Genomic DNA, 71,771 nt, shown 5'->3' with positions numbered 1-71,771 from the left:
TTACCAGAAAAGAGGCCTAGCTGGGATCCTGAAACACTGGGAGCTGTCTATATCGAGTATCTACTGTTATTTCTTATGTTGTTCTTGAGGAGATTAATTACAACAGACAAAATCAGACACCAAACAGCAGTGACTTAAAGAAATTAAAGTGTGCAGTCATGGTGTCATGTCAATCTTCACCTTTGACTACACGTGTAGGACTTTGTTTGCAAATCATGATCATGATATTATGCTGCTGCAACATCACAAGATCAAAGGATCTTGACAATCCATTTTCTAACCTATAAAGATGCAATAATGCTAACCATAAAGTTAGCTAAAAATCTAGCAAGTGTACCCAATGATAGACACATACTTATTCCAAGTAATTTGTTTTAATCAAAACTGGTTCTAAGTAATTTTCCAGATTCAAATGATCTGCTGCATCAGGCTAAAGTTCAGGTGTTCGTCCGGTTTGCACTGAATAAATAAAGCAGCACATTCTTCCCTGCACCAAATGCTCAACACTGATGTTAAATGAACAGCTTTGTGATGTTCTTGTAAGTTTCCAGAGATGAGGTCACAGGTCACGCTGCCTCCACTAGAGACCCTGAGGACAACAGGAGTGGGATGATTTTTTTTTTGTAATTTTTCTTTGTCATTTCTGTTCTGTTTCTTTTCTTTTCTTTTTCTTTTTAACATAGTCTCCAAATGTAGTGATGGACATGTGTTTGAGCTGTCAAAGTTCATCTGATAGCAGCTCACTGATTCACACTCTTTTTAATGCAAGATTAAATTTATGGCCGTAGTGTGACTTAACCCTCGGCCCAACCCATAGTTTGGAAAAATCAAAGAGATATGGAAGCTGTGCGTAAATTATGCTTATACAATGCAAATCTATGATGCAGGGAGGAATTTAGAGTAATGCCTGATATACTACTTGGAAACAAAGAAAGCCGCCTATGTACTTTCCCTCTCCAAACTTACATCAGTAGCCAATCAGAAGCAGAGTGTGGCATTCAAGACAACTTGGGGGAAAAAATGAGCTCCGAGCTGTCAAACCTTGAAATTACTGCTTCCAAAATAGTTTGACCAGGCCTGGAATTTCATCATTTTATCAATTTTTTGAGGGCACCAAAGTCAAAAGCCAGGGCACCAAGGCCATGAAGTAAAACAATGATTTTAAGTTCACATCTATAACGAATTTAATTTAAAGACTAATGACACTTCTGAGGAAGATTGGAGTCTCTGTCGAAACTATCAAGCAGGTAAAGAAACGTCCCCTAAACTATAATGTCTGAAGATAAGAAAATATTGAACATATCTAACCTTATCACTCTATCAATCCATCACTCACTTCAAAAACTAAAACTTTGTTCAATTGACAAAATTACAATAAAAAAAAAAAATCAGGTCTATTATTTACATGTATGCATTTCGATTGAATATGGAATTTCCATCCATTTGGATTACATAGTTTTACATAAACTAATTAACTTCATGTGATGCATATTTGTGAAAAGGTAATGTGATTTATTTAACAGTAATAAACCTTAAGTGTTTTAAATATAAAACCATCAGATTTATGTATTTTTAACTAAACAATCTTAAATATGTGGCCTAAATATTTATGGCATGTACATGATAAACTGATTCTCTGAATGTCCAAAAACAGTAACCAAACAGTGCTAACTGCATAGATTAAAAAAGTGTCTATGAACAGCCAGCGCACATCACATATCATATTACCGCAGGAACAAGCAGTAGTAACATCCACAATCTTACGCTTAAACAGGGCTCGAGTTAAATTTAATATTTTTTTCAGACTGTTTTAATGCCACTTGAAATGAAATGTAAGACCAATGACACAATCAACACAAATGGAAATTTTTATTTGAACATAAAATATGACTTTTTGGTCCGGTGAAAAATCTCTCTTTCATTTGTTTGTTTGTTTGTTTTACATACTTACCAATATCAATAGTGTTCAGCCAGGAGGAATACTTCCTCTCTGACAGCTATGTTGTGTCCAACTCTGTCACCCCATGGCACACATATCAAACTCGAGGCCAAATGTATTGTATTATCTATCAGAATCGGACCCCCATGTATTTTGCGTGCGCTCCATTAATACCACAAATCCCAGACTGTATTGCAACAGTTGCCTCGGCAACCGTTCAGTGTGTCGGTGTCATAGTAGAGCAGCTTCTGAAGCTCCATCAGTTCCATAGGCTAATCGATAGAATCTCAACACAGGAGCATCAGAGCGCTAGAGACCACAAACTTCAATATGTCAACGGAGATTCTCACACAAAGACGTAGCAACGCTGTACCAGTTAGCAGACAACAGGCTAATCGGCAAGCAAGCTAATTAGCTACAGTCAGTACTCGGCACGTTAAAAGTGGATCAACGTTGAAATGACGTCACACTGCGTTTGATTAAGTCTCCTGGTTGACTGGTGATAGATCGGTGTCAAACTGTTATTATAGCCCGTCTAGTCCAATTTCCGAGTTTACGTAAAGGCATCACATAAGCCGGTGTTACTGTTGTCGGAAAGATAAATTTATGAAGCTATGAGAATGTGTCCTACCTATGAACAAAGAACTTAAAAAGAGTGAAAATAATAATAATACCCACTATTAAATGTTAGGATGTGAATTTTGCAATTTATTATTTATGATCTACAGTTCTTCTGTATAAATTGAAACGGAATTAAATGGTTAAATTGCAAATCGAATAATTTCAGAAATTAAATTACTATTTTCCATTGCAAGACAAACATATTGTGTATCATGAATGAGTCTTGAGTTTTGAATGACTCCTACATTTGAATGCCAGCCTTCATTCACTGGTGTTTATTTTTTTCTTGTTTCCTGGGTCTGCCCCCTGCTGTCACAAACTGGAGATTCACAGTTACTGTCAAGGTTCTATGTCTGTCTTTTATTTTGTGATCATGTGTTGAAGTTTCCTGTTTTATTTTGTTAAGTTGGTGATTTCCTGTTTTGTGCCTCCCTGTCCCTTGATTGTTAATTGGTCTCACCTGTGTTGATCCTTGTGCGTCTCACCTGTGTCTTGTCAGCCCTGAGCCCTCTTGTGTATATATAGTCCTGCCTTTCCCTTTGTTCGTTGTTGCGTCATTTGATGTCATTTCCATGTTGCCACGTTCCTTGATACCGTGCCACGTTTCATGATTATTTGGGATTTTCCTGCTTTGCTTGCAGCGCCTTTTGTTTATTATTAAATGCTTTTTGTTTAACTCCCTGCGCCGTCCTTATCGTCCTGCACCTGGGTCCTCACCTCAACACCTCCTTCCCTCGTGACAGTTACAGTCTCCAGTCATGTTTAAAAAAAAAAAATAAAATAAATAACCTGCCAAACATTTCTACCTAGTGTACTTGATATATTTTAATGTATAGCTGGGTATCAATACTGATTTTAGAAGGTCCCAATTTGGTTTGACATCGATTAATTTAGAATTATTTCAGTTTTTTAAACTATTTTGTTATGATATGGTTGTGAAACAGAGTTTCACGAAACTAATGTCACAAGTTGAACAAAAATAGAAGAGATAAAATGAACTGGGTCAAGGGTGCTCAGCAAGTATTTTTATGCATTTAACAAGGGAGCTCTTTGGGAAGGGCCATGAATAGCAACGCTCAAAAGAAAAGTCCAAAACACTGAAAAAAGCCTTCAAGATGGCTATTTCATGATGAAAAGATTTAAAACACAGTAGTAGAAAACCCATGCGGAGCAGATGTAACCCTCTGTGGACAGAATCCTCTTCAGTAGGTCAGGTAAACACACACACCTGGTGGGCAGGCTGTGGGACCACAAGTAAAAAAAATAAAAATAAATAAATAAAATACCATGCCTCACCCATAGATGGCTCTTCAAACACGTATTATTCTTTTTATGGGACCTGCTAGAGAGCTGTGTCCTGTGTCCTCATCCAAACAGGTTTCTTTTATGTTTATTTAAAAGTTCAGGTCTAGGGGTAGCCTGTGCCTCAAATCTGTCTGACAAGATCTCAGCCTGCCTTACGCCACTGTAATACTAGTCAGTCAGTTGTGTTGTGTCTCTGTGTAGAGACGTCTGAGTAGAGTGTTTGTTGGAGATTGAATATGAGAGGATTTTTTGTGTTTGTTTTTGAGACACTTGAAAAAGGAAATGGGTTTCAGGCAAATGACTGCAGCACATAGTTACATTTCTGGTGTGGTGCATGTGAGTCTACACTTAGTGTAGTGTAGAAGTGCAGCAGTGACACCTGACTATAAACTGAGCTTCAGGCTATAGTGTAGCGTCCACAGCTACATCGTACCTACAGGGTAGAAGTGATCCTCTCAAACAAGCATCTTAAACCAAGATTAAGACGATTGGAACTGACGGTGACAAACTACTGCAACGCAACACATTTACTAAACACACACTGATGGTGTAAACCAGTGGAAACATTTACAGAGAAACTCGATTCCTTTTATTGACTCCTTCCCCATTTTCAGAAATGCTGTATAGTCGTGTGACTGTAAGTGAACCATGTCACTTCTTCAGTTATGTTTTAGCTAAAAGCTAATTTCCATCTGCATATAATATATATATATATATATATATCAAAGAGAAGTTATTACCATTTGCTAAACTGACATTATGAATTATTTTATGTATTAAATGTATATCAGAGTACAGTACGAGGTTATCCAGGCTGAGCGTGTTATACATGTCATGGTGGTTGGTGTATGGAGGTGAAAATACAGGACACAAATATTTGGGAGTGAGTTCTTAACATTGAGTGTTGGCAGAGGTAGAGGAGAAAGAAAAAGCGAGGCAGAGATTATTCTTGTCATTTAAAAGAAAATATACAAAGGATGGAGTGTGTCCACCAGCTGATCAGGCCGTGTAGTGAAGTGGAAGCTCAGTATTTGCATCTGTTGTTGATAAAGAAATTCTGACAGGCAGTAAAGCAACCGATCCACACCTGACTCCACTCATGTCATAAAATAATTTGGTTTTATTCCTCACTCCATAGTAAAAAAAAAAACACCAGAAGTTTCTGTTGTTGTTACCAAATGGTTGTTCATTAAAGAATTCATCAAACCTCTACAGGACAATGTCAATCACATAAATGCATTTGACACTATTGATCACAATATACTACTACAGAGACTTGAAAATGTGATCAAAATTACAGGAACTGCACTAGACTGGTTTGAATCATATCTGTCAGACAGATTCCAGTTTGTCCATGTAAACAACAACTCTTCTATATATACCAAAGTAAGCTATGGGGTTCCTCAGGGGTTTTGTGCTAGGACCAGTATTATTCACATTGTACATGCTTCCCTTAGCAATATTATTAGAAAGCACGGCATAAACATTCCATTGCTACGCAGATGATACCCAGCTATATTTATCCATGAAACCAGATGAAACTAATCCCGCTGGTTAAACTCCAAGCATGCCTTAAAGACATAAAGGCTTGGATGACCTGTAATTTTCTACTTTTAAACTCAGACAAAACTGAAGTTTTCGTATTTGGCTCTAAACATGTCAGAGATTCATTATCTAATCACCTGCTTTTGTTGGATGGCATTACCTTGGCCTCCAGTACTACTGTGAAAAACCTTGGTGTTATATTTGACCAGGATAAAGTCCTTTAATTCTCACATAAAGCAGGTGACCAGGACTGCTTTCTTCCACCTTCGTAGTATCATCAAAATTAGGAGCATCCTTTCTCAGAGTGATGCGGAAAAAAATAGTTCATGCATTTGTGTCTTCCAGCTGGATTATTGTAACTCGTTACTGTCTGGCTGTCCAAGTAGCTCTTTAAAAAGCCTCCAATTGATTCAAAACGCTGCAGCAAGAGCACTGACAGGAATTAGCAAGAGAGATCATATTACTCCAGTATTAGCTTCTCTTCATTGGCTCCCTTTAAAATCTAGAATTGAATTTAAAATCCTCCTCCTTACATACAAGGCCCTGAAAGGGCCCAGCTCCATCATATTTGAAAGACCTCATAGTACCATACTGTCCCAACAGATCACTACGATCTCTAAGTGCAGGTCTACTTGTGGTTCCATAGAGTTTCTAAAAGTAGAATGGGAGGTAGAGCCTTCAGCTATCAGGCTCCTCTCCTATGGAACCAGCTCCCAGTTTGGGTTCGGGAGGCAGACACAGTCTCTACGTTTAAGGTCAGGCTTAAGACTTTCCTTTTTGAAAAAGCTTATAGCTAGGGCTGGACTTAACCATCCCTTAGTTATGCTGCTATAGGCCGAGGCTGCAGGGGGACGATGCACTGAGGACATGTCCTCTCCTCTTTCTTCTCTGGCTCCTGTCCTCTAATATCTTATCATTTTATTTTCTATCTCTTATAATTTACTAATCACTGTGTCTTACTCTCTCCCCTCCGCTCCCCCCCCCCCTCCATCATTTTGTGAGGGTCCCCTGGTCTGGAGTGCTGAAAATCTGACCTGTGGAGTTCTAAACTACATCTGCTGCCCTGGCCTCATCAACCAGCCCAGTCTTCATGGTCTGGAGTGCTGTGTATCAGACCTGTGGAGCTCCATAAACTACATCTGTCCCAGTCATCATGGCCTCCTCCAGTTGTCCACTCCTACCTAGATGAACAATTCACCAACCTGCCCATAATTCCTGTTATACTCACAAACTGTCACAGATCATCAGCTATGTGTTATATTACTAGACCCTACATGTTTCCTTCCGCTTGATGTATGTAAACTATGACAGAAGTTTGTTTATCTTGTTTCTCCTGCTCTTCTTTTCTCTTTATCTTCTCTGTTTCTAACCGGCTGGCCTTCGGCAGATGGGTCCCTCCACATGAGCTGGGTTCTGCTCAAGGTTTCTTCCTGTTAAAAGGGAGTTTTTCCTTGCCACCGTCGCCCTCAGGCTTGCTCTGGAGGATGCAGGCTGGTTTTTGTGAAGCGTCTTGAGACGATTTGTATTGTTATTGGCGCTATATAAATAAAACTGAATTGAAATTGAATTGAATAAATCTTCATGTTAGTCTCTTTACGTGAATTGATTGTCACTGGAATTAAACGAAACCCGATGAAACAACGGAGCAAAGATCTCAGTGTTAAGCTTTGTGATAAGCAAATAGTGAATACACATAATGATATTTTTAGGCAGGACGTCAGCTGCAAGGTTTTGTTCAATGGAACCTGTTTGAGAAGCTTCTATCTAGGCCCCATGCACTGGAAGATACAACATGAAATCAATTAAATAAAATATTATGAAAGTAAGTTACCAAAATCAAATATTTCATGTGTTTATGTTAAGTTTACTAGTCTTTTATTCTCTGTTTTCTCCAGCATCAGGTTTATTCAGAGTCATAGGAGGCTGCTACAGAGGAAGCTCCTACACCTGTGCTCTGGTGTGTCTGCATTGTTTTGAAATTACGCCACTGAAATGCTAATCGGTGACTAATCGGCTAATGAAGGAGTCTTCAAAATTTTTTAGGCCAAGGACCCCAAACTGATGACTTGTTTAAGTAGGGACCCTCTACCAACTATATGTGTTTTACATTAAACTCGGCCTGTTTAATAATATATACACTACTGGTCAAAAGTTTTAGAACAGTGTTTGGAGTGTGTCCAAAATATTTACTCTAGGAGGACAAAAAACCTATCAAAGTCTTCAGGAAGGTCTTACGACGCCCACGGTATGGTTGTTTTTCTGATAGGAGCTAAGGTTTTGTCACAGTAAGACCAAATGTGAGACCAGCGAAAAGGCGGGAAATCTACCTCTTTTCTGTGTCCTGGCTCCGCGCGCTTCTGTAGTCATTGGCGACCACTGTGAGTTGCAACAGCAACACTTGAGCTGTAGCTCTGGGCCACAGCTGAGACCAGTTCATTCATCAGGGACTCCTCTTGATGTCTCTGCTGTTAATACAGCTGATCCCTGTGTCCCACACATTTATGTTACAACAACACACACCAACACACACACCTCCCCACCCACACAGGTAACTTTGTTATCACAGATACACATACAGTTACAAATACACACAGGAAGAGTAGTTAATCTCTCACACACAGGCTAACTGTGCTAAATGTAGGCAAACTGTGCTAACCGTAAGCTAACTGTGCTAACCGTAAGCTAACTGTGCTAAATGTGAGTTAAGTGTGCTAACTGCAGGTTACCTCTACTCACTGTAAGCTAACTGTGCTAACCATAAGCTAATTGTGCTAAATGTAGGCAGAGTGCTTAGTGCTAATTCCCATGTTGACAGAGACGGTACCCCCGGCATTAGCTCCCATAGGCCGTTCAAAGTTTCCCAGAGGGAATTTTCTAGTTCCACAATGCTTTTCTGTCTGAAGCTTTATAATAAACAAACATAATAAAAAAGGAAAATAATGAAAATTAACATTGAGCTAGAGCTACTGACTGACCTTTATTTTATTATTTTTTTTTTCTTTTTGTTTATTTGTTTAGTTTTTTAGTGTTTGGATCTGAAGAATTTTAAAATTGAAATGATAATAAGTAAATGTAATGTTATTTTATCTATGGGAGACGTGCTGCAGATTGCAGGACATGGCTCCACCAACGTGACCAGTAAAAATAAATTTGGTGAGATTTTTGTATGAATTATTATTTTATCATTATTATTTTCAGGATAATAAATATGTATCAGTGTTGATCTTTAATGACACTAAATTATTATTTAATAATATAAAAACATAAATGCCAGTCTGGACTGATTTCTATTTTGTTTGTTTTAACTGGGCAATTTATTTTGAAAAACTGAAAATATAATGGGATTAATTTCAACTGATATCATTTATGTTACAGTCAAACAGTTTCCTGCCTCAAATTATATTCTCGCACGCACTGGTTCTGTGGTTAAGCTCCGGGAGTGGATGCATGTCGTGTGAGTTGATACAGCTACTGCCCTGGAACATTTTCAGTAGTTTAACATTCATCAGTATTTTAATTAACAAAGTGCAACTTTTTCCATAAACATGTTCCTCTTTCTCACAGGGTGACTCTGGTGGAGGAGTCGTGGTCAATGGCCGGCTCTACGGTTTAATCCAGGGTGGTGGTGAATGCACAATGGAACAATCAAATATATTCAAATGGATTCGAGCTACTACTGGTCTGTCATGGTGAAAAAATGTGGTCTGTTCTGTGGTTTGAAATAAACATGACGCAAAATTCTTCCAGAGTAAATATTATGTGACACTGAAACCGTGCATGAGAACCTGTTTTCTATGAAAATTTTAAATTCTCTAACATTACACAAACACAGATTTATTTAGATTTATTTGACATTATCAACGAAAAATTCAATTATGACACAAAATACAAAAACATTTTCCACCCGGAGTTTTATTCCATCCATAGAGAGCACATCCAATAATATATATATATATTTTTAAGATATTCTGTTGTGGCTGGGATGAACATGGAAAGAGAAAATCTTCAACCAATTTCACACCCGTTCTCTCCCTCTAAGTAGCAACATTCCGCACTCTAGAACGACTTTCAAGAGAAACTTTCATGGTCATTGAACAGTGATTGATCAAATACTAAAAGACCTATCAAAATGAGGAGTAATACACCAGTACACAAGGCTTGTGTCTACATTTTCAAGTTCGAATGAAGTCTTTAGAGTAGACTTTTGAAAAAGTGTGTTTTTTGCGTGCTTTTTTCAGCTGTCCCATTCATATTCAATAGGAAATTTGTTGCAGTTTCATATTCGTATTTTGTTAAGAAAAGTAATAGCACACCGATCCCTATCAAACCGCAGGTTTTGATACATAACTCACCCTGCAACTCTTCAAGCTGTAGGACAAGTTAAGGGACGAAAACAGGGACAAAGAGGTAAAAAAAAAGAGAAGAAACACGTGGGGTAACAATAGGGCCTTGGGGCTCTGGTGTTGCCCCGTACCCCTTATTATGACACAAAATACAAAAACATTTTCCACCCGGAGTTGTATTCCATCTGTATAGACCACATCCAATAATATATTTATATATTTTTAAGATATTGTGTCATTAACTCAAAACACTGCTTTCATAAACACACTGCACTGACAGTAGAGCGAGTGTGTCTGTATTATATCTGTATATCATAACAAAATAACCATAACAGTATTGTCTATAATGGAGCCTTGTAGCCAGTGAGGCTGATAATAAAATAAAAATGATAATAGTCACCACTGTTTGAACAGAGGGGCCATCGTTACATGACTCATCTGATTCACCTTCTCCTTTCTCTAAGTGTCAGTGAATATTCAGATACAGGGGTGTGAAAAGCTGTCGGCCTCCTTCCTTCTTTTTTTTTTTATTTGTTTGCATGTTTGTCACGCTGAAATGTTTCACACCATCAAACTAATTTAAACATTAGTCAAAGATAACTCAGGTAAACTGAAAATGCAGTTTTTAAATGAAGTACTTTAGTACTTTTGTACTTTAAATAAATTAGCTTTAGACAAGAGATCAACTTTGCATTAACTGTCAGATGTCACTTTATCTTTCCGAAAAGGAACTAGAATTGTCGACTATTTAACATTTACATGAATGTGTAGATCTACATTCACAGTGTGATTCTGTTGATAAAGCTCTGCTCTGTGATTGGCTGCTCCATGACCAACATGAGATGGTGAACATGGTTAAAAAGTTAGTGCCACTGGACAGAAGTCACTGGAAGAGGAACGAGAGCGATGGCTCGTCTGACGCTCCTTCTTGTTCTGCTGTGGGTCGGTGAGTAGGGAATGATGTTTATGTGATTTCTTCATTTTGAGACTTGACCACATCATGTTTTGTTGATACATCAGATGCTAGTTCTGAAGATTTAATGTACTGTCTCCCTCCCTCATTCAATGCATGGAAAGAGGACATTACTGATATTTTTATACTTCTTACATATTTGAGTAGATTTAGGCTGTTGGGTGTTTTGTAATAAAGGATTTATCTAAACTCTATGTTTAGTCATTGAGGCAGTGAGTGACTATGTTGTTCAGTGAGTAAAACCAACCAATTTTAGCACCAAGTTCCAACTCATAGTAGATCATTTTCTCTTTCAGGTACCACAGTGAGCACAGTGGTGGATGTGCACAAAAGAATCATTGGAGGTCAACAGTGTAATCCAACAGAGCGTCTGTATCACGTGAAACTGGTCGATCAAAACAATAATTTAGTCTGTGGAGGCTCTCTGATCAGTGACGAGTGGGTTCTGACTGTAGCTCACTGCTGGAAACCAGAACTGTGAGAAAATCTTAATATTTCTGAGTTTTAAATTTAGACCAAACTTCACAGAAATTATGAGATTAAGCTGTTGACAGGGAACAGTATTCATGGTTTTACTGATCACATAAAATGAGTTTTGGCAATGGTTCATTTGGCAATGAACTGACTGTGCAAGATATAAAACAAAATATAATCTGTACTTGCAGGTTTGTCATTGTAGGAGTGCATCCAGGTCCAGGAAAGAGAGTGGAGGTAATCAAACCACCTGAGACAATCGAGGACCATGACATCATGTTACTAAAGATAGAAAAATTCAAAATAAAGGTTCAGCCTATAAAACTTGGTGACTGCACGACAAAACCCCAACTGTGAGTAGTCAAAGATGTATTGATGTTCATTGTTTTTATTTTCTCATTTTTGTACTATTTAATTCAAAACATGTTTTTGTAAATTACATCATATTTAGTATAATTCCTTAATGTTTTTCTGTCTGAAGCTTTATGATAAAAAAAGAAAATAATGAAAATTAACGTTGAACCAGAACTACTGACTGACCTTTATTTAAATTTTATTTTTAATGAGTAACTTTCTTCTTTTGATTATTTTTTCTAGGGGAGCCTCAGTGCAGATCGCAGGACATGGCCCCACCAACGTGAACAGTAAAAATGAATTTGGTGAGATTTTTGTATGAATTATTATTTTATCATTATTTTTTTCAGGATAATAAATATTTATCAGTGTTAGTATGTTGATCTTTAATGTCACTAAATTATTATTTAATAATATAAAAACATAAATGCCAGTCTGGACTGATTTCTATTTTGTGTGTTTTAACTGGGAAATTTATTTTGAAAAACTGAAAATATAATGGGATTAATTTCAACTGATATAATTTATGGTCAAACTTTTTCCTGCATCAGATTATATCCTATGGGGATATTGTTTTATTTTATTTGACAACTATGGAACTTTTTTCATTCCTTGTAGTACCCGGTGAATCACCAACTCTTCAGTGTGCAGATATTAAAGTCGTTGCCTGTACTAACCTTGGTTACCTTCTGCGGGACACATGGTCTACTCACGACCACTGGTTCTGTGGTGAAGATACTAAAGTGCATGCAGCTCCTGTGAGTTGATACAGCTACTGACCTGGAACATTTTCAACAGTTTAACATTCATCAGTATTTTAATTAACAAAGTGCAACTCTTTCCATAAACATGTTCCTCTTTCTCACAGGGTGACTCTGGTGGAGGAGTCGTGTTCAAGGGTCAGCTCTACGGTTTAATCAGGTCTGGTGGTAGACGCGCATGGGACCGATCAAATCGCTTTGTAAACATTTGTCACCCAGACTTTGTACAATGGATTCGAGCTACTACTGGTCTGTCATGGTGAAAAGATGTGTTGATCTGTTCTGCAGTTTAAGATTAACATGTCACAAAACTCTTCCCAAATAAATATTATGTGACACTGAAACCGTGCATGAGACCCTGTTTTCTATGAAAACTTAAAATTCTCTGACATTACACACACACAGATTTAGTGTATGTGACACCTACTAGAGTTTCAAATAATACAGGTGAGCTGTCTGTTCTCAGCAAGACTGTAGATTTCATTTCATGGTTCCTAAACATTACATAGTAGTACAGTAATAGTAAGAAAGCTGCAAAATGCAACATCAACTTGTAGGGAAGAATGAATGCAGTGGACTCCATAGATAAAATATAAAGTAGAAATGTGATAAATATCGTGTAGTGTCGTGTCTATGGGGTGGGGGTGTCTGGTCTGGTCTAGGTGGGTGCTACATGTAACATCCACAGGAATGAATGTCAGGTCCAAAAGTTTCCCAGCAGAACACTGAACTGGCACAAGATAGTTGATGTTATTTACTTTACTTTTCCTGCCAGTAGTTTTAATGTTGTGGCTGATCTGTGCATGTTAAATACATATAATGCACTGACAAACAAGAATGTTTATTTGTGAGATAATGCAAAAAAAAAAGAAAAAAATGTTAGTTATTACAGATCACATTCATGAACGTTTCATCTCCAGTGTTAAATGACTTATTCAATATTGTGAAACCATTACTTTGTTTCAAGTCAAAGTCCATCCACCGCACTACTTAGTTTTTTGCCCTGTACTAGGACACTACTTGTAAGTTTGCTCTCAACGAGTGTGACATTATCAACGACAAATTCAATTATGACAGAAAATACAAATAAATCTTCCACCTGGAGTTTTATTCCATCCATATAGAGCACATCCAATAATATATATATATATTTTTTTAAGATATTGTGTTATTAACTCAAAACACTGCTTTCATAAACACACTGCACTGACAGTAGAGCGAGTGTGTCTGTATTATATCTGTATATCATAACAAAATAACCATAACAGTGTTGTATATAATGGAGCCTTGTAGCCAGTGAGGCTGATAATAAAATAATAATAATAATAGTCACCATTGTGTGAACAGAAGGACCATCGTTACATGACTCATCTGATTCACCTTCTCCTTTCTCTAAGTGTCAGTGAGTATTCAGATACTTACAGGGGTGTGAAAAGGTATCGGCCTCCTTCCTGACTTCTTCTCCTTCTTTTTTTTATTTGTTTGTCACCCTGAAATGTTTCACATCATCAAACTAATTTAAATATTAGTCAAAGATAACTCAAGTACACTGAAAATGCAGTTTTTAAATGAAGTTGTATGAAGTTTTGCGTTTTATATAAATTAGCTTTAGACAAGAGATCAACTTTGCACTAACTGTCAGATGTCACTTTATCTTTCCAAAAATAACTAGAATTGTCGACTATTTAACATTTGCATGAATGTGAAGATCTGCATTCACAGTGTGATTCTGTTAATAAAGCTCTGCTCTGTGATTGGCTGCTCCATGACCAACATGACTTTAGACGTATAAAAACATTCAATCAACCTTCTGTAAAGGTGGGTCTCATTTAAATGCCACCAGATTGTTGGTAATTTCTTCCCCGGGATAAATAGTATCAAATATATATTTGTATAATCATTTTTATCTGTCTCTGACATGCAGTGGAGTGAGGCTGAAAGCAGCAGAGAGAAAAATCAAGCTTTCTGCCTCGTCCACTGACAGATTTTCTCCCTAAACTGCGTCTTCTTCACTTGCAGCCAAAGCACCTGACCGATCCGATGACGGAGTACGACAGTACGACCAAAAAATGATCCATTATGTTTAAAATATGTACACTTTCACTATGTTGGTGCATGTTCCGTTTGTTTCATGTCCCCTTTAAGGATAATTATGTCACAAAACTCTTCAGGGTACTATATAGCGTACTAACATGACATCACAAAAATACATGCAACATTAGAAGATTAAACTCCAATTGCACTCTTGGTGAGACTCCAGTTGATCTAGAAAAAAGCTGATATATTTCCAGGAATAAATGATTTCAAAAAGACAGAGTACACTCAGTTTCAAGTCATTTGGGACCAGGGCTAAAGGAGAAGAAGAAGAATTTGTCTTTCAACACACTGCAAGGACTCTTATCGTCAAGTTATTTATTACCTTAGGTATTTTATATTTTTTAGTAGTAGTCATTTGGTATTTGGTCTGATGCAAATGCTTTCAACATGTCAGGCCGGGTTCAAAGCAGGACTCCGATGCAGAGGGGTGGAAGTTAAGGTGACTTTATTTCACAGAATCTACAGGGTGAGGAAACTCGAACAGAGTGTAAATAAAAGTGCTATGAAACAAACTCCTGATGGGGCTATGAAATCTTATCAAAGTAAAATCACTCCAGAGGAGGAAAAAACAAAGATACTCACGGCTATGAAAGCTAACAAACAAAAGGCGCTCCAAAAGGGAGGAAACTCACAATACTAACTACACTAACGAACAAGCTAACCTGACCTAACGGGAGGGGAAAAATAAATCCCTGACAAAAAAAAAGGCGCTCCAAAAGAGAGGAAGCAAAACCTGGTAAGAATAACTAAGAAATGAAGGAAGAATTCCAAAAAACGGGAAGAAAAGCAAAGAAGGACTAAACACAAAATCACTCCAGAAGGAGGAAACAAAAACAGCCAAATTCTAAACAGAAAACCTAATCACTAGAACTAAGCTAGGAAGTCACAAAGAAAAAATCACTCTTTCGAGATAAACTCAAGGCAGACTGTGGCATGGATCGCAGGCACGGGTAGAACAGACAAAAATGACAAACACCCTCACACTCACACAATCAGACTGGGGACACATGAGGAAGTGCAAGTGACCTGAAACCAGAGGAGAGTTACTTTCCAAAATAAGGCAGGAAATGACGAGACAAACGCACCAAAATAAGACATGACCACACCGCGGTGTGACACAACAGAGGCCTTAAAGCATGGCTAAAGGCAAAACAACAAGGTTCACATGTGTAAATACCATTTTATCATTGTTATTGATATTACTGTTATGATTATGAACGTTATTTGTCTCATTTCCTTTTGCTGATTATTCTGTGTTTCTAGAAAAGCCGCCTATGGACTGGTGGTGAAAATTAGCATGTGTGCTATATACACCCAAGCAAAGCATCTGGTCTGTCCACTGGGACAGTCTCATCATCAGTATTAGTGATGTCCATATCAAATACAGTAAACATAACATAGCATTAGCCTGGGTAATGCCTTATAGGTCCAGGTTTTATCCTGGACCGACCTCCTTGGTCCAGAACCCTCCGTTGTGAACTGATTATGCTCCGACAAGCTCATACAGCACGATGAACAGCTGGTTGGAGTTGAACTCATTGGTGTTAACTTTTTTCTTGCTTTGGTCTGCCCCCTGCTGTCACAAATTGGAGCATAATTGGAGTATATTTGTGTGTAGAGCTGCTGATTTTAGAAGGTCCCAGTGTGATGTCATGTCCATTCATTTAGAAATATTTCTGTTTTTAAGCTACTATGTTTGGTTGTGAAAAAGATTTTCACGAAACTAAAGTCATGAGTTGAACAAAAAGTGGAGCCTGGTGTTGATGTTTCCATTAACACTTGATTTAGGTGAAACTGCAGCATCATGTTTTACTCGTGCATACATGTTAGGTACAACTACTGAACTAAGGAGGTAACGTGTAGTGTGGCTCATGTATCATAGCAGGTTGTTGGAATAGCAACATTTTGAAAAACTCTGTACAGACGTGACCGTACAAATGAAAGTTGCCACAGCTTCAGCTGTTAGTGGGAGAACGTGGAGAATTTGACCGGGAACTTCTCTGCAAATAAAACTAGTCTCCTGAGGCTGAAGCTAAATATCTCATGGAAGGTTTCAAGAAATCATCTCCCGCTGCTCAAACAGACCTAGAAACATGACTCAGGGCAGTTTGCACCTTTGCACCCAGACCATCACCTATTCAACCTGCTGCCCTCTGGGAGGCGCCACAGGTGCAAATGGACTAAGAAGCAGCTTTTATCTCAGTCATTACTGTACTGAACTTAAACATGCACTAACTGCCAGTAGATGTATTTATGTACTACTATTTATCTAGTCATTATATCTGAAGGGACTTGCACTATTACTTTATATTTTCTGAACACATTCTAAGGATCTTACATTAATGCTAGAAAAACTGAATGATGGGAGCGATTGTTTACTGTTTTAATGTTTGGTTTTCTTATGTGATCGGAACCTTAAAGTTTTTAATGTCATTGTGCTGCTGTTCAATGACAGTAAATTGTGATTCTGAGCTCTGGTTTCTTGTGTCAACTCAACTCAGAAAATGAACAAGTCACTCCGTCACTTCCAGCAGCAGCAGCAACAGCAGCTCATCGTCTTATCTCTGGGAGAGCCACTCCCTCACCTGTAGAAAGTCTGCTGCTCTCCTCTGGTCGACTCCGAGCAAAACGTTTCACTATTCACATCAGTTACCGTCTCACACAGGTAATTCATCTACTTAGCCTCATAAAAAGATAAACAATCCACGTGGACTAATGTCACTGAAAATTCTTGCAAAGCAAACCCACATGAAACTAGTCTCCTGAGGCTGAAGCTAAATATCTTCTGAAAGGATTCAAGAATTGACGTCTGTTAGAAAATGGATCGATGGGTTTCCTGAAATGATACTGGATCCTGCAAAAGAAGATTTGAATCCTCTTCAAAAGTTTCTTTGTGTATTTTGTGTCAGGGCTGTTTGGAGTTAGAGTTTAACAGACAAACTAGAGGGAAAGATTATTCTCATCAGTTAAAGGCTTGGTTTGTAAAATACAAAGGATGGAGCGACTCTGGCAGGCGACTGGAGACAACGATCTGTCAGCATTGTGGAGTGGAAGACCTGTATTTGCATCTGGTGTTGATAAAGAATAGGTGACACATGGTGAAGCCACTCATCCACAACTTACTCCACTTTTTATAATACAACATTTTATTTTATTCCTAACACCATAGAACCACATGTCACCGTCTGATGAAAAACACGTATCTCCAAATTTCTTTTTTTCATACCTGCTTTTGATACATGCTTTTTGATTGACATTTCTGACATCCAATGGAGATACACTTCTACTATAGTCCTTTATATCTGTAGCTATAAGTATATGTAATAAAGTTATAATAATGTATACATCTCCCTACAGCACACACTTATAAACAGCTATGCAATATCATAAGTGCTATGTGTCATCTCTAAGTAAAGTGACAAGAATATGACACTATTATTAACAGATATAAGCTACTATGTGTAATCAAAAGGTGCAATGAAGTAAGTCCTGAGTTTGGCATCTTTACCCCATATGCACAATATTATAAATGACTATGTTAATATCATAGGTGGTATTTGTCAGCTTTAAGTAAAGTAGAGCAAATGAGGTGTTGTAGATATAAGATTTTAAACAAATATGAGGCACAATGAAATGAGAGCCTGGACAGCAAAGACAAAAGAAATGCATTTAGTTCACTTTATTTTCATTTAAACCAACACACATAATCAGAATGATTATCAATGCTCTGAGCACATTACACAAACACATGAAACAGGCCACAAAAGTGGCACGGCGTGGTCCTAGAGATGTGGATCTTAAAAGTGCCTTTGGGTTGGTGAGGTGATTCAGGGTCAGAGGTCAGGAGATTGTTTGACAGCAACTACAAGAAGAACAGAGGCAAATCTTTAGTGCTCTAGCTGGGTTTGTTTTTATGCAGAAAGGTTTGATTGAAAACACATAAACAGATCACGTTTTTTTGTTTAAAGCAGCCTAATGAGACATTATGTTACCGCATATCATGCAGGCAGTGCAGATTACCCGTAGGTGGCTTAAGCTAGCTAGACAAAAGTCACCAGACACAGCTAGTTTTCCCTCACAAGTTAGATCGTTTTCATATTTTTGAGTTTAATGATTGAAACCATTCGAAATCCTGCTTTAATATGTAAACCATGTGCTTCATGTAAGCAAAGTAAGACATTAGCTCACAAAACACTAGCAGCACTAAGACACATCCTACCTGTCCTGGAGAGGGCTCAGCGGAGAAAGGGAAGAAAAGCCGTTTTACGACTAGTACATACAGTCAATGCTTTACGACAGTGGGTGGAGCTGGGGACGGAGGTGGGTGGGTGGGATCAGGGGTCATGGACTAAGGATTGACATTTCTACAATAATAATAATATTAATAAAACTATAGACACCTTACAAAACATTATGAGTGCACTCATAGGGCATTATAAATACAACCTTCATAGAAAGCGTTACCCAGTTGGTAAACAATAAAACCATCAAAAGTTTCTGTTGCTGCAAACAAAAAGTTGTTCATTAAAGAATTCACACAGGACCATGTTGTTACTAAAGCCACTGACCAGCTGTCATATGTAATGAGTCAAATATTTCATGTGTTTACATTTATACTGCACAGAGCACAGAACATAGAGGAGACGTCTGAGTAGAAGGCTTGTTGAGGCTGAACATGAGAGAATTTTCCGTGTTTGCTTAGTCGCTGGGACACGTTAACAATGAAATACATTTTGGGCAAATGACTGGAAATTATAGTTATATTTCTGGTGTGGTGAATGAGAGGCTTAGTGTAGTGTAGAAGCTCAGCAGTGACTATAAATTGAGCTTCAAGCTACAGTGTAGTGTCCACAGCTGATTAAGACAATTGGAACTGACAGTGATAAACTACTGCAACACAGAACACATTTACTAAACACACACTGATGGTGTAAACCAGCGAATCACTGAAAACATTTAAAGGGAAATAATTCTTTGAAAGCTAAAAGGAAAAGTTGTGAAACAGAGCAGTTTGTACTTGAGAGATGATCTTAGAGGTGTGCTGTCGATGTACTTTAAATAAATTAACTTTAGAGAGTGATTTTGCATTAACTGTCAGATGTCACTTTATCTTTCTAAAAAAAAAAAAAAATGGAATTGCCAACTATTTAACATTTGCATTAATGTGAAGAGCTGCATTCACAATGTGGGTTTGTTGATAAAGCTCTGCTCTGTGATTGGCTGCTCCATGACCAACGTGAGATGGTGAACATGTTTAATAAGTTAGTGCCACTGGACAGAAGTCACTGGAATCAGAATGAAAGCGATGGCTCGTCTGATGCTCCTTCTTGTTCTGTTGTGGGTCGGTGAGTAGAGAATGATGTTTATGTGATTTCTTCACTTTGAAACTTGACCACATCATGTTTTGTTGATCCATCAGATGCTAGTTCTGAAGGTTTAATGAACTGTCTCCCTCCCTCATTCAATGCATGGAATGGGAACATTATTTTTGTGCTTCCAGCGTAGTAGATTTGGCCTGTTAGGTGTTTGTTGTGTTGTTGGATGAGCAAAACCGATCAACTAAGTTCATTTTAGCCATGTGGACAAACATCTTTACCTCATGTTAAGACCTGTTTTTTTTACCATTTTTTTTTATTTTTACAAATTGAATTTCACTGTTTTTGGCAGCTTAACAAACCGAACAGAGAAATACAGATTGTTTAACACTGCCTGCATTTCCACTATTCTAATAGTGACAAAATATTAAGCTCTTCTCCTTTTCAGTAATTCAGACCGCCTGTTAATGATGAGAATAGTTGAACAATAGTCAAAACACGGTGTTCAACAGGACACTTCTCACCTCTCACCATCTAAAATATATATTTTTTTATCATTGTTTTTTTTTCTCTTTTTTCAGGTACAGTATAGCATCTGTTCATTATAAGATTGATCAAGAAAGTTTAAGCCATTTATTTATATCATGCTCATACTACAGAGTACAACAACTGCTATTCTGACCCACAGCCCCCTTGGTGGGGAGTTCCTTTTTCAGGTTCCACAGTGGGCTCAGTGGATCTGCACAAGAGAGTCATTGGAGGTGATCCGTGTGAGCGTGACTCCCACATCATGCTGATAGGAGTTGATGCTTCAGGAAAAAAATACTTGTGTGGCGGCACTCTGATAACTGATCACTGGATTTTGACGGCAGCTCACTGTCATAAGAAACAAATGTGAGAAAATCTCATTATTATAACTTCTAATGCAACACACACTGATCAGCCACAACATTAAAACCACCGACAGGAGGAGAAGTAAATAACATTGACCAACTTGTGACAATTCAACGTTCTACTGGGAAACCTTTGATCCACAGAGGCCCCTCCCCTCAACCTACGGGACCCAAAGACCCCAACTAACAACATGGTGTTGCCAGACAAAGCTACGCAATATTAGGGTTGTAGTCATTATGTTTTGCCTGATCAGTGTACGTTTCTGGTGGTAATTTCTTATATTGTTCTTGTGTAGATTAATTCAGACACAGAAGAGCAGTGAATCATGTTAATCTTTCCCTTTACTCTAGGTTTGCAGATGTGACAAACACATCTGGAAAACTGGAATTAGTGGAAATCAAAGAAAAACCTGAGATCTATACTGGCCGCAAATCGAGGATTCATGATCTTATGCTGCTGAAGCTGCCAATCGACGTTCAGAATAAGCCGATAAATCATGCTGACTCTAAAGACTGTAAAGTTTCTCTGAAAGTGTGAGTTGTGTGTTTCCGTGCCTTAAAGAAAATATTGTTCGATAGTTTGTTTAACAGCTGCTCATGCATAGATTATAGACATTACTTTACACTGTGATATTTTGCATTCAGAGTTTCTCTTTTATGTTTATAAGGACCCATCCATGAGGCTTGGACAGTTTAGGCCTATGGAGTCTTTTCTGCTGGTTTGGCAACATAACTGGATACAGGTCGAATGAGTCAACCATATCTCGCATTAGATTAGATTCATATACACGTTTTCCACATTAAACTTTGGTCTCAAGATTCATCTGTGATTCACAGAAGTGTGGACCGATCAGCATGCTGTGGAGAACTATTGACTATGTTTTAGGTGTGATCAAGATCATCACATTTTTTTAAGGCTAAAAGTGGCTTTTACTGTTTCTTTGTGACAAGTCATCTGCTGCATCGTGTTAAAGTTTAAGTGCAAAGAACTCAATAATTAATAATGCAGCACATTTTCTTCTGCACCAAATGCTCAACACTGATGTTAAAGTAACTACTTTGTTTGTGTCATTCTTCTTGGTGTAATTTTCCAGAGTTGAGGTTGCAGGTCACGCTGCCACCGCTGGACACCCTGATGGCACAAGGAGTGAGATGATTTTTAATAATTTGATAAAGAGAATGATCTGTTTTTATATTTCTTTAGTCTCTAGTGTGATTACATTAGTGCTGTCAATGTTAACACGATAGTATCTCATTCATAGAAAGACTTTTCTTTTTTTCTAAATGCACAATTAAATCAATGGGCATTCTCACTCTGCCCAACACTTAGCTTGGAAAATCAGGAAGCAAATTAGGCTAAAAGGCGATACTTTGTTTTTTTAAGCAGAAACTAAACTTCCTGAGTAGAAACTAACAAAGCAAGGGAACCTTCAAATGGCACAAACCCAAAGCCCTGCAAGATGCATCTCACACCAAGGCCAATCCCACCTGAATTCACTTTCGACCCAAACCGAATAATAAACACACATACTTTCTCATAAAGCAAGTATATTTGTCCACTCCTGTGTTGATAAGAGTATTATATATATATGTATATATAGTTAAGCATTTTCTTCTTTTGTGCCGCATTGTATTGTTCTTTACTGAAAAAAGCAGAAAAACATCGATGGTCTATGTGTTGTACTTTAATTTCTAGTCAGTGGCAGTTCTGAATAAAATAACAAGAACAACTATATTCTTGATTCTTCAAACCAATCCCACTGTTCTTCTTTTCCAGATCCTGCTAAACGACCTACTGACGAACTCCATTGTGCAGACATTGATGTTGTTGACTGTGAAGGCTTCAGAAATACTCGGAAGAACACAAATCCCAAGGCCTACAAGGCCAAGGAGCATGAACACTGGCTTTGTGGCCAAACTCCTGGGAAGGATATATGTAAAGTGAGTTGCCATGATCTGTCATCACAGATATCATCTTTTACACAGCAATATTATAAGTAGTTAAAAGGCAAAATACAAAATGTGTTTTCTTGTCACAGGGAGACTCTGGTGGAGGAGTTGTGCATGAAGGCAAGATTTATGGAGTCATTGTTGTAGGATATCCTCCTCTTGTCTGCAAAGAACCATTTGCATTCATGGACATCTGCAATAAGGAATATGCAGATTGGATCGAAAAAATAATAAAGTGACATACACGATGTAGAGTGAATAACGCTCTTTCGTAATAAATGCTTGTTTAAGCTTTATGAGAATCTTTGTCCTGTAGTTTTTTTTTAACACAATCATACGGTCGAGTGATACCCTGTTGGAAAAAAAGTAAAACTTAGAAAAGATATCATAGTAAGTAATTAAAGTAACCTTTTCTCTAATGGCTGACCTAATGTTAATTTGGGCGTCTAATTTGGGGATCTTGACTATTCCTCATCATCTGCAGCTTGTGTAGACATCTTTAGAAGTGTTAACTTACTCAGGTACATAGGAGACAGGAAACACTATTCATTGTTTAACAGGTAGCACACTGCCCTGCTCTGACTGTAACACACAGAGCGTAACCTTCCGCTTTACAAAGTAGTGCCAGCCAAAATACAACTGTGGCAAACACGCTCTGTAGCATTTATTTTTTTAAATGATGTGATGTGATGTCTTGGTGTCTTTTAACTGCTATGTTATCAAATTATGATGGACTTGCTTTTTTGTCTAATATGTTTACTCACAGCTGTGATTCATCAATCATTCAATCAGTTAATATTTATTTATAGAGCACCTTTCATACATAAAAATGCAACACAAAGTGCTTTTCCCTGAGGGAGTCAGGGAAAAACAAAATAATGAAAATAAGAGCAATTAAAAGCAGTAAAATGGTAAAATCAACATACATCAAAGCATACATAGCATAGATATATAAATAGCAAAAATAATAATAAGAGCATAAATAAGTAATAAAAGAATAAAAGGTGACTCAGTTGAAGCTAAATTAAAAAGATGGGTCATGAGTCTGCCCTAAAAAACTGATGTAACATGAGTCTGCTTTCTGGTCTTTGTCAGCACACGTGCAGCTGAGTTCTGGAGAAGCTGAAGTTGTGAAATGCTCTTTTTGGGGAGACCAGAAAGCAGAGCATAACAATAATCTATATAACTAGAAATAAGAGCATGCATTAGCACCTCTGTGCTGCCCAGAACTCTGCTGTATTAAGATGATAAAATCCTATTTTTGTGTTGATTCTATTATGTGGAATAAAGTCAAGCTCAGACTTGAAAAAGACGGCCAGATGTTTGACACACTGTGATGGTTTAAAATCTTTTAGTTTTGGTGAAAGTTTCTTTCTCTGGCGTTCAACCTTTATAACTTTTAGATTGTGTGTTTTTTGTGCATTTTCGACTGATATTCTGTCTATACCCATAACCAGTAAACAACCATAAAAACCAGAGTCTGATCATTTCTATGGAAGTGGGCAAACTTACAAATTCAGCAGGGGATCAAATACTTATTTCCCCCACTGTATATATATATATATATATGTGTGTGTGTGTGTGTGTGTTTGATATCGGATGACATCGGATTGAAGGTTCACTTCCATCTATACAGGTGAAAAACGGATGTGACGTCATGTGTGGCGTCGGCCTGTAGGACTTTTTTTCATTACTCGCACTCAAAAAAATGAGCTAAAGGGCCAGTAATTAAACATTCGGTGGCACCGAAATGAAACACTGATATACTGAGATTGTTTTTCAGTGTGGTTGCTACCATTAGCTACCCTTTAAAACCAAACAGGCCACTGGTGATCCATCTTAGCACGAGGTTTTTGATTTGCCGTAACTCAATGGTTGGCGCTACTGACAATATTCAAGTTGTGCTTTTGTCTGGAAGACCTTCATGCCATCTCAGGCTATAACTAACTTTGTTTTTACCAACACATTCCTCCAAACAGCTCTCTCTTCCCGGGGCTCCCAAGTCTTGCATCGCCTCCCAACCTGCAGCCGACAGCAGCGGTGTGTCACCATTACCGTAATGGCAGCTTTTTTTTTTCACAGTGTTCAGCCTCTATCGGTGAGTTACAGTAGTTCAAGTGTGACAAGCTTTTTTTTTCTTAAAGGGTTAAGGCGTGGACTTGTTCCTCAACCCAAATTTCGTGGTATATAAGCACAAGGGAACAAAGAGCTGCACAGAGCGTTTGAGCAAACAGAAAACAATCATGGACTCATATTCCCTTCAATCAGCATTTGCATTCTATCTCTCCCTGACTTTGAGCTGTACATGATCATTTGTTCTTTGACACACACTTGATAACAACGAGTGAGCGATGCTTCCCACCTGGAGGGAGGGAGATGGGGGACGACCGAAACGCCATTTACCAGTCGCTCAGATTGATACACCTGTCCTGGTGGTTTGCCCTTTTACCAAAAGCAAAGTGAGATGGATGACGCTTTCAGCAGATGGTAGGACGACGCATCAGATACATCAGCATTATATTAGACATCAGCTTCCACGCTCGGCTCATTCAGTCCACAGCTGGGTTCATGCACATGATGCCGTATATGTATCTGGTGCTGCCCGCAGGAAACCACGGCGTCTGTACCGCGACAGAAAGGCTTCTCTGTGTTCTAGACCGAAAGTGATTGTGGGAAAGAAAAATCGAATGTCTGCAAACATTTTGATCTGATCAAAGATCTTTTATTGCAATAGCACAAGAAAAAATACATTCGTAACAATTTAATTTCCAACGCGACGTTGTTTGACTCCCTGCTCACAAAGAAATACCGTTCCTGATCTGCATGTTTTCTCATTGTTCATCACTCTCGAAACAAAAAAAACGAACAAAAAAAACCCCAAAAAACGCCATGAACTAATCTCATTAAAACACGGTGCATATTGCACAGATGTTGTTCTTATTAAGTGAAATTTCACACGACGCCTTTATAGGCTGCCCATAGGTTTTTGACAGCCTATAAAGGCGTCTTGCGAAATTCGGTGTGCTGGAAGTTTGCTACTTTACATAAAGCTGGCTCCTGGTCTTCCACTTAAGCTCGTGGATGAATCTCTGGTGGGAATACTGGAGCAGTTGGTAGATTGGTTTCCTGTCTGCTGCAGCATTTATAATGCGCTTTAAAAAAAAACGTCAACAACAACAACAACGAAAGAAAAAAAATCCACCTCTAGGGATGCTGTACAGAAAGGTTTACTACTGTTTAGCTACAACACATTACTTTTAAGATCGTTGTAGTTTAATAGATATTAGATAGATAGAACTTTCAAATCCTCTTAAAAACCAGGGTCAGCAGTCTGTATGCCTTTGTCTTTTCCTCTGTTGTTCTGCAAGAATCTAAAACAAAAACAAAAACAAAACATGAATCACGGGTTAAATTGGACATATGGTTAATTTCTCAGCAACTACTCATCCTCATTTTTACACATTTTAAAAAAATAATCCCCTCCCTTCTCGTCTTTAAATCCTCCCTGCGCTGTCGATTATTAACTGCAAGCATGGTACAACCAGTCCTACAGTTATTATGGTAATTTTGAAAAAAAGTCTGGAGCTCAAAAATTAGCTCCTTTTTTTTCTACTTGTGTCTTTCAACTGCTAATGCATCTCCCACTGAGTAAAGCTCGGGATCGTTGTCTGTCAAATTATTGTCTGCATTCGCGCCCCGTCCTCCTCCTACTGGTAAATTGCATATGTGCCCGGAAGACTTGGAAATAATCACCCAACTGCTGTGAGACGCACTTTTATTTCTACGTAGCAAATGTGACATTAGCGAAATCACTTTACAAGAATCTGCCTCTATCGTCGGTGCGTCATCGCGGCAGTAAAGGGTCCTCACGAACTCAACAGAATCCCTTTCCGATTATGATCCTAGGGACAGATGAACGACCCCTCACCCGGCCTCCTCTGCTTCACCACGTGATCCCTACATCTTTCCTCACCTTCGCCCTCTGTGTTGGCTTTATTCTCACCGTTTACAGCAGTGTGCAGGGCTTCTTCTTTGCCCTCGTGGGCTGGGGGCACAGGACGGCCCGGATGGCCTCGTCAAACACGGTCTTCAGACCACGTTGGGTCAAGGCTGAGCACTCCAGGTACTTCACCGCATCTGAAAACAGGGACGTGTGAATAAAAACTGCAGGTAAAGACACAAAGACCAAGCAAGGGAAGCCGGCTGTACAAAGCCACCTGCGATTTTAGAAATAACGTATAATTTGTGGACCCGATCGATAATGCTGTTTGCACCCTTTGTGGAATTTTTCTCAAGACATCGTGTACGTGCGGGCTGACTTGTAAGAAAACGATGTGTGGAAGCTACAGTACATGTCGACTACAGCATTTGCAGCATTAAAAGCGACACGTCTGCTCTTAGAGGCACAGAAAAAACATTCCTTTTGACCTATTGTTCCCTTTGTGCATGTTTTCGTTCATTTTCAGTTGCAGTTAGGTTCAGGAAAATAAACCATTTAGATTGATTTGAAACATACGGAAGCCCTAAGCGGCGACTTCCTTTGTTTTCCTGTGTTATCCATTGACTGTATATACCATGCACAAACCCATCGTGACGTCACCCGTTGGATTCTGAACCTCAAAAATGAAGCCTGAAGTGGGCGGAGCCCACGGTCGCCATCTTGGATGAGCTTTACTCCGCCCACACTCGGATACTCCAAATATGGACGTAGGGGGTCGTGTCCGACATTGAGACCCACCCACACAACACTCCACTACCTGCTAGCTCAGGCTACTGCCGGCCACTCAGACCTGGAACACCCTTAATTATGCAGAATTTTAAACCTTAATAAAAAAATAAACAGATGAGTTAGAAAAAGTCCTCCTGTACAGTCGTCATGAGGAGTGAAATAAACCATTGAGACCAAAACCGTTCGTTTTACCAGGCTGTAAACATGTTTAATAATGCTGTAAAATTGGGCTTTTTAACATGAGGGTCTATGGGGATTTGCTCCCTTTTGGAGCCTCTAGTGGCCACTCGATGAACTGCAGTGTTTTGCACTTCCACATGGGCTTCATCGTTCAGACCCAGTGGTTGGTGATATCGAGTTTGATAAAGCTTATAGTTAGAGCTGACTAAGGTGGCACCGATCCATCTCTTAGTTGCGCTTCTATAGGCCCAGGCTGCTGCTCCTCTACTTTCTCATTTCATTTGTTCTTTTTTGCTTCTCATGCGTTTGTGTGCTTTTACTACTGTATAGAACATAGGTCTTCAATGGGGGGTCTGTTCCCGATTGTACTGCAGGGGGGGTGTCGCAAAATCTTTGGTTGATTAGACACTTTTTTACATATTCGTTTTAACTTTTCCCAACACATTTAACTTTATTTAAATACACATTACACTAGACCTGTCAATCTAAGCCTCCTGTACACAGTAGGCCCCGCCCCTATCGCTGCTGAGCCAATCATGAAGCCTTATTTTACACGCTGACTCTGTCAGGTTCAACGCAATCGGGGAAAAAATGGATCGTTCCAAACTTGGATTTGGGGGAAAAAATCTACAAACCTAAATAAACAAGCCTGTGTTACATTTTTTTGTGGTACTAAGTAAGAATATTTCTATATCTTCACATTTTTATCAAAATAGCCTTTCAAACACACCGTCGCTAGAATGCAAAGAAGTGCGTGTCTCCATGTCCGTAATTTAATTCTGACCAGAGCTATTATTTAATACCTGCATAGCTGCAGATCATGTCTTGTCCTTGGTTTGACAAAAGATTCTTAATTGTCTCTTGAGGAGGAATTTGTGGCTGTGGCCAAAACTCAGATGAGCTAGAAATTCGACATTTTCTACTACTGTTCTTCTAAACACGTGCATTGTACACATGATATAAAGTCGTGCCCCTGCAACACCATGACTGACCTATGTCCTTAGCCAGAGCCAGGCCCTGTGGGTAGCTGATCGGCGCCAGCTTCTTTTCCTTCAGCTTCTCGATGGTCTCCTTCTCGTCCCTCAGATCCAGCTTGGTGCCCACCAGGATGATGGGCGTGGAGGGGCAGTGGTGGCGAACCTCTGGGAACCACTGGCAGGAGGCAGAGTACAAAGGGCAAACAACATGAGAAGGGTGGAAAGAAGGAGGCATGTAATCTGCCATCAGTCGGCAGCACAGTCTGAAAAAAAATCTCTCCACAACACGTTTGTCTGAAACATTCAGACGACACATCATTTTGTTGATGGGTTACATGTTCTCACTTAGACCTCAACTCCCTCGTCAGTACGTAGGAACGTTGAATGAAACTGTCTTCAAGAAACTATATATATCTTTGGATTTCGAAACAGTCTTTTTCATTTGTATTTGTATATTTATGTTTATTTCTAGATCTTGGTTGCTCTAAACTATATAGTCGCTGCACAATGTGCGTGAGTGGCTATACGGGCCATGCGCTGCTCATTAAGTCTGCACTAATACATGTTCTATACATCTGGCCCACGAAGCTATGGGTAAGCTATACCCGTGCACCCCCCCCAGAAATGTATCTACGCATTACAAAGAGACAGACCGCAAGAGCTGTGATTGGTCCACTTGTGGAGTGGAGATACAGACACTTTGCTGAAAAGAAAAGACTGTGTCCCGTAGAGGCATAAACCAGATTTAAATGCGTACTTTCTCTGGGCAAAGGCATCAGATGAATCAGTGTAAATCCAAACCACATCTATCAGTCATGTAAATACACCAACCACTGGGACTCCTCAGATCTCAGCTGACCTGACTGCACCACCGCTGTGCACAGATCACAGATTTTGCATATCAGCTGTCCAAGCTTCACGCAGTGATGATACAGACGGTGGCGTGGCCTAGCTCGCATGGGTGATCCTGTCACCGGCTTATCTTTCTTCAACTACTGTTCCACTAACACATGGTGCAACAAGTGTTGTTTTTTGTTTTTTTTTCATGTTAAACCCCATGATTTTTGTCCAAATGATCCAAAATCACATGGACGGAGCTCACCTTAGCTCTGACGTTCTCGTAGGACGCTGGGCTCACCAGGGAGAAGCAGATCAGGAAAACATCCTGAAAAATACCACAAGAGAAGATCAGACGGTAGATTTTTAATAAAGTGGGAATGCGACCAATGCAAATGAATACAAACCGATCAGGCATAACATCATGACCACTTTCCTAATATAGCGTAGGGCTAGAGTTAGGGTTGTGCCTCTCCTGCATCCTGCTGAGGAGGGATGCTGCAATCAAGGAGTGTCATTGCTATGGGGTGGGGGGGTTACCTGGTCTGGTCTAGGTGGGTGCTACGTGTCTATACATATGACTGCCAGGCCCAAAAGTTGCCCAGCAGAACCACAAGATGGTGAATGTTATTTCTCCTGTCAGTGGTCATAATGTTGTGGCCAATTGGTGTATATGTTATTCCGTACCTGTAGTAACTCAATAACAATTTAGTTTAATTTAGCACAAAATATAACCTCCAGTGTGAAATTAAGAATTGAAAAAAAAAAAGAGAACTGTTGATTCGATATATGTGCAACATTAATATTATAATATTAGGCAATGAATTACTTCCTCAATTCGGATGATGGATTAAATGTGATGTAACCTATTTAATTAAGTGTATTTTTTTTTGCCTCCTACAAACCTAAATTTCAAACACCGACCAGATGTCAACCCAGGATTTGATCCTTGTCACTATTAGCATCATTGTATGACACTATACGTGCAGCGTAGGTAATTGCACCTTTTGATTGCACCATTGATTTTCTATTTGCACGTGATCACAAACAGTGTTAACATTTAACATTTTGAGAAATTTCCGGGTAGATTTTTCTAGACAGATTTGATTCAGGTTGTTCCAGCAACAGCTGCACCGTCATCAATAACGTCTCCCTTTTCTCCTTCCCCCTTCTGTTTCCGTCTCTCAAGCTAATGAGGCCGTAGCTCAGGCTGCCTTATTGTTCATGGATCTGACGGCCGCGATTTAAACTCTCTCCTTTCACAGCGGGAGACAAAGTGGGTGTTTCTTTTTCTTCTTCTAATTAACTGCACGCGTACCGTCTGTGGGTAGGACAGGGGGCGGAGCCTGTCGTAATCTTCCTGTCCAGCTGTATCCCAGAGGCCCAGGTTGACTGGCTTGCTGTCCACCATCACATTAGCTGAGTAGTTGTCAAATCTGTTAGGGGGGAGAGAGAGAGGAGGAGGAAGGGGCAGAAAAGGTCAGCGATCAATCAGTCAGCCGCTCATTTCACTGATTATTCAAGCAATCAATTGTTTGATTTATACGTCCCCCACCCCCGTGTTGTGGAAAGGTCCCTTTATGAGACATGACACGTCTCAGATCTGAGAGGAGCTTTAAACCCGGGGAAATAAACTTTAGTCCACAATGTGAAGAGTTTGCCTCACGCACACACACATACAAAATAACATAAATACATAAAATTTTCTTATTAAACATCATTAAATGTACATAAGCTTTTCACTCAAAATACATTAAGACAACCCTCCAAAAATAATGAAAACAGCAATTTAAAAAAAAAATCTTTCTTTTAAAAATATTGGAAAAAGAAAAGAATATATAGTATAAAATATTAAAAATATTGGAAAAATAAAATAAAGTATAGTATAAAATATTATTCACCATTTGATTGGAACGTTTACTGACACAATCATGTGAAAACAAGGACATGACTTACTTTACTACTATATCTTTTTACTATATTAAACATTTAGATTTTTTATGATGTTGGTTTAATAATTTTCTTTCTTTTTTAAATTTTTTTCTATCTTATCTTTTTCTTATCTTATATGTCAGCCAGGGGGCGTTTTGGCGCCACTGGTTAGACTAAAAGAATTACAAGGATGTAGTTTTCAATTATACATTTAAGCAACAGCGCCCCCGTGTGTTCACTCTGAAACGGTACAGTTTAATTTTACATTGCTTAACTTCTCTTTTGAGTTATGACACTACCTTTATTTATTCATTCATTGCTGTTAAATTCATTGTAACTGTATTAAATGAAAAATGTGTCTGAAGGGTTCACAAATACAAAAACACTGTCGTCTCTTAATTTCTTTTCTTTCTTCTTCTTTTTTTTTTCTTCTGTAACCTAAACACCCCCGGCTCTGTTTTTAGCAGCACCGCACTTCCCTGTCATGAATTTGTCCAGCTCGCACTTTCAGACGGTTCAAAACGGAACAATTACTGGCATTTAACCAACGCGGTGTGACTGATCAAATCACTTTTTTTACTTTTTTCTTTCTTTTTATTTTTTTTTTTTTATCACAGCTTGTTTGGTTTTCACTTCTGTCACAGGATATTGATACATTTCACTCCCCCTTGTTTTTTTTCACTTGCTTTTATCATTATTACCATTAGGTGTTATTAATGCATTGCCTATTTTTTTTTTTTTTTATTTTTGATTCACACACAAAAACCACATCCTCAGTTTATTTTAAAAGGTGCTGTTCTAGCTAATGTTGATCATTTGACGCATCTGACATTTTCATACATCATATAATCATATATGTTGATATGATTATATAATATGTTTTTAAGCATATTATTCAATTTGGTTTTGATACATAGTAGTTTCCAACAAAAATATGCAGGATTTTTTTGCACTAGAGAGTATTTTTCATATATCATCCAGAGTCTGATTTATGTTATATATATTATATATATTTTACTCTGTTTGGACAGTATTTTGTGATTTAAAGAGATATCCAAGATTCCCTCTGTTAATACCTGGAAATCTAATACTCTGAAACAACAATTTCGTACCTCACTTTAGCCATTATTCAGATTTATGTTCTGGAAATGTATGCAGAGTAGAGAACTCTTCATTTCCATAGTTAAATATAAAATTCACAGAAAACTTGCAATACAAAAAAATACTGTATTTATGTATGTGATCAACTGGAGAAGTTTCATGGTGATATCTTTTAGTTAGAAATTTTACCCTATTCACCTGTACTGTCTCGCCTTAAGGTCAGAACAAAGTTTAATCCCTAATGGTTTAACCTGACAACTATTTTCTGCACACATTGATCTTTTTGCTGATTTTTCTTTCGTTTGTGATACAAAATAGTGACGTCAGTTACAGAAAATCTGAAATGACTCCTACGTCATCGTTTTTTTTAACCACTGACACAAATCTAACGCATTTACAATAAAATACACATCTTAAATTAACTAAAAGGAAAAGCAACAAGTCCCTCTGTGACATTTGGAGCACTGTTGCACTAAAACTGGTCCGTGTATGTTTTAGTCAGTGGATTTTCCGTTGAGAAAACGCGAAAGGGGAAAAGTTATTTGATTTCGATTCTAAAATTCAAATACTGAAAGTTGAAATTCGAGGCATTTTTCTTTATCTGGGTCAAGAATGGATATATTTTTTAAACGGTCTATTTTAATTTTCTGTTTCTTAAAATAAAAAATAAAATCATGAGAAGACAGAAACAAAGAAGCGCCCGTTTTTTCACGTTTTGTAACTGGAAGTTGTTGTTTTCAAAGTAAGAGCATGTATGAGGACCGTACTGTGTTTCTGCCCAATTTTATGACGATCTGTGGTTTCCCTAGCTAGCAAAACCGAGCAGCTAAAACATCTTTGTAACCCTACTCTGACGATATTGGTAAAACAAATTCTTGTCATCCGCAGAAAGTAATGCACACACATCAGACTAATGTTAGCTCGTAGCTAACTATTCCCTGATTATATGTAGTTATTTTCAGTTTTAATCTGAAATGTATGAGGTTTTTTTTTTTTTACAGTCATGTCAACTTGCCTGAGAGTCTTCTATTCTATTCTTCTATTTGTTAAACAACAAAACAACTTACTGATTGATCTATCTGTCAACTTCTGTCACACAGCGCCTCACGCGTGCTCTTATTTTGAAAACGACTACTTCTGGTCGCACAACATGAACAAAAACGGGCACTTTTTTTTTGTTTCTGTCTTCTAATGATTTAATATTTTTGTTTGTCCATTCTCGACCTTGGTAAAGACAAACGCCTTGAATTTCAATTTAAATTATTTAAAATTTTTAATTGAAAAGCAAATAACCGCTAATTTTTTGTTTTGGTTTTTAATATCCTTTTCTGAATGGGAAATCCAAACATTTCCCCGTTTCCTCGTGCAACGTAGCAGACTAGAAGTAGAAGTTGACCTGGAAATCAATGACTGCACTTAAGCAATAGTTACATTCCAGCACTTTCAGGACCACGGCAGCATTGAGGTTGAGGGGTTATCCTTTACTTCCCCTCCTTGTCCTCTGTTGGCTGTGACCGGCTGAGATTAGAACAGGCACGCTTTTAAGCAGAAATGTGTTCTCATAACTTGCAGGCTGCCGCCAGCCCCAACCTGCCCGTGTGTTAACACACTTTTGAACGTGTGCCAGCGCACCGCAGCTCGTGTTTATTGCTGCGACAAAGACACCGAAGGCTGAGGTTTATCTGTTTCTACTGCAATGCTTTAAGAAGATCTAAATAAAAGAGCGCGTGCTTTCTATTTTAATGTAGTTTTTCTATGTGGCTTCTGAGCAAGAGACGGTTAGGGCAAGTTAAAGAAAGAGAGTAGGGTGGGGTGGGGGGGTGGAGGGACTCATGTGGGTGCGTTATACTCACACAGTAGGAATGTACTCCCCGGGGAAGGCATTGGTTGTGTAGCTGATGAGAAGACATGTTTTACCCACAGCTCTGAATAACACAAGTAAAAACACATACGGAGAGATATTAGAACAAAAACAATAAACACAGACAGAGTTTCAGGCTATACATTAAAAAAAAAAAAAACTGAGAGGAAGATTAAAGGTGGATGGGATTTTACCAGGAGACCAGGAGTCACATCCCATTCCAAACTTCATACTGCGTAACTTTCACAAAACAACCAAATGTCCAGCACTACACAATGTGCAAGATGCTGAATGTCGTGACATGCATTGAGAAATTAAAGGAAGAGATGCAACGTTTTACGCTGACAGACGTCTGACTCATAGTGAAATGGGCTCGAACTGCTTGCAGCTCGCTCGGTTCGTTGTGCGCTTCAACTGTGAGACGACACACACTGAAAAGATCCGTAGACACGTTCGAAATTAAGCTTTTGATTCGGAGCGTACGGAACAAACGCGCCGCTTTAGAGGCTCGTCAACCGGGCGATGAGCTGTTAGCTCGGTGATGAAAGTGAACGGTTAGCCTCACGAGAACAGGAAACCTGAACTCCCCGGTGCTCCGGATTCACATCAACACCTCACATTTATAGATTTCTTTCATCTAGGTTGTGGTATTTCCAAAAGACAAAGCTAGAAGAAAAAGACAAACGGATTTTTCTCTTGAAGACGTTTCTCTGTTCATTCAAGAAGCTTCTCCAGGGGGTTTTTATCCTCGTGGCTTTCATGTAGTTGTTGTTTTTATGTAAGGTTTCAATTCGGGCCCAGACTCCTCCGTATATTCTGAATAATGTAATCAGACTCCCTGCATCTGTCAGCCCTCACATTTTCAGTCACGTAAAGTCGATAAGCAGCCATGACCTAGCAATGCCTCTGAGCCGACACCATGCAACAACGTACGAGGACGTGCCACAAGAAAGGTGTCTGGATATGTGCCTTCTTGTCAAATGTTTCTACCCTCCGGACCACCAAACCAGATTAAAGGCAGATGTTGCTCATCAGAAATACTTGATTTCATAGGCACATCCTGCTCAGATGGAGCATGAAAATTCATCAACCGTGGCTCAATTCGTGGAACTTCCTGAGCTCCCCTGTGATGTTTTACTACCAGTAGGGGGAGCTTGTTCTCAGGAGTGATGAACGAGTAGACCACACGAGGCGCTGCTGAGATTCAGCGAAGCCTAACTTGAGGCCGATTTGTAAAACTGTATTTAAAGACGCAGGTTTCAGGTGCAGTGTGGCAGAAAGACATTTATAGTCCGTAGAGAACCGCAGCTGTCGGTGCATTTTTTAGGCTTCCTTCACAATAAGTGAGGCTGTTGTTGCACCTGCGATGACACGGCTTGCTTTGTCGTAACTGAGACAAGTGTAACCCCGTTCCTCCCGGTTCCTGGCTGCTTGGAGGACGCCGTAGACGCTGAAGGCTGTCTATAACATGAAACGTCTGTGTGATGAGGGTGGCCTCCTGACTCATCTGAGTTCATGTTTCTATATCTGGCACTTGTTGCATTCAGCATAAAATTGAGATGGGACTTCACCCGCTTCCTTTTGGCATCAGATCACCCAAATCAAAGACATCCAAACGAGAAAAAAAACCCGAAAGGTTTTGGGTATTTGAGCATGCACACAGTTTCAGACTTATTTTCCAAGGGTCTCAATCATGTCAAAAAAGAAATGGATAAAAAGTCCTGCAAATAAAAATACGTGTTTGATATGAAATGGATCCCAATAAAAGAAAAGAAAAGAATAGAAATAATGGTAATAATTCACACGTACACCTTCACGAGTCTCTTTTTACTTCTGACCAATACGTTAGAGATTAATTATGTATGTACAAAATTAACTACCTGGCCGAGACTATTCTGATCAGGTTCAGAGACCAAGATAACAGATAAAATATGAACTTCTGTAATTTGACTGAAACATTAAAGTGTAATCAAACAAACTAATAACGAATAATCATGAAGGAGAATTACTTTCAGATTAAAGTTTTGCATGGAAACTACAAAAATAACATCACACTGAGTTAGCATTTTTAAAAGGGCTAGTCCAATGCGATGACTCAGCGGTGGTGTAAACCACCCAGATAGCAACTAAGAGACCATTTATATCTCTGCGAGGACACATATCTTGATTTTTTTTTCAAGGTAATTTTGTTGGTGGGTTGTGTCTCCAAACTGCTGTTGTGGTCATTTATTTTTTGAATTCAGTGTCAGAGCTACGGTCGCAAGGAGAAGTGTGTCAACGCGCGTTTTTTCATCTGAAATGCAAACAGTTGAAGTGAGGCCTGCAGAGCCTGTTCCGTTTAGGACTGTGGCCTCGCTCGTGCATTATGGCTCGCAAAGGTATAAAAGAGCAAGCGTGTGTGTTTTGCGGTCGAGTGTGAGTCAAAAAGGAACTGATCTGTTTCAAAAGCATCAGTTTGAGCTGAAAACAGGAACCAGTTGAAATGGCCTATAAAGAAAAAAAGAAAAAGAAAGAGATTTGTACCTCAGACCTCCTTCTTTCTCAACTCTTCTGAGGCCTACTTATCTGATTTTTGGTATTCCTTCACGTTCTTTTTGCCATTTTCATCTTAAATGTCCAAGAGACCACTTGGTTCAGTCCCGACAGCCGCAACAAACGGTGCAATGGCCTCAACCACACAGAAGCAGCACGCTTCATTTAGCTAACTGTGTTTGTTCGCGTAGCTGGTACGTACGTATATGTGCAGCTGTAGTTTGCATGAAGGTAGAAATTATTGTCTGTCTTTGTAAAAATCTGGGCACACACAGAACTATTAGGAACAATCACTGTCACACGTAAAACAAGACGATCTCCTCATGTGACTTTTGTGTTCGGCCAAAAACGAAAAGCAAGAAGCCTGGCAAGGTGGATTCTCACGGGAATTCAGCTTCCCCTCGACGAAACCGTCACTACCGTTGTTTCTCATGGCCGCTCGTGGTATTACACATCAGCCTACTGCTTCTTCAGGTTCTACTCTTTTGGTTATAGACTTTGAAACGTGGGTATCTGACATAAGCGAAGTACATGACGTATTGTTTCAATAACATGAGGGTGATGTAAAGTTGAAAGGGGCGTGTACGCAGGAGGGACCCAGGAGCCATGCAGCCCCAAAAACCTTCGACGGCCAGTAAGAGTGTCGGATACAGGTGATTGACAGAGGTCGCAAGCTAGTTCCTCAAATGTTCACCACAAGGAAACATCTCACACGACTACGGTTCCTACAGCCTAGTGCACCATATCGACAGTGGTCTTGGAGTGTCAGGTGACAGGAAGAGCTAGCCATGTTGCCTGTGGTACAGCGCTCATTGTTTATTCAAGAGATGTCCCCCGAAAAGCCAAAACATTAAAACCACCGACAGGAGACGTAAATCTTGTGACAGTTTAATGTTCTGCAGGGAAACTTCTGGACCTGGCATTCACGTCACGAATACCAGACCAGGCGCCCCAACCCCATAGCAGTGACACTCTTTAATGGCAGCACCCATCATGGTGTCAACCTCCAGATTCTCTCCATAAAACTGATCCACTATCTGTGGGATGATCCACCGAATCCCCTTCTCTCAACCCAAAGGACACCACAGGACACCCTCAGAAGACCCATGTCCATTCCCTGATTAGCCACAACTGTTTTGGAGGGAGACCTACACTTTATTAGGAAGATGGTCATAATGTAATTCCTGATTGGTGTAAGTAAATCATATATCATATTACTGCAGTCTGCAAACCATCTCTCTTTGTTCTAACGCAGCTACTAAGCTACAATAGCGTCCTCCATGTTGAATTTTTTTGGGATTTCACTTCCTTCAAAGACAAACCCCGACGAGCATCAAAAATAGCCTTTTGCCAGTGAGCCCACGCCCATTTGTGCGTCCAAACTCACCAAATCAGTTATTGTAAATTTTTACAGAACATGACGCGGGTTAATATTCAACCGGCGGGATGTTTTAAAATGATTGTTTAGTGCTATTAAATTGTAAATGAAGCCTGGGAACCTTGCACGTCTGTACACGGAAACTTGCATCAGACTTCCCTAACCTGAGGCCAACTTCCTCTTCTGTCTGTTAAGCAAAGCCTCTTTTTTTTTTTATGTGTTTGAGTCACACCGATAGACGAGCACGTGTCCGCATGTCACAGAAACTGTGCGGCTGGTCTGGATCTTTTTAAAAGGTCTCCACGAGGTACGCCCGTGCAAAGGTCGCCTGCTGTAATACTGGTCCCAAAGTCAACCGCTGCTGTAGGGCTACGCAGAAAAACAGAATCAGTTACTCAACACCCCACCCCCACCCCAACACACACACACACACACACACACACACACACACACACTTTACACCAGGTTGCCTGTAACCACTGGCCATGTGATGTCAGGTGTAAAACAAGTTATTTTCTTCAGATTCCTCACATTGCTTCTTCCTGTCTCAGTTTAGAAACTCAACAGAGCACCTTTGTACTGCCACAATAAGGTTCAAGTTCTCCAACCCAGACAAACGCTGTAAAGAGGTTGTGTCTAATAATAGCTTGAATGTGTCAGTCAAGTGTAGGGTAACCCTTTGTATGCTAGCAATCTTCACGTATACAGTATATAGTTCATAAGTAGTATTCGTATTTTATTGTTAATGTGGGACAAATTAAAGAACAGTCGTCCATTTAGACACTGATGTTCATAAAGTAATGTGCACAAGACCATGTATAAGAAAATTAAAACTTATAAACACTTGGTTCAGGTCAGGGGAGAGCAAATGAGCAAGTGTCACCAAAACCTCCAATGTTTTGTTGACCCATCCATCTGCACCGACCTCCTCCCTCTTTGCTGCTCCCGCTCCAGCTTTTACCCCAAACGACCAAAGCCTAACCAATTTTAAAGAGGCGCTACAAATCTTTGTCTGTTCCTCTTGTTTTTCTTGAGAAACCAGTTTTTAAGCATCTTAATTTGCCAGCCAGTGCTGCAAGGCGAGATTGTTGTCGCGCGCACGGATTTACGGGAAACTTAGCTAAATGACGAAAACTTTTGTCTCGCAGACTTCGCCCGAAATGCGTTTTCAGCAGACTCAAGGAAGTGCAGGGCCGCAGCACCTGAGCGCCTCCTGTGACTAGTTTTACGCTGTTATACGTATTCTCCTGGAGATAGAGCTCAGATACTTCCGCATTGCAATTTCCAGCATCATTTCAACCTTTAGCTCCACCTTCAAGGAAATGTAGAAGTTAGCTTCTCTAACATGGCAGATGACACATTTTCCAATCCTTTTATGACAGAGCACATTTCAACACTAGGACAAAATAAATTCACCAAAGAGTGAAGATTGTAGTTAGGGGAAAGCTTTGGCTAAACCCAGCCCCAGTGCCTCTTAAAACTCCTTCCTGTTTCTTAAATCTATCAGTTTCTTATAATCAGTGTTTTTCCTTACTGCTATTTCTGTATTTCATGATCTCTATCTAGAGGAAGGAGTCCGTGCTCTGAGTTTTTTGCTTCTCTGAAGCATATTCCAGCATGTTGTGGCCTGCAACGCTCATCCTGCGCCCTCACCCCGAATCAGCAGCGCCAAACACACACACACACACACCTAAAGATTTACATGTCACATGGTTGCACAGTTTCTCCAACAAGTTGGTAAAAAAAAATAATCATAAACAAAGCACAGAAGTATTTAGAAGCTCTTTTCGCCACAGAAGTCGGCCACATCACTGCGGAAGTTGATCAGACCGTTAACAGAACCCCGTCAGACGAAATTCTGAGCCTCGGGCCAAATGTTTCCCGCGGTGCATCAGCCGAGCCCAAGCCCCGGGATTCAAGACTTTAAGGCAGCTTAAGTTGCAACAAGTTAAGTGTAGTAAGTAAAAAAAAAAAATAATGGCGTACCCATCTCCCACGACCACACATTTGATAGCCTGCATCCTGTTCCGCTCAGCTTCGCCCCGTGCTCTTCACTCACTGACAGATACAGACTCGGAGGGGAAGGTTGAGAGGCGCAGATGTAAACGCAGCTACAGGAAATTGCTGCACACCTCCCTCCCTCCCTCGCTCCCTCACCTCCTCCTCCTCCCCTTCGCTGTTTCTTGCTCACTCTCCCTTCAGTTTCAAACTCATCTCTCCTTCCTGTTTTCTTTTTTTGCTCCTTTTCTAACCGGCGAGCCGTGCAAACGGAACAAGTCAAAAAATAATAATCACAATAACAATAAAGCAAAGACCACTGATGTCGAAAACATAAGAGCGATGGCTAGGCGGGGGCGAGGTGTTGCAGCAACTGTGACAGTGTTTGAAACTTCCTCCTTTGTTTACTGGCACTTTTGCAATCATGCACAGACTTCTGTTAAGGTTTTAGCTCAATTTTGAAATGTAGAAGCTGTTTTTTTAAACAATACTGAATGAAAATTAATTTCCTGGACAGTTACCCTAAAACTAATCATTACCAACCTTAACTTTAACCCCAGTCCCTTTTAATCTTTCATCCTTCAACTTTAAATTTAATAATTTATATCACGTCTGACTTCTTTTCCACCCAAAAAAGAGAACCGTATCCCGCTTCTGTGATCGCGTCGGCAGGTTTATGAACCCCCACCACGTTAACACAACAAAAGCACATAACAACCGAGACATATATTCGCAGTTTCTATCAGATTTTTGTCTGTACTGGGTTCAATTTTAAACTGCATAAACGCAAAGCGATGCAAACTGATGTTTGAGAATTTTTTTTTTTTTTGTCATTTTAGAGCAGCTCTTCGAGCAGTTATCCAACTAAAGGATGTTTTGACCAGATTGCAGTTAAATTTAAATCTACATCAGGCATTAAACGGAAATGTATGCAAATTAACACACCCTAATATGAATACAGCTGTGATACTCGTTAGCCACCACTAGAGGGCGATTGAGAATCATTTTTGCCTTAGGAGCGACTCTAAGTAAATGTCACGTCATTAGTTAAATTTAAGTCTTTGTTAAGCAAGAAAAGTTTTAGTTTTCAGTAAAAAGCAAACAAAAACAAACAAACAAACAAACTGTAAACTCTCGTATTTTGTGGTACATCAAATTAAGACACTTTTAAGATTCTTGTATTTGTAAAATGCCACCTCACTCGTTCCTCACTCGTTACGTTGCCGCAGTAACTTGTACTGTAAGCTTACAGCAAAATCCCAGTAAGTGTGGTTGCTGTGACATGACGCTAATTGTGAAACCACACATTTACCAACTCATAACTTTTTCCGCGAATGCATTTCATGAGTCAAGTCAGCCCGGGTCCGCACGGCACAGAAAGGGAAGTGATGCTGCTTTCAAATTAAAAAGGTGCACTTTGCAATTCAAAGACAAAACTTATAACATTGTTTGTATATGTTTTTATTGTAATCTAACACTATACAGTATATTTGAGATTCATTTTTTATTCATACTCATTTTCTTATTTTATATATATTTTTTGTATTTATTATAAACTATAAGTTTTACGTCTACTTTATTATTATTATTATTATTATTATTATTATTATTATTATTATTATTATTATTACCCACTCAACCCACCCCCAAAAAGGAAATTAAAAACATAGATTGGCCCGTGTGTGATAACGGGATTTCACTCTTTTATTTTGAAAGCTCTCTCTTCGACCTTTGCAACAGATGTTAGAAGAGGATGGGCTTAAAAGAGAGCATCAGCTCACTTCAGCTGTTAATTGCACTGTGAGTCCAAGCAGCTGCACAACTTAATACCTTAACCGACTGTACGTAACTGGCTTTTGACGTTGTTTTTATTTTTTACTTTTTCTTTCTTGGATATAAATGACCAATTGCCAAATGGGTGAGTCTCGCTTTACTATCCTCTCCTTTTATTGATGTTAGATATTATAATTTTATATGTTTGCAGTGATGGAACAACTTTTTATTATGCTTAGTTTTGTGTTCTAAAACTGATATTTGATGCAATCAAAAAAAAAACAAAAAAACAAAAAAAAAAAACATATAGGGGAATTAATTATGATATTATATATATATATGTCCTGTGTTTTGTCATTTACATGCATAATTGTCAAAATGTATATTTCTGATTTGTGTATCTTGTCTAGAAAAACAGTGCATATTTGATGTTAAGTTGCACCCTAGCTGCTTGTTGTAGCAGCTGTGATGTGCAGTTTTCAGTACGCCGCTTATCACCACCTGCACCCTGTGGCGGAGCAGTGCACAGGAGGCACGGTGTCAGGCTTAAACGGGGAAGAGACGCTCGAACCCTTGTCAGGACCGCACATCACTGATAATAACACAGAAACAGAAGTTAGTTATGAGAAGTAGTTATGTTTGGTCGGCGCTGGCCGTCCGAACACTCAGGATTTAAAGTCACTCTGTTGAGTTAGCTAAGATAAAATAAGAAGAAATAATCCTTTAGTTGTATGTTTCAGGTTAAAACCAAAGCGTAAATTAAATGGAGAATGAGTGTTGTTGCCTGTCAGCAGCTTCGTTTCACAAGATGTGTGAAGGAAGGGTGGGGAAGTGGAAGTCCTGTGGTCACATTATTAACAGCAAGCACATCTCTCATATCTGTAGAGGAAGTGTTTGCATTTTTTTGTTTGTTTTTAATGTGACAACTTTGTACTCTCAAAATTTTCTTTTTCCATATGGGGATGAATCCTGAACAATCCAAGGTTCACGGTAAATACAGATAATTTATCAGCCTACTTCTCTCCAAAGTTCAACATGTGGTACGAAAACAGGCGTAGGGAAGTAGGAGAAACTTGAATAAGCCGACAACGAAGAGCATGACGTTCTTTTCGAAGGTCAGTGTTGATTGCGAGACGGTTGCAAAGGTTGGCATCCGATCGAGCTGCGTAGCGGGGGGGCGGGGGCGTCGGAGTTGTTGCTTCAGGTGGAACCACGAATGGTGGTCATTTTCTAATATATCCGGGTGGACGGCTCTCTATTAAAGACAAGATAAGAGCTAGAGTTACAGAATACATGCTTTCAGGTGACTGATCCGTTGGTTCTCAGCTTAGGCGTGGGACATCTGAATTGCTCTAAATTGTGAAGCCGGGGGAATTTACCTCGTTTGGATCCCTGGTAGTCCTTCATATGAGCTGTTAAAGCCCTCGTGACCTCTGTCCGCACTGAAGACGTGAGCTCAAAGTATGACACGCGTTCTTTTTTAAGCAATGAGCAAATTCACAGATCAGCCACAATATTAAAACCACAGGAGAAAGAGAGTGACGTTGACCATTTAGTGGCAATTCAGTGTTCTTCTGGGAAACTCATAGATACACCACCCGCCTAGAGCATATCGGACATCTCCACCCCATAGCAACGACACTCCTTGATGGCAGCCGCCACACGGAAATGATTTAGGAGCATCTCACAATCTGGCCTGGCCTCCAAGTTTACTAGATAAAAAACTGATCAAGTATCTGTGGGATGATTCACTCCCTCCCATCAACCCATAGGACCCAAAGACCACGTCCACCCACTAACATCATTCTGTCACCAGACACCACAAGACACCCTCACAAGGTCCATGTCCATTCTCTGATGAGTCACAACTGTTTTGGAGGGAGACCTACACAATATTAGGAAGGTGGTTCAGACGCATGAGGTTCATTCACTCAAATTTTAAACCTATGCTAACTGTGAGTTCAGAACCAAAGACAGTGCTTATCTCACCATCATAACTGTCTCACACTTTGTGATAAGATAGTAATAAGAACCGAGTCTTCATTGCTGCTGCAGCATCACGATGCAGTGGTGGATGGGACCAAAAGTGTTCTCCACAATTAATTCCTTTAATGTGAAAGTGGTGAGGTTAATGTTTGACTTCCATGGATTTGCATGCACCCGTTGCATGTGTGACCTTTTCAGGAAATGTATTAATACGCCGTGGTGGCAGATACCATTCACCAGAAAACCACAGCACCTGTCTCGCATGTTTTCCAGTGAAACCTCAATTCCTTTTATGCGGTGTAAATATACAGCACACATGAGGGGAATATGGAAATGATCGAATCGCTATGCAGCGTTACGGAGCTGCAAATTGAACTCACTCAGTGACTCACGCTGAAGTTGTCATTATTTTAAACAAAAATGTGCTGATGCAAGGGAAGTCGTTCGAGAAGTGGAACTCGAATTCCTGACAAAAAAGGTTGACGTGTTCGCTCCCTTGTTTCGTGCAGTTTCCTCCGATTTCACAGCCGACGAGAAGATGGAGATCGAGAACATCAAGACGTATAAGGAGGACATCCTGGATGATATCCAGGTAAGGCCCTTGGTCAGATACCGCGACAACACACACTCTTTTACTCTTCAATGATACAAATGATTCTCACTTTTCTGCCCTGTCCAGAAGCTAAAGATGGAGATAGACACCGTCATGGCGGAAATACTCAGCTTCGAGTCTGCAGAAGAAAAGTAAGTTTCACTGGGTCGGGGCGGGGGAAACCCTACTCGTATCTCATCGACCAGAATTTTCTTTTTATACACGTTCGCCTTGTTTAGGGCGCCCACTGAATGCTCCAGCTGCATAGACGCTTTAAATGTCATTTCGGGTTTCGGTTTCACGGCCGCTTTCCAATAATTGTCTCCCAGTCAGAGTGTGCACCCTTCCTAATTATCTGCTGTTTTATTTTATCGAAATAGCTCTCTCTCTATATATATATATAAAAAAGATCTTTCAAAATATTGTTGGTTCTACTGATCCGATTGAAAATACCACTTTTTTGTGGTACATGGTTGACGCTTAGCTAGTTTGCACTGCTGGGATAGCACTGATACGTCTTTGCTGAGGGGTCTCCAGAGGCTAGGATGTGCCACTGGCTACTTTGCAGTGTTTTATATGAAGGAAATTCACGAGAAAGTCTTTATCTCTCTATCTGTTTGTATCACAATGTGCTATTAGCATGGCTAATGTAGCTGTGACACACTGTGTTGTTTGCGCGTCAACTCCCACATGCCGCTTATCTTCTAGGACTCGGATGACTTGTGAGATGTGAAAGTTTGGAAGATGTGATCAAGGCGGTGGGTGTAACCAACGCATTTTCCAGACCTACCGCAGATAATCTATCACGAAGTTGGCGGAAGTTGCCGCATGGCACTCCACCGATAAACCAAAAAAGGCCCAGTCCGTAGAGGAACCATTAAGTCCGAAACAAACGTCCGAAACAAACGTCCGAAACAAACGTTATTCAGTGGATGAGTGTATTCTGATGTAAGATGTTAACAGGATGTGTCCCTTTTGATTAGAGTCACAGATCATGACTGTACAATAGTTGTTTCCCTTTTATTCTAGTTCAATGGTTGTCACGTCTCCAGAAGCCGACAGACTTTTTGTTAGTGGTTATTCATTTTTGAACCGGGTACGGTAAAGTCATTCTTACATTTGGGGAACTATATTCAATGTAAATTTTCAGTGGGTAAAATAAATTCAGCTGTAATTGGCACTCATGCATGTGCACGGAGCCGTGTGCAGCCGAGCAAGGCGCCTGTTTGGGGCCTGTTTGAGGGTGGGTGGGGGTTCAGTGCTTGCCCAAAGCACCTCAACCAAAGATGTGAAGGGAATCAAGGCGGTGACCTCACAGTCCCAAAGCTGCTTCTTGGCCCGCAAATAATTCACAATGTGCTCGTCTCTCTTCTTTTCAGCAAGACCATAGAGAAGAGCAAACAGTTCTCAAATGGGAAGAAGAAATTCAACATGGACCCCAAAAAGGTGAGCTTTGAAGTTTGTGTGCGTGTCGAGACACGAATACCAGCAGGGTGTTAAAATACTCTGCTCAGCACAAGTCTAAGTTAGATATGACCCGATTCTATTCTTGACCGTTTTCAAAGAAACTTATTACGTATCGCCAGCTGAGCTTTTTCTGCTGACAGCCTTCAGCGAGCTGCAGCCGTGTGTGGACTTCCTCTCGCACCGAAGCCTGAGAACTGACACTGATGCAGGGCTCACACCACTCTCTGTGGGTTTTTTTTTCTCTGCTGTTAGGTTAAGCTTATCAACGTTGAGAGCCTGAATGTATGCAACAACAAAGACAAAAGCAACAAAATGGCGTTGCCATGGCGGTGGTTGTTTGGAAGTGGACTAATTTAGTTTTGAGATAACTCGCAGATAAGTCGCTGTTCGGATGTTACTTCATGGTAAATTCCCTTCATGCCAGCACCGCCAGGTTACAACAAATATGGAGCAAGGGTTGTAGAATATAAATGTTGTGTGTGTGTATAAATGTGATATATTTTTAGAGATCCTTTTCCTCCCTAAGCTCTGAGGTGGAGCAGAAAGAGGAATAGAAATTTGAATTTAAGGAATTGGAATTACAGAAGCTGCAAGCTCGCTCTGGCTTACCAATTGGAAATGAGATCATCATGAAACTAAACACATTTTCGCTACTGCAGACATCTGCGTGCTAATGTTAAAGTATCTAAAAGCTATGTCATAAAACGGAAGCGTTTTAGCTACATGTGTAAATTGATAGACAAAAATATAAAATGGCCTGTGAAACCAAAAAAAAACAAAAAACAAAGCTCAACAATCTGTTTGCGTGCAGGGCATCAGTTTCTTGGTGGAGAACAAGCTCCTGGACGGAGGAGCTCAGTCCATCGCAGAGTTCCTCTACAAGGAGGAAGGACTGAATAAGACAGCCATTGGAGAATTCCTTGGAGAAAGGTGAGTGGAAGGAAACAAAAATGAATATTGACGCTAAGATGAGAAAGGAAGACAGGGAGAGACAAGGAAGAAAAAGCAAGGAGGTGAAGTGATAAGTAGCAAGATTAGTGCGGTTTCAATTCGAAAAAAAGTGCAAGTGGTTCTTCGGTTTCATTCGTCTGCAACCTCCACCCCCGCAGAGAGGAGCTCCACCTCCAGACCCTGAAGGCTTTTGTGGAGCTGCACGAGTTCTCCGATCTCAACCTGGTGCAGGCCCTCAGGTCAGATCTTTGTCTTCACCTCATGGCAATATTGGCACTTGTTTTATGTAGAGATGACAAAAAAAAGCATGACATGGTCGCGTTTTACGAGCAAAACCTTATTTTACACCGGAAACACAGCTCAATCTAAAGTTGTACACTGAAACTGTCGCATGTAGGGATTCTAGCACTTAATAAGAAAACAGGGAGTCTTTACATTGATAACGTCACGATCGTGCCTTACCACTATCTGGTAGTACAACGTGACCATGTGATCAGGCCAGATTTTCTGAATACCGATTGTACAAATTACCAGCAACCTACCTACCTGTGGTGAGTTTCCGCAAACTGTGGTGTGAGAGGGGGGCTGGTGCTCATTCAGTGTCTGCAGCTGTGGAAAGTTATAGGCGCTTCTACCTGTGGTGGAGACCGACAGACTTGTGTTACTGGTAACAACTCATTTCGCGTGCTGTCAGGACGCATTTTGTGGGTTTTGTTTTGTTACTTCGTGCCGTGTGATGTTGTTGTAAGACCGCGTACCCCATCCTTCAGCCTTCATTACGTTCACTTTGCTTGTGATTTAAAAAAAAAAAAAAAATGCATGCGAGGACATGTGCTATTTATGAGCAGCTCTTTGGTGTCAGGTAGATATATACATATACGTTTTACCACGGTACAGTGGAGGACAGATGAATTACCAAGATAAAATATATTTGTAGGTCTACACTGATCAGCCACAACATGAAAACCACTGACAGCAGAAGCGAATAACATTAGACATGTACCACCTACCTGGCCCAGACCAGACACCCCCACCACATAGCAACGACACTCCTTGGTGGTAGCAGCCATCCCCAGCAGGATGCAGGAACAACTTAGGAACTTCAGGTGTCGACCTGGTCTCCAAATTCACTAGATCCCAAACTGATCATGTGTCTGTGGGATGATCCACAGAGGCCCCTCCCCTCAACCCATAGGACTCAAAGCCCCCCCCCCCCCCCCCACTGACTGTCACCCTCAGAAGCCCCATGTCCATTCTCCAATGAGTCACAACTGTTTTGGAGGCCCAAGGGAGACCTACACGATATGGAAATACACGACAATGAGACACAAAACAAGAGTGCTCTACAAGTCAGACATGTAAAAGATGTAAAGGAGACGAGGACAGCTTCATATTTGTTGTGGTTTCCGCCTGAGACAACACCGTTGGCGTCAGAGTGATGCTATCTTGCCGTGGTTACAAATTTATATCAGAAAGTCTGCGCCACACACTCTGGGTGCCGAGAGTGAGTCATTGCAGGAGGGAAGAGACCTGAGACAGAACCGGAGGCTATTATGCTAAAGTAAGACTGTGGGGCAGGGTAAATATCACTGCTGCTTCACATAAAAGTTGCTAGCATCGGTTCTGTGAGGATTTTAGCCTAAGGTTGATGGCACGAGCGCCGTTATACAGCCTCTTACAAATTCCGGGAAAAGTTCACGAGTTCACAGAAAATAGGACTCCGCTGGCCGATCACATGTTTTCCAAGCGTCCAAATAAATACAAGGATGTGGTAGCTAAATATACAATGTGCATGGGTTGCACGCAGTGGTCTTATGTTACTGTGGTTTGTATGTGACAGACAGTTTCTGTGGAGTTTCCGTCTGCCTGGTGAGGCTCAGAAGATCGACCGTATGATGGAGGCCTTCGCCACGCGCTACTGTGACTGCAACGCTCACGTCTTCCAGTCAACTGGTTAGCTTCACCAAACTCACACTCCTCTTCTTCATGTCTTTCCTTTGTGTTTGTGTGTGTGTGACCGCATCAGCTGTGCTCTTTGCTCTCGTTTCTTCTTTTTAGCTCATCTTTGTCAGTTCATTTTTTTTTTCTTTTACGTCACCAGAAGTCTCCATGGGAATGGTTGGTTTGTGCTTCCTCTTATTCTCTTTATTCTCCCAACACCAGACACGTGCTACATCCTGTCTTTTGCCATCATCATGTTGAACACCAGCCTCCACAACCCCAACGTGAAGGACAAGACCACCCTGGAGCGTTTCATCTCCATGAACAGAGGCATCAACAACGGAGAGGACCTACCTAACGATCTGCTCTCGGTGAGGGATTCCAGCCAATCACAGTTTGCAAACTATTCACTAGCTTCATTGGTAACATAGCTCCTAGCTATAGTAAAACTTATCACATACTTATCGTAAGAATCTAAACATTAACCCTCCTACTGTACGCACACGCAAAATGAAAATCCATACATTTCAGCATACTATATGTCACTTTCACAAACAAGTTAAAAAAAAATTAATTTTTCAGAGAAGCATAAGGATTTTTATCAATCAATCAGTCAGTCAAACTGTATTTATATAGCACTTCAAAAAAAAATTAACATAAAAAAATGGGATTAAGGATGAACAAAAAGACCAAAACCAGCAACGTGTTAGTTTCACACTTAAATTTACACTTGGCCTGAAGCCCAATTATGTACAGCACAAGATATGAAAACTTTTTAGCCTTTTAAAAAGGCTAAATGTTTTCCTAAGACTGTTAGGCATGGTGGATTGAACCAGTCATTTTCCAAAAGCGAGTAGACTGTTCAGGAGACTGTTTCCAGCTGCAAGTTACATTTGGTACTGGGAGTATTTATGGCAGCACGTCTGTAGCGTTTATCTGGGACTGACTCAGTGTCGGTGTTCATTGTCACGAAGGAGCATGCTCACGCTGGCTTACTGTTCTTTGAAAAGCTGATGTTGGAAAAAGAAAAAAAAAATGATATAATGAGACACAGATAATGCTTTATAAAAAAAGAAAAAAGAAAAACAGCAATAACACATGTGTGGGTGAATATTAAGACTTGAAGGAAGCATAATGGTGATCATTATATATATATATATATGCACAATTTAGACGCCCACAACAGGGGTCGTCACAATATATATAATATATATATATATATATATATATATATATATATATATATTATATATATATATATATATATATATTATATATATATACATGTGTGTTAATAGAATAGTAATATTATAATAAATACTAGAGTATTAAAGCTGTGCCACTGCGGTGCGGTTTTGTTTAAATTGGTCATTTTAAAGACTCAAATATGAAGTCGCCATTATCACCACAGCATCTGAAACGTATACACAAAAAAATTCCAGATTGTTCTTGTTTCTAGAGAAACTAATAATAGGTTAAACTGTGACATTAAACTGCCCCAAAAAGGGGCGTTGATAGTGTTTGATGAAGAAAATGTGCGAACTCAGCCCACTGTCACTGACAACACCTAATAATGGTGTCTCAGTTTGAATGAAGGGAGGTGGATGTGCAAATAACAAAGGCATCGCCACCAAACTGGCTCACAGTTACCAATAAAATAATTTAATTGCAGAACATTTTTTGTATATTTAATCATTTCGCCTTCTCTCCCTCTCAGAAACTTTATGAAAGCATACGCAACGAGCCTTTCAAAATCCCAGAGGATGACGGGAACGATCTGACTCACACCTTCTTCAACCCCGACCGAGAAGGGTGGCTCCTTAAACTCGGTAAAAAATGTCTCTCAGACATTTCCCCGAAATGAAGGTTTTGCATATAAGACATTCACGGGGTTAAGTGTGGTTTATGCTACATAATAAATAAGCTGCCACATAAGGTGAAAAACAGGAAAGTACAGAGGAAGCGCTGATAAAATGACCCAATATTGGAAGATCGTCTTATGTGGTTGCTTGCGAGTGACACAATTGCCGTGGAAGGTTGTGACACTTTTGTCTTTCGTCTCTGTTTCAGGAGGACGGGTTAAGACGTGGAAGAGGCGATGGTTCATTCTGACTGACAACTGCCTGTATTACTTTGAGTTCACCACTGTAAGTCTCCAAGAGCAACCCTCATACAAAAGTCCCTGCATTCATTTTAGTCAACAACAACAACAAAATATCAATGCCTCAAACACACAACTTCCTGTTGTGGTCATTTGTTGGGATAATTTCTGATTTCATCTGTCAGCGGTTCAGGCTTTTCAGATAAATTCTCCACATGGCTCCTACCCTTTGTCAATCCCAACCTCCTATGTTAGTGTTTTAGTTAGACCAACAGTAGCCATGTGGGGTTTTATTCCCTTAGGATACCACTGAAAACCTGTAATTATAGAGTTTAAATGGAACATGGAGTGTCAGCTAGGGCTAACAATCATGCTAATATTGGAAGACATTAAAAATTACCTTTTTTTCAGTTTTCATGACTTGACTGTACATATTTCAGTTTTTTAAAGAAACACAATTATGCCTTTCAGTGCTTTAATCATTTTTTTCTATGGGAATGGACCTCTGCATGGTAGTGTTTCTCTAACCTAGCAACAGTAACTCAGGAAGCCTGGAATTGACAAAGGTTTATGAGCTCTATCATGCAGGTGATCCAATCTTTTGTCCCAATTTACTGTATTATTTTTGCTAGGTTAGACAAACAGCAGCCATGTAGAGGTTCATTCCCATAAAACGCCTTTGAAAACCTGTAATGATAGAGTTTAGTGGTAACATGAAAGGGAGACGGGAATTGGTAGCAACCATGCTAATATTAGCCGACATTAAAATGTACTAGTTCCTTCACCAGTTTCACTACAGTACCCAAAATATGTCGACTGAAGTTTTTTCAAATTATGGGTGTTAATGCTAACTAAGTCTACAGTTTTTAAACTTGTTTTTATGAGACTGGACCCATGCATGGTATTGTTTGTCCATCCTACCAACAGTATCATAGGTAACCGGTAGCCAACTTCCTGTGCTAGTTTTTGTTAGGCTAGGCAAACGGTAGCCATGCACGGGTCCAGTCCCTCAGGATTCCATTGAAGATCTTGATATATTATAGAGTCTAAAGGTAACATGGAGGGGAGTGGTAGCAAAGAAGCTAATATTGGTGGACAATACAGAACCCACACTGTACAAATTTCAAATTCGGAAATAAGCACAATTATGTTAAATTAACAATTAATGCTAGCTAAGGTTTTAAACACTATGGGAATGCATACCAAGCAACAGTAACACAGGACGTCACAAAGGGTTGGAGCAGACCAATCCTAAGGCTAAGAAAGGGTCAAGTGGGGATAATGTAAACACTTCAACATTTCAACATATTAAATGAGAATTTAGGTATTGACGAGCCCTACCATGCACTAGGTGATAATCATACCGCATGACTGGGCTTCTGCATCTGATATGCTGTATTCTGCAACATTAAGCAACACTGTAGCTTAATGGCTTTTTAATCTCGAAAATGCATGATCACAACCTCAGTGAGTGCACATGACATTACTTGGACCTTGAAAAGCAACATGCGTTTTCATGTGCAGTAAAGGTTTGGATTGTAAGGATTGTAATATTCCGTGCCATGACGCCGTATCCCTTCTGCTTCCCTTTTTTTTTTGTTGTTGTTGTTGTTGACACCAGTGGCATTTTTATTCTCAGCTCTTCCTTCTTCCTATCCTCTGGGTACATCACCTGACTCACCCCACTTCTTTTTAATCTGTCTGCAGGATAAGGAGCCCAGAGGCATCATCCCTCTAGAGAATCTCTGCGTGCGAGAGGTGCCATATCCTCGCAAACCGGTAAGTAAGATCCAGTCAGCTGCGTCACCTGTAAACGTGTTTCGGTGAACCGAGTGTCACGCCGATGTCTGGTGTCGTCTAGTACTGTCTGGAGCTGTACAACCCCAACAGCCGAGGGCAGAAGATCAAAGCGTGTAAAACGGAGACCGACGGCAGGGTGGTGGAAGGGAAGCACCAGTCCTACACCATCTGCGCCGCCAGCGCCGAAGAGAGAGACTCCTGGATCGAGGCAATCAGGTTGGTCAACGCAGGAATGCACACAAACGTGCAGATCTTCATAAACACACAAACAGAACACATCAAAATACATGTCTTACACGTCCACGTACATTCCTCCGGGGAGTAAAACGTTATCACTACGCTTTTAGCTTTGTTTTTGGTCTCCACCATCTTCTGAGATACAGGGAGAATAAATATATATTTGCCTGCTACTGGCCTCTTGGATGCACCAATCAGCCACAACATTATGACCACTCACAGGAGAAGTAAATTCAGTGTTCTGCCCGTAAACTTTTGGCCCTGGCATTCATTGGTTTGGATGTTACTTAGACGGGTACCAACCACCTAGACCAGACCAGGTACCCCCACCCCATAGCAATGACTACTACCAGTACCAACTGTTTTGGAGGCACAAGGGAGACTTACACAATGACTGGACCGTGGTTTTGTGTTGTGGCGGGTGGGTATATGTCGCACACAATGACTTTACGAAACTCATCTTTTGAAATGATACTGATGGTGTTGAGAGTCATTAAGGGAGTAGACTACTGGCTGCAAAAGCCACAACAGTGAACTGAAAGGAGATAAACTGTAGGAAGTGCAGACACACGGTGGGTGAGCGCTGAGAACACGGTTCAGGGCTCCAACAGTCAAACGTTGACGATAATGTTACTGTTTCAGTCAAAAACCCCAAATGAAAACCAGTGCAGTGGGCAATGGAGAACTGGTTCGTGAATGGTTTTGCAAAGCTACATTTGGTTTGATGGACTTCATGTTGAGTGAAATATCTTATTGAAAGGGGAGGAAACTACCAAGGCTCTGCAAATAAATCTATTACACACATCCTTTAACAATAAGATGCTAAAAGCTGCCAGGTGAACACTATAGTGTCCGCCATCTTTGGCTGGTTTTGCCTGACCTACATTCTCTGTAAAATTAGAAAAAAAGAAGAGGTGCCCACAAAGCGTATAAATAGACCTACAGACCCGGCCACACAAGCACACGCAGATGCACAATCAGACACCTGCACACAAAAAACATAAACATTGCTCTTGCAGCCTAATGACACACATCTTTACTTCAAACAGGGCGAGCATCACCAAGGACCCCTTCTACGACTTGGTCTCGGTGCGTAAGAAGAAGGTGATAAACCAGACCCCTCAGGACTGAGCAGTGCGGCGCTCTGCCACGCGGACTCCAAAGCTACTGCACAACCGTGGGGTTCTGCCGCCTCTTTAAGTTGTCTTTGACTTCCTGCAACACAACCAAGTGAGGAGGCCCCCAGAGACCCGGACAGAGACACGCGCTGGCGGGGAGGGGGGGGGTCGCCTTTTCTAAAAGGAGGACTTCTCTTTCCACTTCTCTTTTCACGGGCTGAGAAAAACACGGTGCCAACACCGAAAAAGCCAGTGACTCATTTCTGTTGCCCTCAGCCTCAAGCCTCAGAAGCCTTTAACATATTGTGGGCTGTTTACATGTTTCTGCAGTGGCTGTTTATTTGTGCACTTTCTTCTCTCAGCTCAGGAAGATAAATGAAGCTTGTGATGGCTCAGCTGAATGCTACAAAAAAAAAAAAAAACAACAAAAAAAAGGCGCGTACTCCTTTCACGGCTTCGTGACTGTTCTCATAAGGCTCGAAAATGGACACTGACAAACAAGGAAATGCTAACCGGCTTCACACGTGTCCAGAGGGCGACCGTCAGCTCCGTCACGTTGAGTGTCATGTATGGTTGACGTTTATGTACATATGTCTCAGAAAATATATTGTCTTTCAGTTGTTTGTACTTTATAAAGTGACATTTTTGAATTTCACTTAGTGGAAAGCACAGTGCAATATGTGCAATGTACATTGAATCCTCCTTATTGTGACTTTATTATAAACTGTAACGATTACACTGTAACTACCGCAGACCGTACCTTATAGATGATCTCACTGTAAATGTCGTATTTCTCATGTGATTCGCGAATAATTATTTAATAAAAAAAAAAAAAAAACAACTCTTGTTCACACGTAGAGGCTGGATCCTGTTTTTAAGGTTCAAGGAGCGAATCGACAGCTGTGTTTTCAGCTGAATGCACTCTGAAGCCATCCGGCCACACCCCACTTCCTCATATTTACTACCTCCCTGTGTGAGTGTGTGCGTTCGCGTGTTGACACGATCGGTTCGAATCCTTGCGTGTACCTCTGGGGTGAAACACCTTTACCGCATTTGCGGTTCGGCGTGATATCACAAACGGAAGGAGCCTTATAATAGCTCCTTAGTCAAATCAACACAGGCCGTGCACATCCTCTTCGACAAATTTCCGCGTATGTAAAGTAAACACCACGAGCAGGCGGTTCTCTGTGTGGCTAAGTTTTTTTTGAATGATAAACACGACTTTCCAGCAGATGTGAATTTGGTCATTTGAGTATAAAACTGATCTAAATCTAACTTTTGTGGCTGCACGTCTGGCTCGCAGCGATCTGAGGGGGCAGCCCAGACAGATGTGGAGCAGTAGTTAGAGTAGCACCTTTGGGACATGAAGGTTTAAAGGTTGGCGTCACCTGCATCCGTAGACTGAAGGCGCCCAAACCCCAAACTGCTGTGAATGAATGAATGCATGGGTCAAACGCAGACGAATAACATCCTCAGGTGGAATCCATGCAGTAAAACTTATTGATTGAATGAAAACGTATTAACTGTAAAAAAAAAAACGTAATTATTAGATGTGATCGATGTTGACTGCATTGCACTTTTTTTAATTTTTAATTTTTAACACATCACAATTGACTTTACGTTCTGTATTTATTATCCTAATGCTCTGTGTACTTTGTTTTGAATCTCCTAAAACTTTGGACTCTTCCTCTTCTTACTGGTGGATTCCCTTTGTATGTTTTAAGCTGCGTTAATTCACCTGCAGCTTGTTTCATTGTGTAATTATAGGCGCGCTGTCTCCAAAGTCTTTTGCATCATCTGTATTGTGTCGTTTGCCTCTGCAGGGTGTCTCATTCTTGCGCTGCTGCCACTGCTGCCTGCGCTGTTTGCACCGTTTGCACTTTATACTCAGTCCCGTGTGTTTTCAAGCGGCTCTGTCGTCCCGTGCGAACGTCCTCTCACCTCGCTGCACCTGCTGTGTGTGTTCGAAATGACAATGAAAACCTCTTTGGCTTGAGTTTGGAAATCCGCCGTGACACAGCCGCACTCACACGAGGCCTCTTGATTTCGATTCTGTGGGGCAGGTTGTCAACAATGCAATGCGGGTGCCTCAGCTCGGATTGTTTTTTTTTTAATTACACCTGTGCAAGTGTTCTGTGAAATCAGTTCATCGCAGCATCTCAGGGTGAACATTAAGAGGAGGGTGTCACAGGAAATAAATGCCTGTCAGTAAAATTAGTCTATAAATTAGTGCGAGAACACCTCTTCCTGCTGCAGCTCTGGCTTCCTGTTTCGCAACTGCACCACATCCCACTCGCAAAACCTCCCCTTTGTCACACCAACACCCTCAACTCAGCCCTCAGTTCCCATCAGGCCCCTGCTTCCTCTCTCTGACATCTGAGCAGCGGGTAAACAGCCAGAAAAGAGAAGCAGAGGGGCAGCTAGCGGCCGGCTTTGCAAAGTGCAGCCGGGGTTTAGTCGCCGAAATGCAGCATGAGGAGAGCTCACTCAAAGTGATGGCTCACGTGCTAAGGCGCAGCACCGGGGATCGAATCCGGCCCTCGGCATGAATTTCCATGCGGAAATCTCATAGAAGACTGATTTGTCCACTGCTGCAGTAAGAGAAGTGGACAGAAGGACTAAACAGCAAACGCCAATGTGCCCAAATTCCACTTAATTGTCTTAAGAAACGAAGGAAAGTTTATTAAATATAAGCATTTTCCTAATTTACTTGCTTTTGTTTGCATTAACGCAACTGGAAAATATCTTGAGTTGTCATTCATTCGCGATCACAATGTTATTATCTCACTGGACTGTATGTGGTGCCCAAACTGAAATGCGTTTGACACCCCTGCGCTAAGGCCTTACACAGGATTTCACACCACCTACACCTAGGCCTTCTCTCATTCAATCCATGTTGTTTTTTCGGACACTCCTTCATACGTTTTTTTTTTTTACCGTATTACTGTGTTTTTTTTGTTGTTTTTTTTTTGGGCTGACACTCCTTCATTTTTTACTGTTTTACTGTTTTTTTGGGCAACAAATGAAGTGTCCACGTCCGACCAGCATACAACCGTCCTCGGGTGGAGGCAGGGTACACAGGCCTTCGAGTCTATCGTGGTCTCACACGGCGAGACGAGAGATTCACACTCCTCCACATCTGCGGCCAAATTTAGAATCACCAGTGAACCTAATGAGCACGTCTTCGGGTGGTGGGAGGAAGACAGAAAGGCCCCAGTCGGCCAGTGGAATCCAACCCCAAACGGTCTTGATTTGTGAGGCTAAAACCCACACACCATTGTGACACAAAAATGACACAATTTCTCTTACCATTTTCTAGTAAATTTTGTAGCTGGATGGTATTGGAGGTAGTGTGGCCGAGTGGTCTAAGGCGCTGGATTAAGGCTCCAGTCTCTCAGGAGGCGTGGGTTCAAATCCCACCACTGCCATTTAAAGTTAAGAGGGAGCCCAGGGAACTATCAGATGTGTTTCTGGATGCAGAAAACAGTTTATTGTATGACTGAGTTGAAGGTTGATGAAGCAGCTCTGGGACTGTTGGTGACATGACTTTGATATTTGGATACTCCTTTGTCCAAACCTGAGAAATAAGTCTGTTTATACATTGCACAAAAATCCAAACATTTGAAAAATAAATCTCTGCTGCACCTTTACAAGACAATTTCAAGACCAGAATGTGTCATAATTTATATGTGAATCAAACAGTAACATTTACTGTACAAACCCAATAGCACACAATGACTAACTTGTCTAAACAGAAGTTGATGTTTATTCACCCGCTTTTGCTTTAGGCGTCCAGTGTCAAAAGAGAAATCCTAGGCGCATGTAGTGGGTCATGTCAAAGAAAAACATGACCTACTACACCTTCCTCTGGTTCTTACAAACACAGACAAACAGATGACAATCTTCTTTCAACAGCCAGAGACATTTTGTTCAGCTTGCAGGTAGAGTTCAGCAGGGAAGAACCCGAAGCGTCAGACAAGTCATCACCAGGGAAACACACAAACCAAGCAGCCACAACACTGACACTGCCTTGCCTCTTACTGTTCACTTCGTACACTTTGTGGAGAGGAAGTCCATTAACAGTGGAGCTTTGACGTCTTGAAACTTGCAAGATGAATTCGTTCTCGTAACCAGTTTCCTTTTGGTGCCGAAACAGGCTGTTGCCAGGTCACTGAAAGGATGTATTTAGCCTGCAACAATGTTAAACGTCCGCATAAATTCCCCAGAAGATTGCCCAGAGTGTCACACTGCTGCCACCTGCTTCTGTAGTCCAGCTCTCCCCTGAGTAAAAGACAAACCAACACCAGGCCAAGCACCACCACAGAAAGAAAAAAAAAAAGAACCAACACTGTGAATTGATGTCTGCAGCAGAAGCTCCTCTGTGGGTTATAAGACCACGAGAGGAAAGTCTTTGCTCCTCACGGTGGGCCTTGGTCGTCACTTCCCTGGTCAACCTTGTTAGTTGGTCCTAACCAGACCACATCCGAATAGACCAAATGTTGCAGATGCTCTGACCCATAGCCACCATTGTTTTCCCCCACGACCAGTTGTCCTGCTTCCAGAGCATCATCTTCAAGAACTGACATTTCACCTGTTGCCTTATTAACCCCGCACCCCTTGACATGCAGCATGTAGCAAGTTGAACAACGTCATTCACTTCACATCTCCGTGTGAGTTTAATGTCACATTTTGGTCACAGAATATTACACAATACTTTCACTTTACATTTGGCACAGAGCATAAAATTATCAATGTAATGTCTCTCTGTCACAGTAGGAGCCGGATGCACAACACCGGCAATATTTCACAACCAACTGTGACGTCGGTGTTAAGGAAGTCATTTTGTAATCCAAACTGTGTTCAGCTCAGGAGATTTTGCACGCTTTCCCTCGAGGGCGGCTCTTGACACCTGAGAGAAAAGGGAGTAAATCAGTCAATAAATAAAGGGTACAAAAACAAGACATAACAACCACACTGTTACACAAAGTAATTGGTGGGGGGAGACATTTGGTGACATTTCAAGATCTAAAAATAATGTTTTAAAACTGAATTTTGCTCAGTGTTTCCAGATCTTTTGTAGTGGGTCCTTGGGGTTGCGCTACATCCGTTTGTGATGAAAGTCAAGGTGACACAGAGTAGTCTCCGATGACGTCACCAGTAAAAATACAGCTGAAAGTAATGCTTTTCAACAGTGAAATCTACTATACTCTTGACCTGAATACACGCTGACAACAGACAGCTCATGTGCTACGCGCTGTGAGCTGCAGATATGTATAGCCTGTATAAAAACAGGCAGCAACGCAGCACCATCAATAGTATTTAATGGCAGTCCAAACTGTGTTGTAAGATGGGATAAAGAAGCCATTCCTTTAAAAACAAAGCAAACAAAAAAAAAAAACGCAGTGTGTCTCTGAAGTTTTCTCCATGTACTGCAGCTAAAGAGCCAAGCGTTTGGTGAAATTGTTAACTGATTTCTGTCGAGGATTTGAACAATTCCTCTGCTAGCATGACTAGTCAACATGTTTAAATCGTGGAAGTCGACAAACTGACTAGTCTGTGCAACCACTAGTTGGACCCTCAGGTTCTACCGGTTCTGACGAAGCCAACTTGTAATAGTATAAGGAGTAGTTTTACAAGATGACAGAAAATTCTCGTTTCTTTAACATAACCCCCAAACAATTGGAGAGATTAAATAGGGAGCCCGTATTATATGCCCCTATTATATGTGATCTATATTAAACTTGATCTAGTGCAAATTATAGATATAAATTATGAAGTATGTCAATGAACGTGAATAGCGCTATTGGTTAGCTTCGTTAGCAGCCGCTAACGTTCACTGACATATATTCAGATAGAGAGTGCTACGCTGCTTTTAACACTGTTTAACATAATCCAACTGTTGAGATGGCCCCCCCTGTCAATCTGGTCCCTGCCATTTAAAAACTCTAAAGGCCGACCACAACGAAAAACAAAACTGTGTCAAGTGGCTCTTATGTTGCCCTCAAAACAGGATATACGAGGTCACTGTCAACGACAACTGCAACTCGCATTGGCTGTTCCCGTTATGACTTCCGTTTCCACCTCAGAGTTGGTACACCCCCTTATGGTGACATTTGTAAATTTGTTTCTCCATTTGTGAAAAGCGTTTTGTGTCTTGTTAATTTGTTTTGCTAAAATGTGAATTTGTCTCAAACTTTGTAAGAGTGTTTCACATTTTTGTAGTGTTGATTTGCATCTCCCAGCCACTGTAGCTGATTGAAAGATAGCGTTCTGCCTCCATTTATCCCGTTACTAAAATATGTTGGATTCATGTTAATGTGTAAGACATTTACCCCCCTCAGCAGTACATCCACGGACCCCCTGTTGAAGACCTATGTCCTATGGCAACTCCAACGTTACCTCTCACCTTTTCTCAAGAACATGTTAGGAACCACTGGATTAAATCATTTAGCACTTACGTACAATATGTTCTCAATGTGTTTGACTTACTCTCATTGTCCAGTACAGTGCTGACAGATTGCTGTGGTGTAGATTTCCTTTTAGACTGCTTCTTACTCGGTTTGGCTGGTGTTATGACAGTCACCTCAGAACTATCCTCATTCTCAGTCTGTTTCGTTTCTTTGGGTACAGTGTTCGCGCTGATTTTAACAGAAGGCTTAGTGGAAGGTTTCCTCTTGGAGAGCCTCTGCTTTAATGCGGCCCATCCCTTTTTCTCCTGCGTGATGCCGTTGTGTCTCCTAAAGCTTTCATTTGAGGCCTCTGAGGGCAGTGGATTTGACCGGTCCATCGTCACGCTGCTGGCCTGTCGTGGTCCCTCTAGCAGGTCAGCCATAACCAAACCCCTGTTAGGTCCTTTCTCCTGCAGAGACCCTGACGGACGTGGAACATCCGCAAACGCCAGCAAGTATTTGGGGTTGTTGTATTTGTGAGCGGGCACCTGGATGTCAGCTTTCCGTGAATCCCCTAAGGTCACCTGGAAGCGGGACGTGGTTGCTGGCAACGCGGGGCGTTTGGAGCCCACTTTGGAGAGAACCGGGGGGGCAGCAGTGGGCGCGGTAACGTGGAACTCCTTGTAGAGGTTCAGCTTCTGAGAGATGGCATAAAGCTCACGGAAGTCCCGGTCGAAGAAGTCGACGACCTGTCCCGTCATTACCGTGATCATGTTTCGGTCCATACGAGATGTACACCAGGAGAAACTTGGACAGACAAGGTAGAGAACAAGAATGAAGTTCAATACTTCGATCTTTATTGCTTAGCCATTGTTTTCATTGATACAAGTCAGAATTTTGGTCATAACGCCCTAGTGGGCATGTGTACTTAGAGTAACGCAGCACTCAACGTGCGTAGCTACGAAGGCAAATATTAGTGAAAATGGATAACAGGTGGACATAAAATCCTTCTTTTTCAGTGTATTCCTATTACTCAGTGCCAGTAGCACTGATATCATTGCCTGTACTCCACGTGGTTCGAGAAAATCTTTAAATATACTTTGTTTAATCCTTTTTTTATGCATTTTAAGCGAAAATGACATGAATTTTAAGGGGCTTAACAGTGAACCCTGTTCACTTTTCTGTAGACTTGACATTTACAGCCATTATTTGGGATCTGTGATACCCTGACATTTAATTTTTCAGGTCAAACCCTTATTTTTTTTAATTCGCTACTTTTGCTTGTGAGCAAATACCAGCTCAACTTCAACTAAAGCTTTTTTTTGGTTGTCAAAGTCAGAATTTTCCAAATATCGTCCACACAGACTGAGTAATTAATGAACAATAATATTTCAAATACCCTCAACACACAGCAATCAGCCACTACATTAAAACCAGCGCTTGATACTGTGTAGGTCTCTTTTTTTTGGGCATTTTCAGCTTTTAACTGAAAGCACAGTGAGAGACAGACAGGAAACAAGGAGGCACCACCCAAACAGTTCTGGCTTATTGAGGAAGAGACTCTGGCCTTCTGAGGGTGTCTGGCACCAGGACATTAGTGGTGGGGGCTGAGAGAGGGTGCGTCTGTGGATCAGGCTTGTTCCAACACATACTACAGACACTTGATCAGTTTGGGATCTAGGGAATTTGGAGGCCAGGTCAATACCTTTGGGCCATTTTTCTTTTTTATTGCCACATTGTCCTGCTCTGGGTGGCTGCTGTGGTTCAGGAGTATTGTTGCTATAGGGTGGGGACACCTGGTCAGCAACAACGTTTAGTTGCGTGCTTAAGTAACATCCACACAAATACCAGGAAGAAAGGCTGCACTGTAATGAGATGATCATCATTATACACTTCCAACAGTGGTTTCAATGTTTTAGCTGATCAGTGCCCACATGTTCTGTTTTGAAAACATGAGTCAAAGGCGGCACAAAACTCACCTGTAGGAGCCAAACATGATCTTGTCTCCATCCACCAGCATGTATTTATTACAGAGTGAACCAGGGAATTTGCCAGAGGATAAATTGAAGCCGATTCCCTGAAGGGTCCTGGTTCGGATTTTCTGCAATGACAGAGGAACACGGGCGGGTTAAGGACAGGAAGTAACAACAGCAACGTCCAGCAAGAGAAATTGTACAGGCACAGGTGACTTTAAAACTGTGACTATAAAAATCAGTTCATAGAGCTCAGCAGGTGCACAGTGTGTTTGTGTAGGGAAGGAAACAGCACACACCTGACCTGAGTAAATAGGACCTAATCCTACTTAAGTGGCTTCATCTCTCTCTCCCAGGCCTGTATGCTTGTTTAAGGCTTTTGTGCCTTTCAATTACACCCATCACACACACATATTTTGTTTGAGGCTCGTAATAAATAGTTTAAAGTGTTTTTGCCACTTAACTCACGTCGAGCCAGTTCATAAAAAAATTATGGCTATATCCTACAAGGGCTCCGTGTCCTTGTGGGATGCAAACCCCCAAATACTGAATGTGCATGCCATTATTTTTAGTTTTTCAGCCGTGCATTTTTAAAGCTAAAATGTGTTTCTCTTCCAGGTGAGAGCTTTAGTGAAGAACATTCTCAGGAGCAGGACACAGGTCCCTGAAATATAAAAGGTAAAATACCTGTCCGTGACTGTGTCTGCAAGAATCCCTTTATGAGTAATATGTACTGTTTTAAAGTATTGTTGGCAGTAGTGAGACTAAATGTGGCTTCTGTTTGTGCTGCACCTTTCCTCACCACAAGAGGGAGCTAAATTGCAAAGGGTGTTGGCAGCTAGAGCAGACCTGTCAAACTCCAATACACCGTGGGCCAAAATGAAAACCTGGGACCAAGTCGCAGGCCAGACTCGATATTTATTGAAAAATCGAAAATCTGGAGCAAGCAAAGCTTAATATTATAAATGCATGAGAAACCTACGTTATATTGTTCCAGCCACGTTACAGCCGCATTGGCTCTGCACACAAGACAAACAGGTCTGCCCTTTACATTCATGAACAGATAATCTGCTTCTTATCCGTCTTGAAAGCTCCTGTGCTCCATCTTTCGCTTGGACATTTTTGGGGAGGGGTTTGGCTTAAATTTTCCCAAAGTGATTGGTAGCATGAGGTTGCTGGTCTTGATTGACGGGGAAACGCACAAGCAAAGATCACTGGGATTAACAGTATTGGTTGATATTATCTTCATAATCAGTCCGTGGGCCAGATTTGGACCTGAGTTTGACATCTATGAGTTAGGGGGATGTTTGTCACCAGGAGACGGATGCAAAGCTTCCTCTTTTACTTGTTGTGTGATAGAAGGAGCGTTGCACAAATTCAACCAGAACAGAAACTATGGGTGACGGTGAAAGTGACAGGAGCACACCTGACAGCTTTTAACTGAATTTGCATCCGCCCTTAAATTCCTACGTAAAAGAGCACTCTTACCCGGAGGTGTTGTGCGCCGATCTGCAGCCTGGAGCACATATCCAGGAAGTGCGGCACACCTGGCTCATCCAGCAAAATGTAAACTGCCACAGATCGGCGAGAAGCTGCGTCCATCAGGTCCTGCAGGATGTGCACGTCCGTGAGAATGTCCATCACTATTGCTATCACCTGGAAGAGAAACATTAATTAGATCTGTAAAAAAAAAAAAAAAATCTATTTACTGTATCCATTTACTGCTCTACAGCTAATTAAAATAGCAGAATTCAAGATTAAATAAAGACTGAACGCACAACGCAGGCAGAAACAGAAACCAACCCTTCACCTCGGTTTAGTCTTCACATTTTCTATTTATAGGAAATAACAAAAAAAAAAATAAGAAGTCCAAAACCATTCAGTCCGTTCACAAACGCCTACGCTTCAAACAAAGGAACCACAAAGTAAAACTAGTCTGTCTAACTAAAGCACTCAGCCGCCTGCTATTACATTAAACTTGTGGGTTCTGAAAGGCCTCATGAAAGAGTCACACCTACTTATTATCCTTCTGCTGTGTCCCAGTCAGGCAGACAGGTCACACAGATAAAGGCTTATAACCAACAAACGAAGATCCGTGAAGGAATCTGAGACTTAAGCCAACAAATCTCTCTGCAAATCACTGGCATTAGAAGAGGTTTATATGTTGCTTTCGCTTTCAATGCCAGTCTAGGGGATAATAATTATATAATCGGACGAAACACAATAGCTGCAAAAATGAATGGAAAAAAACAAACAAAAAACGCTAAAACCCCATTGACATTCATTCATTTTATATATACATGTGTGTGTGTGTTCGCGCATGTGTGTGTGTGTATACATATTTTAAATTGGAGAACATAGCCACAGTGTCCAGGGTTGTAAATATATTAACAGCCATGTGCTATGATGCGATAACAAGATTGAGGTCATGCAAAGACTTAGAACAAGAGAAAGTCTGAAGCAGGAGTGTCTACTAAACTTAGCAGCCAACACCAAATCTAATTAAAGCTAACTTCGTAAAGGAGGAACAGAGTCATACCGATCATTCTCAGAGCCTCTAGTGGAACGTAGCCAATGTTGAACTCTGATTGTTATCTCAGTCAGTGTGTGTTAAAATACAAGACCTGTCATCCTATAAGACATTTTACTTAAAAGTTTATTTTCTTAACCTTCTGTCCACCTAGTATAAGGACTTGAAACGTTTTTTTTTTTTTTTTGTTGGCAGAAAACATATGTCACAGGGTAGTTGACATTTTGGACATATAATGCCATCATTGTATTGTATTGGGCACTTGTGGGGGCACTTTGCCACAATTAGCATATGACACAATGGCCAAAAATGCATCTGAGAGGTCAAATTCAAATCAGCTTCGTCTTTGAGTCCAAGTGAGCGACCGTGCCAAATTACAGTAAATTCTTTTTCTGACTAGCTGAGTTACACATAAAACAAAACACTCCAAACGTCAGTAGAAAAAAGGACAATAGGTGTAAGATAACAAATAATTAAAAAATAAAAAATGAAATAAAATCATGTAAGGAAAAAAAATACAAGATTTGCATAAGAACAAATGTACAAGAAATAGAAATTGAAGTAAATATACATCATAAACATATAGTGGTGTGAAAAGGAGTTGCCCCCTTCCTGGTTTCTTATTTTTTTGCATGTTTGTCACACTTAAATGTTTCAGACCATCAAATAAATTTAAATATAAGACAAAGATAACACAAGTAAACACAAAAATGCAGTTTTTAAGGTCAAACATATCCAAACATACATGGCTCTGTGTCTTCTGTTAAACATACCTGAACTACAGTTTACCACACCTGAGTTCATTTCTGTAGCCACGCCCAGGCCTAATTACTGCCACGTCTGTTCTCACATAAGAAAACACTTAAACAGGACTTGCCTGACAAAGTGAAGTAAAGTAAAAGAACCTCAAAGGCTGGACATCACGCTGAGATGCAAAACAATTCAGGAACAAATGAGAAAGAAAGTAATTGAGTTCATTCCAATTCAGTCCAGAAAAGATTATAAAGCAATATCTAAAGCTTTGGGACTCCATGGAACAGTGGTGAACCTTACCAGTCGTGGCCGGCTGACCAAATTACCCAAAGAGCTCATAAAACGACGACTCATCCAAGAAGTTACAAAAGACCCCACAACAGCATACAAAGAGCTGCAGGCCTCACTAGCCTCAGTTAAGGTCAGTGTTGACGACTCCACCATCAGAAAGAGACTGGGCTAAAAAGGCCTACATGTTCCAAGACCAAAGCCACTGCTGAGCAAAAAGAACATAATGGCTCGTCTCAGTTTTACCAGAAAACATCTTCATGATCCCCAAGACTTTTAGGAAAATTCTCTGTAGACTGACGAGATAAAAGCTGAATTTTTTGGAAGGTGTGTGTCCCATTACATCTGGAGTAAAAGTAACACAGTGTTTCAGCACAAGAACATCATACAAACAGTAAAATCTGGTGGTGGTACTGTCATGGTCTGGGGCTGTTTTGCTGTTTCAGGACCTGGAAGACTTACTCTGATAAATGGAACCATAAATTCTTCTGTCTACCAAAAAATCCTGAAGGGGAATGTCTGGCCATCTGTTCATCATGACCATAAACTGAAACAAACTTGGGTTGAGCAACTCCACCTCTGAATGGATGGAGAAAAACTAAATGAAGACTTTGGAGTGGCCTCATCAAAGTCCTGAATCCTACCGAGATGCGGTGGCATGACCTCAACCCTTAAGAGTCCCTGGGGACATTTTTGTGACTTTTCTATTTTTCAAGAACTGTGGTATCAGGTCCTGGTCCTTAAATTAGCCTAAAATGGCTAAGCTAACCACAAACTGACACACCTAAAAATGTCACATTGAAAACTATTGTGTGTCCAAAGTCTTATCTCTTAGTAGGCCAACCTCTACGTTATAAAATAATTCAATGATAAAAACATTTTGGAACAAGAACCAAAAAATAAATTGCACTTTCGTTATCAGTTCTTGCTCAGGTCGTTTATTTGCTCCTAATTTGCCTCCTAGGACACTGAGGCTGACATGGGGGAGGCCTCAGAGGTAGAAACAGACCCGCTGGAGTCCAGTGAAAATCATCATATATCATTATAGGCTAAATTTAACTTTAGTCTGCCACTGTAGAAAAAAAAGAGGCGTCAAAATCAACGTTGCTGCGAATCATTGACACATATGAGGCCCTTAAAATGATAATAAGCAAATATTCAATGGAATGTGTTTTCAGAAAACTATTTGAGTTGTTTATATGTTTATAGTTTTGAAGAATACTGGCCTTTAAAGGGTTAAAAAAAATTAATTCTAATCATTTTATATGTATAGTTGAATTACGACAATTGGGCAAAGATGAGTGGGTCAATATTCACAGTGCTGTAAAATCTCGTGGCCCAGACAGTCATTAGGTTCAGGGGGCAATTACTTTTTTACACAGGGCCATGAAGGCTTGGATTTTGTTTCCCCTTAATAACAGCAATAATAATAACCTTCATCTAAAACTGCATTTTGTGTTGTGTTATCTTTGATTAATATTTAGTTTGACGATCTGATCTGATAAGCGTGACAAACAAATAAGAAATCAGGAAGAGGGCCGACACTTTTTCACACCCATGTAGAAGGGAATAGGAACAGTTAAAGTGACCTTTGGACTATGAACGCATTCAAAAGTGGTTTATTGACCTACTATTTATTGATTGTTTACCGTTTTTCGCCATGCCTGAAAGGTAGGCCATCTCTTTATTGTGTGTGTGACTGTATCTGATATCTGCTGCAAAACAAATTACCATGTTGAGGCACAATAAAGTAACCTGAACTATTACCCCTTGTTCCTGTCATTCTTTATTCTAAACTGCTCTAGCACAATAAAGAGGTGTTGGTTCATTTAACCCTGTCGTAATGAACTGTTGGTACATGTTTAGTGGGTATTTTGGCTCTATTTTCATATAAAACATTTGAAATTGAAAATGGAAAAGTTCAGTGGACAGTGTATTCATGTGAGTCTGGTCAGTTGAAGTCATGATATGTAGGTCAAGACGAACCGCACGACTCCTCGGTCCTGCAGCTTAAGAGCCGCCAGATCATGTGTGTAGACGACAACAAAAGACAGGGGTTTTAAAGCGGGGCCACACAAAAGGACAGGGGATGTCCTGCCAAACATGTCGAGGCTCAGCGTCAGTGGACGCTGACAGAGTGGAGGTTTGGAAAAAAAAAAAAAAAGTGAGTTATTCAACTGTTTCACTGTTCCCTGAAAAGCAAAGTCATGGAAAAAGTGCCTCTTTGAGTTTGCAACAAATGTTCCTCTGTCAGGGCAGGGGAGGCCTGTGTTAGTGTCTCACTGAGAAAAAATGCCAAGAGGGCCTGGGGGGCGGGGGGGCAGAACAACAGAGGTGCACGCCGGGACGTGTCAAACACAGGCTCATAAACTTCAAGCCGGAGTGAGGAAGAAAATCAGATGAAAAAAAGAAAAGAAAAGAAAGAAAGACGGCACGCAAAGATGAACGTGTTCATGCCGGTGAACTGGCTGCTCCACATTCAAGCCACCTGTGTTCGCGTGTTTATTATTAGCAACTCTGATCATTTTGAGGAACAGTCACAGTCAGGATGGCTGCACAAATAAAGGAAAATGTGTATAATACATGGAGAGTGATTTTACTTTTTCTTTCTCCACAACTGTCCAGAAAACAAGTGGGAAATGAAACCAGCTGACAAAATCCATGCTGACGAAGAATGACAGGAAATCAGAACGACCAGGAAGGAAAGTAGTGTCAGCTGCACACTGATACGCATACTGTGATGCCATTCCTCATAAAACGCATAACAAAAGAGCCAAAGATCCTGTTTTGCCACTTGCAATTCTTTCGAATGAATGGCACGAACTGGTGAGTGATCAGGCAGAAGAGAGCGCGAGAACATGAGTGTGCAAAAGGAAGGGCAAGGGCAGAGACAGAGCGGGGATTTCAAAGGGAAAATACTAAGATACCTCACACAATCAATTCGATTTAATGAATAAGAGCCTGACACACGCCCGTGTCACGTTCCCAGGGTGAGCCGAGAGGAGCCCGTGAGCAAACGGAGCAGATGACTCAGCGCAGCTACGGCGGCCCATGAGTAAACATTATTCACCGGCCCACTTCGGGCCCTCAGTTACTGTGTCAGGAGGAAATACTCCCGCAAACATTCACCGACCCCACCTGAGCCTTGTGTAGCTCAAGACAACAGAGTAAGAGGAGACGGTGGGTGGACAGACCCACTCCCAGTCTGGGCCTGTTTATCTTATTCCACATGACAACGGTAGAGACAACATCAGCGCTCATCCTCATTAAAGTTCTTGTAGCTAAATTGGAGGAAAGCCCCCATGAGTTTTTGTGTAATTTGTTTTCCTGCTTTTAGTCATTCAGATCATTCATGTGCACCATGATCGAACTTGTCTTTTGTCTTAGGTACGTTGGCGTACGCTTCAATTTCCTTCGTCCGGTTGCTTGTCCGCGCAAGTTCGTGGCTTGATTACTGGGGTTGATTCCAGCAGTCAGAGCCCTCCAAACTTTCTTTAGCCCCTCTGACTATGCTAGCCATCCCCTGGATGCTAGCAGCAGTGAACTGTGAAATACAGTTGTGACATTCGCGAACGAACCGAGCGCATCAAGCGGCTCTTCGCAACGAACGGTATGGTGGCTGCCATACAAGCATTCCATTCAGAATAAGTCAAACTCGCATATCCCACCATTAGAATACCCCATCATTCCTCCCAGTGGCTTTTCCTCGAGTTGGCATCTTCAAAACAACCAAATATCAAAATGAGCACCAATGAACAACTATTTGAACGGAAGGAACGGATGCAAAAGTTACGGCTCCCTTCAAAGGGCGATAAATTACACCTCTCTCTTTCCTGCGAATGTAACCGAGCTGAAATGGAATTCCAGCCAACAGGCAATACAAGTGGAGTAAGTGACAGAGGCTGAAAGAGAAAACAAAACCATTTCCTTGCCCCATATCAACCCCTGACACGCACTCCATCTTAACTTTTTAACCCTGCACGTTTGCCTAGAAAAGGGAGTGTCCACCTGTATGCCCAGGAAACTCACAGGGGTCCCACAGTGAAAGCTACAGGATGTCATTCGCTCCTGACTCTATCCAGCTGTACAACAGCTCACCTTTCTGCAACAGATGACTCCATGTTATTAATGTTACATTAATTACTATTACTATTACATTGCTATAAATCCTGTGCATATAGTGCATATTCTCCCATCTCTATTGTGTGTAGATTTGTTCATATATATGTATGTGTGTTTTTTTGCTTACACTATATTTTTTGTATTTTGCTAGATTTTACTTTTTTTTGCTTACATTTTATTAAATATATTATATTTTTTGTATTTTCCTAGATTTTCCTTTTTTTTTAATTTTATTCTCGTTTTTTTATCTTTGTTTTTACTGGTGGTCGTTAAGAGTTTTTTTTTTTGTGTGTGTGTGTAACTAAGAACTGTGACCACACAGGGGATCATTAAAGTCTAAGTCTAAGTAAATATTTCCCTGAGAAGTTGTCACCAACACTAGTCCTGGTCCTGGCCCTTGTCTCCTTTAGACCAGACCTGCGGTGAGTCTTTTTCGGACCCTCACCTTGCTGGCCTGCTGAATGAGCCGGCGCACCACCTCCTTGATGTGAGGTCCGTTGTCTTTGGGAGGGTGTGTGTGCACGGCCACCCGGGTCACCCCCTTGAACCCGGAGTTGGGCCATCCGATGTCCAGCGGCGGAACCTCCGTGTCCGACATCTGGGGCCAGTAGGTGGAATGGACCCCCGAATCCGCCTCGACGCCGGCGCCGGCGCTCGCCACCGGCTCCGCCGCTTTGTCGCCGCCGCTGCTGTCGCTGTCATCCTTCAGGTCGTACTTTCTGAACGTGTTCAGGAGCAGTTTGACCTCCCTGGCGGCTAAAAAGTCTTTGACGTTATCTTCTTTGAGCCTCGTCTTGAAGGCGCCGTCTCCGTTCTTCACGAGCTCCTCGATGGCTGCGCGCTGCTCTTCGCTGTAGTAAAACTCCGGCTTGGACTCCGGGACTTTGGCACCGATTTGCCCGTCCTCCATGCACATGAGCTGGGATTCGGCCATGGCTGCGGCCGCGGTTCAACCCCCCCTTAGACGGCTCAGGAAGTCTCTGGCACCGAGAAGCTCAGTCTCCGCTGAAGCGCCTATACGTGAGTCCACACAGGTAAGGCTTGGTTTTCTTCTTCTCACCTGACAGGGCAAGGGACGGAGGTGTGGTCGCAGTGTTCCCTTCAAGTACCATCGGAATAAACAGTACTAGAGAATAAAGTTGGCACGTCTAAAGTAGTAAAACAGAGACGTCACTCAGATAATAACAGTCTGTTGTTTGTTTCCACTCAACGCCGGTAATTATTTCTTATCCACACGTTAGGATTCATTCCCCAAGTCCGATACACAACAGCTTCAAATATAAATATCCATGGTAGGATCTGTGATGTAATATTAATCAAAATTACCTGCGTTCAATTTGACATTGAATGCAACGCAAGTTGCCCAGTAAAGAGTTGTTTCTGCAGAAACGGGCGAGGCAGTCGGAAATTTCGCTTTTATTTTAAACTTGTTCACGTTGCATAAACAGACTTGCTCAGACAATACACTAAAAACTGCCACGGAAAGGTTTATGTTGGTCGATATGCATGCCACTCAGGTTTCGATGTGAGATTTAGATTTCTTTGGAACTGGACTTGGTGCCAGAGCGGGTTTTTTTCACAGAAACGCTTTTGATCTCCATTGACTATTAGAACATAAATCTGTACAATTCACAGTTTTAACTTTTTATATCTAC

At 40.7% G+C, this 71,771-nt stretch overlaps 4 protein-coding genes and 1 non-coding gene across 5 annotated transcripts; 3 read left to right on the top strand and 2 right to left on the bottom strand.

Annotated features, from left to right (window-relative positions):
- Positions 1 to 10,592: 10,592 nt before the first annotated feature.
- On the top strand, positions 10,593 to 22,809 carry LOC125003462 (kallikrein-8-like). The gene is made up of 6 exons (XM_047577416.1): positions 10,593 to 10,699; positions 11,023 to 11,203; positions 11,392 to 11,553; positions 11,798 to 11,859; positions 22,398 to 22,561; positions 22,660 to 22,809. Exons 1-6 carry the CDS (start codon positions 10,660 to 10,662, stop codon positions 22,807 to 22,809), a joined length of 759 nt encoding a protein of 252 aa, XP_047433372.1. The 5' UTR covers positions 10,593 to 10,659.
- Positions 22,810 to 25,270: 2,461 nt separating this feature from the next.
- rac2 (Rac family small GTPase 2) lies at positions 25,271 to 40,238 on the bottom strand. Its single transcript, XM_047578738.1, has 7 exons — positions 40,084 to 40,238; positions 34,180 to 34,251; positions 30,612 to 30,729; positions 29,559 to 29,621; positions 28,472 to 28,631; positions 26,574 to 26,707; positions 25,271 to 25,941 (listed from the first exon to the last, which is right to left on the bottom strand). Exons 1-6 carry the CDS (start codon positions 40,116 to 40,118, stop codon positions 26,577 to 26,579), a joined length of 579 nt encoding a protein of 192 aa, XP_047434694.1. The 5' UTR covers positions 40,119 to 40,238; the 3' UTR covers positions 25,271 to 25,941; positions 26,574 to 26,576.
- A 1,640-nt stretch (positions 40,239 to 41,878) lies between these two features.
- Positions 41,879 to 54,902, top strand: cyth4b (cytohesin 4b). Its single transcript, XM_047578829.1, has 13 exons — positions 41,879 to 42,013; positions 44,364 to 44,446; positions 44,534 to 44,598; positions 45,826 to 45,892; positions 46,725 to 46,843; positions 47,023 to 47,103; positions 48,705 to 48,817; positions 49,028 to 49,176; positions 50,523 to 50,634; positions 50,876 to 50,952; positions 52,614 to 52,685; positions 52,768 to 52,922; positions 53,993 to 54,902. The coding sequence occupies exons 1-13, from the start codon at positions 41,995 to 41,997 to the stop codon at positions 54,072 to 54,074; spliced, it is 1,194 nt and encodes a 397-aa protein (XP_047434785.1). The 5' UTR covers positions 41,879 to 41,994; the 3' UTR covers positions 54,075 to 54,902.
- Positions 54,903 to 57,407: 2,505 nt separating this feature from the next.
- Positions 57,408 to 57,489, top strand: trnal-aag. The gene has a single exon. It is a non-coding gene; the product is annotated as a tRNA-Leu (tRNA).
- Positions 57,490 to 57,707: 218 nt separating this feature from the next.
- Positions 57,708 to 71,177, bottom strand: fam83fb (family with sequence similarity 83 member Fb). Its single transcript, XM_047578828.1, has 5 exons — positions 70,562 to 71,177; positions 63,912 to 64,079; positions 62,430 to 62,551; positions 60,551 to 61,257; positions 57,708 to 58,970 (listed from the first exon to the last, which is right to left on the bottom strand). The coding sequence occupies exons 1-5, from the start codon at positions 71,048 to 71,050 to the stop codon at positions 58,927 to 58,929; spliced, it is 1,530 nt and encodes a 509-aa protein (XP_047434784.1). The 5' UTR covers positions 71,051 to 71,177; the 3' UTR covers positions 57,708 to 58,926.
- Positions 71,178 to 71,771: the final 594 nt, after the last annotated feature.

The sequence above is a fragment of the Mugil cephalus genome, chromosome 2, assembly GCF_022458985.1.
Source record: "Mugil cephalus isolate CIBA_MC_2020 chromosome 2, CIBA_Mcephalus_1.1, whole genome shotgun sequence".
Lineage (NCBI taxonomy): Eukaryota > Metazoa > Chordata > Actinopteri > Mugiliformes > Mugilidae > Mugil > Mugil cephalus.
Note: the sequence above shows the minus strand (reverse complement) of the source record. Positions and strands in the feature narration are given on the sequence as shown.

Bases quoted from the DNA above. Each gene is read 5' to 3' on its own strand.
- fam83fb (XM_047578828.1), bottom strand. From the start codon at position 71,050: ATGGCCGAATCCCAGCTCATGTGCATGGAGGACGGGCAAATCGGTGCC. The intron at 64,080-70,561 runs GTGAGGGTCCGA...TTTCTCTTCCAG, and splicing joins TCATTCAGCAGGCCAGCAAG to GTGATAGCAATAGTGATGGA. The intron at 62,552-63,911 runs GTAAGAGTGCTC...CTGTCATTGCAG, and splicing joins TCGGCGCACAACACCTCCGG to AAAATCCGAACCAGGACCCT.
- LOC125003462 (XM_047577416.1), top strand. From the start codon at position 10,660: ATGGCTCGTCTGACGCTCCTTCTTGTTCTGCTGTGGGTCG. The intron at 10,700-11,022 runs GTGAGTAGGGAA...TTTCTCTTTCAG, and splicing joins TCTTGTTCTGCTGTGGGTCG to GTACCACAGTGAGCACAGTG. The intron at 11,554-11,797 runs GTGAGTAGTCAA...TATTTTTTCTAG, and splicing joins TGCACGACAAAACCCCAACT to GGGAGCCTCAGTGCAGATCG.
- rac2 (XM_047578738.1), bottom strand. From the start codon at position 40,118: ATGCAGGCTATCAAATGTGTGGTCGTGGGAGATGG. The intron at 30,730-34,179 runs GTGAGTATAACG...CCCCCCTAACAG, and splicing joins GGGGAGTACATTCCTACTGT to ATTTGACAACTACTCAGCTA. The intron at 28,632-29,558 runs GTGAGCTCCGTC...GCCTCCTGCCAG, and splicing joins ACGAGAACGTCAGAGCTAAG to TGGTTCCCAGAGGTTCGCCA.
- cyth4b (XM_047578829.1), top strand. The intron at 44,599-45,825 runs GTAAGTTTCACT...TCTTCTTTTCAG, and splicing joins TTCGAGTCTGCAGAAGAAAA to CAAGACCATAGAGAAGAGCA. The intron at 50,635-50,875 runs GTAAAAAATGTC...TCTCTGTTTCAG, and splicing joins AGGGTGGCTCCTTAAACTCG to GAGGACGGGTTAAGACGTGG.